Below are 72,089 nucleotides of genomic sequence, written 5' to 3' on the forward strand. Positions count from 1 at the left end.
TTCTTTGGCTTTATTTATTCATTCAGATACATTTAAAAAAAAAACAAAAACAAAAAACAAACCAAAACACCAATAATCACAAGACAATGAGTCCTTTAAACAAGCTGCAGAAATCTGGAAGTGGATTCTCCCCTAGTTCTACTCCCCAAATGAGAATGTAGCTCAAACAAAACTTTGATTTGATTCTTATCAAAGAATCTGATCAGATGCTTAAACTGTGAACAGACTTCTGACCTACCAAGTATATGATAAAATAAATGAGTGTTGTTTTATGGCTTTAAGTGTATGGTAATTTGTTACACAGCAATAGCAAACTAATACACGCACAGAACACCCCTGTGTCATAAGATAAAGAGACATGCCCAGCTCTTCGCAGGCACATTTTCCACCCCTCCTCATTTTCCACCCAGAAAGCTTTTGCTGTATGTCAATGCTTACTGCCATCCTGTCTTAAACCTCAAATCAGGTTTCCGTCTAGAGATTCAATCTTGGGCTCCCCGCGAGGGGTCTTTTTTTATATAAAATTAATATATAAATAAATTTGCTCTCGGCACGATGCAGTGTGCACCTGAAGCTGCCAGGCTCTCTAACTTCCATCACAAAGAAAGACTGCAGAGGGGAGGGGAGAGGCAGAGTTCTGGCCTCCGTGGGGAGGCAGAGAATTCATAGTGATCTTATTGCGGATGTAAAATTAGGTCAGGCATCCTATAAACTGATTAAAGCGGATGCTTCACGCTGCTGAGGAGAAGAGCCAATACAAAAGGGAATGATCCCCAGTCTGGGATAAGAAAACCAGAAGACAGGCCCTCTCTGTCTGCAGGCAGTAGAACCATGTGAGTGCCTGGACAGGAGGTGGATGTAGGAAAGGGCATTTCCGAAACATCCGGCGGGAACTTCTCAAGCAAATTCTGCCCCCTAGATGTTCTATGATAGGCAAACGATGGGACATACAGGTGAATCTCGCATCAGAATTAAAGTAGGGCAGTGACTGCAGGGACCTGAGGCCTGGACCTCGGAATTCAGATGCATAATGACCCTTTAAGGAAATCCTGTAAGTTATCAAAGCTGTGACTAGGAAAGGAGGCTGCGCAAGTTCCCTGAGAACTGCTGGGGGATTCCCTCCATCCATGAGTGCAGCCTCTGGTCAGGAGCACAACTCCTCACAGATGGTGGACTCCGCTTGTCCCCAAATTCACCTCGATCTGCTGCTTTGAAGCCTCTGGTACCCAAGCGTCTTAATTTCATAGCCAGTGTTTCCATATTTGGTTCTGTGTCCCCTAGAAGTTCACCAGACAGTTGATAATCATTTTAATATTTGGGTGAGAAAACACTAAACCAACAGCTCTCTCCCTTAGTCTCTCTGTCGATCTCCATTTCTCCAAATCCTATCTCTGCCTTCCTTTGTTTCCTCTTCCCTGATATTTCCTTCCTGTTCATCCCCTCCTCAAGGTCACAGAAGGGCTACTTTCATTTCTCTTAAATCCCAGCCTTCCTCTCTTCCTGCTCCTTGGGGAGCCTTTACAAAGGGGGGGGAAATTAATCCGCATTCTTTGATTTGTCTTCTGGGTCCCTCAAGCAACCGACATCACTACATAGGGTTAAAAAGACAGATTCTCTATATCAAAAGGCTAAGTGGAGCTTTTCAATGCAAATTTGTCTAGTTTGAATGGGAAACATTTTACTGAATTCCTAAAAGTTCTTTATATCCCCCCTCCTTTTTTCAAGTATGTGTGTGGGGTGGGGAAACATTAGCTCATTAAAGAACACAGCAATTATATTTCCAAATACTAATATAGTGACCAAGGAGGCCCGGTAGTGCAGTGGCTAAAGTGCCTGTCTGCTAACAGAAGGCAATCCTTTAAATCCACCAGCTGCTTCTACAGGAGATAAGGTAGTCATGTCACATTGTGACCTTGAAATCCTATGGGAAGTTCTACTCCATCCTACAGTGTTTCTACAAATCAGAATTGGCAATGGGGTTTTTTTAGGATAAGGACAAAGATATGTGTCTTGGGAAAAGTGCAGCCAGAGTGTTCCTTGAAGCAAAGACAGTGAAGCTTCATCTTCCATACTTTGGACACGAAGTTAGGCATCCCCAATATTAGCCATGCTTGTCAACACTACTCATGCTTTTGGGAGCCATCAATGGCTCCCAATCCTTTCTATCAAGTACTAAAGAAAATAAAGGGAGCTCTGGTGGCCTCGTGGCAAGAAGTTGTGCTGCCAACACAAAGACACATGGTTTAAATCCACCAACTGCTCCCCAGGGTGATGAAAAGGATGATAAAGATGGAAATTTTCTTCCAGAGAGATTTACAGCTTCCAAAAACCCCTTGGAGAGTCAGCCACAACTCAATGATACATAACAACGATGAAAATACAGCAAGGGTTAGAAGATAGCCCATTTCAAGAAGAGCTTGAGCATGAGGCAGGCTGAAGCTCTGAAAAGAGGGAGCTCAGGATGCCTAAAATGAGGTTGGAAACACAACACTCCCTCAGTCTGCATGAAGCGTATGACAGCAAAAGAGGCTCATGGGAAATGATCCAACGGAAAAGACAATTACTTCATTCCAAGCCATTCATAATCATTATCTTATCTATAGGGCACACACCTTTAAGCACATCATTCTATGTGTCAGAAAGAAATCCTGCACCACAAGTTCCTTCATGTTCATCAGAAAGAGCTTCCTTTCTGCATGCTTAGAAAAGTAAGGAAGATGGGGGGAACTCTGGTGGTTGAGTGAGGAAGGAGCTGCCCTGTCAGCCCCAAACTGCCAACCCCCCAACTGTTCTGAGGGAGAGAGAAGGGTAATCTTTTCTTGTCCAATTTATAGTCTCTGAAAACCCAGAAAGGATTAGCTACGCGTGGGCTCCAGCTTGAGGTCACACAACGTCATCAATGGAGACAGGCAGAACCAGCATGTTTGGGAGGACAGAGCACTAGACTGAGAACCATGAAGCTGAAGATTGTCTTTACTTTTAAAAAGTGTTTCTTGCTTCTGGAAAAATTTAAGAAAGAATAGGTACATCAGAGGTACTCTCACTCTCATTTTCCCAAAAGGGAATGTAAGGATGTACGTATGTTGTATCATTATTCATCCAGAATTGTTCTGGAAAGGCAAAGCAATTAAGAAAAATACACTATGTCTCCAAGACCATCAGTAGATTCTCCATGGATCTTCCTACATGCTGTCTTCCACTCTTCTTTCTTCCATATTTATTTGTATATACAGGGTTTGAGCCCCAGTTGTTCCACCTGTGAGTTTTGTCACCTTGAAAACGCCATTGTTAGCCCTGTACTCTCATATATAGGCCAGAGTCCTGGCAGGAAGCAAATGGCACACTCACCATGAGTACCTAAAGCGGCTTTAGGGAATGGACTAATTATAAAAGTGAAAGCAGATTTAGGGAAACAAAAAAGAGTGCAGCACCTTCCAACAAAGTAAACCATTACCATCCTAAGACCAGAAAGGGGACAGGAAAAGACAATTACTGTAACCTGGAATGAGTAGCTATAAGAAGAATGTGCCACAAAGCATCTACCATCTTTTGTACAAACAGCCAAGCTTGGACTACGTACTGTGGAATTAATACAGTACTCTCAGCTGCACTCGCTCCCGCTTGTCTGATTTCTTGTTGGGGCTTCCCTCTTACTTCCCAAACTTAGCTGAAAAAACTTAACCTAAAAACAGAAAACAATGGATTATATTTCAGTAACAAGAAATTAAAAATCCTCTCAACTAGGTTAATAGGCAATATCAACATATGAATAGATGGAGAAAAGGCTGAAGTTGACAAGAACAGAACTTAATTTCCCATGGATCAAGACCTATGGTAGCAACAGTAAGAAATAAAAAGATGTATTGCATCTGGCAAATCTGCTGTCAAAGATCTGTTTAAAGGTCCTTCATGTGAGTTTAAAGACTAAAGTATACCTGACCTAAGCCATGGTATTTTTTTCAGTTGTGTCATATGCATCTGAGAGTTGGAAAATGAAGGAAGACTGAAGAAGAATTGCTGTCCCTGAATTGGGGTGACAGAGAAGAGTATTGCATATACCATGCACTACTGAAGGAAGCAGCACATCTGTCTTAGAGGAAGGTAACCAGGGTGTCCCATGGAAGCAAGGATGGTGCGACTTCAACTCACTTTGGGAATGTTGTCAGAAGGGACCAGTCTTCATGAAAAGTCATCATGCTGGGGAAAGAGAAGATGACCCTCAGCAAGAAGGACTGACTCAGTGACTGCAAGAATGAGTGTGAACACGGTGGAGTTCATGTGGATGTCACAGGACAAGGCACAGTTCCCAACTGTTGTTCATGGGATTGCTGTGAGTTGTAGTAAACTCAATGGCACCTGATAACAGCCATACAAATTGGTCTCCTTGGGCAAAGCAAGGTGAAGAAAGAAAGGCAGAACAAAGGAGGAAATCGCTAGCAGAACTCCTTACGCTGTTGTTGTGTGCCATTAAGCTGGAACTGACTCAACAGCTCACCCACCAGTGGGCTTTCAGAAGTAGTAATCGCATGGGAGGAGATTGTCCATCCTTCCACGGAGCAGCCAGTGGACTCAAACTGTGTGCCTTTGGGACTGCTGCACAGCATTGCTCAATATACAATGAGCCCAATCTCTCTGATGGATCTCGAATGTTTGTTGTTGTGTTGTTGACTGTCGAGTGGGAACCAACCCATAGCTGACCATCCAGCAGATTTTCAGAGGCAGTTAATCACACATGAGAAGACTGTCCATTCTTCTCCCAAGGAGCAGCTGCTGGCCTCAGACTGCGTGCCTGTGGGATTGTGGTGCAACTTCTTGCCACTAGGCCCCCAGAGCTCCCTACTGTATCATTAGTTCAATAATGTATCATTGGTTCTCTCACGTATCATCCTTCAGATTCAGGCTAGACGTGCACCTCTACCTGCAGTTTCAAACTATTGCCTCTCAGTAGGAAAATGGAGGTATCATTTGTGACCACATCCTTTCTTATATCAACATTTAGACCATTCACTGTAGCCTTGTGCCTACCTGTATTATGTACCTGTTGTTTGTGTTTATTTTCATCTGCACTATGTAAATGCCATGAATCATCGAACTTTAGAAACAGAATGAAGAGGACAGATTAAATTAGGGATACCAAATATTTTTACATTCCACAAATATTTATTGAGTCAGAATTTTATCATCAATGCCAACTCTAAGTGATTGGTAATGGCTAACCTAGACTATAGCAATGTGAGGAACCAAAAGCTGAATTCACATATTAAAGGAAATTTGTAGCTATTAGAAGGGAAAAGTGACAATACGTCCACCTCATGCTATGTTATCTTAGCAAATATGTATACACTAAGCCTGGATACATTTGAATTTAGATCTGCAAGGAATAATTTTTAGTATCAATATGTTCCATGCCATATTTAGGAAAGGAACTAAACACTTATTTGTAGTTCATGAGAATTCAAACTTATTAGAGCACCCTATATTTTAATATGTTAAAACTGGCAAAGTTATCCCTATATTTATATGGGGTTCTTGCTTACATTATTCACTGCATCTTAAGAATCAGAGACTCATAGAGATAAAAGAACAGACTCCGTGTTCCACAACTAGTTTAAATAGAATCAGAGCTGGAAACAGAAGGCCTACTATTCCATGCTTTGTCCCATCTGTCTTACAACATAAACTTCATGATAATAGAAGTAAATCTTTTCAGTACCTAGCAAAGTATTGGAAGTTTCTGGGCTCCTAATGAGCTCTTGTAGATTGATTGAAAATATGACCTGGAAAATGTCATAATGACATTTCATAAGCGTGCTATGATAGTTTGTAATGTACAGTATATTACACAAATTCATCAAATGCTTACAGAATTAATAGCACCATGCTACCATTCTTATTCAAATTTTAATGGGCATGAGCATCTATATTTATACTCAGAAGTTCCAGATCAGGCAGTTATTTGGTTTCCTCTAAATACATAAAATCAGTGACAACTCAGACATCTAATACAACTGAACAATGACTTTAAATGTAAAATGAGGACTTCTACCTTTTGACATTGAAATGATGCTTTACCGAAACTAAAATATAGTTATTTAAAAAGACTAATATCTCTGTTTTGGATTTCCTGACATAAGAATAATTCCATTAACACTGAGCTCAAGATCTGGAAGAATTCTGAAGTCACAGTCTGTCACCCCATCCCACTGGCCCACTCCTTCCTGGGCCATTTACCTGTCACCCTAGTGTGCGGCTGCAGCTCCAAAGGCAAATAAAGATGACTTGAGCATATGGATAATGAAAGCAGTTGTGCTGTTCTGGTCGTAAGACTACTACACTTAGGTATGATCATAGGAAGCAAAATAATGGTCTTCCTGGTCCCTGTGAAAGGAACTCTTGTGACACAGCGTGCAACACATCAGGTTGCTAATCAAAATGTCGGTGGTTCAAAGTCATCAGCTGCTCCATGGGAGGAAGATGAGGGAGTCGACTTCAGTAGAGATGTACAGCTTTGGAAACCCGAGGGAGTATTTCTATTCCGTCCCCCAGAGTTCCTATGAGTTAGAATCCATGTGATGGCTGTGAGGTTCAGGTGTGGAACTGCCTAGAACCTGGGCCTGTGCTATGCCACATGGCATGCTATGTCGATCCTTTTCCTTCACTGGAAAGTCTCCCTCCTCACCCTCAGCTATCTGGACAAATGCTATTCATCTTTCAAAGAATGGTTCCAGTGTCAACTCTCCTGTGACATAGGACTTAATCCCTCCAGGTCCTTCCTCCGAGTCCCCAGGTCCTTCCCAATAACTCATCATGGCACATCCTTTTCTGCTCACCATTACAGCCATAGAAATAAATCTTACTTTCCCATTCTAACACAGTAGCATGCAAGGGGTTACAGTTTATTCATTCAGTAGATGGATGGATGCCTCATTTTTCTCTCTTGCAAGTCAGGACAGTGTCATGAAAAAGACAAAAGACTTGAGCCAGGAGTCAGGCTTAGCCCCTAGCTAGCTGTGTGACTTAGAGCAAGTCACTTGACACTTCTGGGCCTGTGTTTCTTTTTAGCATGAAAAATACTAAGAGCCCGGTAGGATCTCTAAAGTCCTTTGGACTAATGTTACTAGAATGAGGTGACAATGCTTCAGCATAAGAGGAAGACTGGAGATCTTGGGTTTATGCTCAATTTAATGATCAACTTTCTGCTTTCACAGAAGCCTCCAAAGAATGAGTGAGTCCAAATATTTTCATTACAATAGTGAATACAGTCCAGTCCAGCTTTGTCTATCTGATGATAAAAGCTAGGATTTAGTTTGGAAGGTTCCAAATGGGGCCACAAGGCCCTCCCCTTAAATAAGAGGCCTAAGGACAGTGTCCTAACAGTGGCATCACAGTCCCTTGTCAGCCAAACTTCCACAGCACAGTCTGTTGGCTAAACTAAGAATCCAGATGAGCAGGGTGTGGGCAAGTGAGGTTACACTGTACAGAAACTTCAGACTCTGGGTCTATTTAAAGCAATTGTCAGGAGGGAATTTTCCTCATTTACTTTGTTTCGGCATGTCTGGAGAAATAACACGCGGAGGTTTTACCTTTCTCTGAGGCCTCATGCATGGGCCACAGCCAAAGGCAGATTTCCGGACCTATCAGACCAATTATTTCACAGGACATAATAAGTCCCTAGTCTGATGTTCCTTTTATTTCCATTACTATCTCATTCGATCAGCTTCTGACTGTAGTGACGGGACTTGGCTTTTTCCCTTGAGAGCACTGCCCACTGCCCAGTCCTTCTTGCCTTTAAGAAATTTCTTACTAATGGCTACAATACGTTTTCTTTCTTAGCTGTAGGCTCCCGATCCTGCCATCCTGCAAGGTGGTGACTAATCCTTTGCTCTCATTTATATGGTTACCTTGAAGGTATTTATAGACTGCAATCATTTCCCCATAGAGGTCTTTCTTTTGGGATGATATAAATTATTTCTTCAATCTGTTTCCACAAGTTTGCTCTTCCAACATTTGTATCATTTTTGTGGCCTTCCTGTTATTGCCTCTACGTTTTATTTCCTCCTTAAACTGTGGGGAAGTGAACCGTAGCTAACTTTCCAGATGTGGCTAGAATCCTTTAGGGCTCAGCAGAACAATACAGCCCCCAATCCCTACCTCCTTTGCCACATAACTTCCATTTGAAAATGAAATTGGCATTGCCGTGCAAACCCCCATTTAGCTGATCATCAACTCCTTGCCTTAGGAGTCTGTCAGACCCACCAGCTCTGCAGTTAGCGAGTCTCATTCTAATTTGGATCTGAGCTGCCTGCCTTTCTGCCTAAGCAGGGATCTTTGTACTTAATATGACTACATCTCCCTTTGCCGGCTGCCCTTTATTTCTAATGGGTGAATGTTACCTGGCCATTCTATGTGTGGTTGTAAATGAGTACGCTTCTGACCTATCTATCACTAAAAATAAGCACTTATTACTGGGTATCACACACAGCTCTCAGAAGGCCGATGCTTTCTGAGGATCTCAAAGCATCTTGAAATATAACTGATTTCACACATGGGCAACATTTGGAGTGGTGCTCCAAAACAGAAGCATTTGGTTTTGGTCCCAGCCTGTTATCCTAGATAAAGACTTATCTGTCACTAGTCCTGCCCTATTCAGTGTGGTAGCCATTAACCACACATGGTTGTTCAAAGTTAATAAATTAATTCATTGAAATAAGATCTAAAATTCAGTGCCTTCATTTTACAAGCTACATCTCAAGTGCACAAAAGCCACTCCCAGGGGCTGGGAGTAGCACTTTAGAGCATGCAAATATGACATGTTTTCATCATTCAGAAAGTTCTAGATACAATGTTGTACTAGCCCAATGGAGTTCTCTGCATTTCCTTCTTCGTTTCCCACAGAACTCCACACAGGAATTCTGTCTATGTTTCTTGTACTATATTTTCTGTTCTCATAAAACTCTCTTCATTAAACACTACAGGCAGGTTCCTTGTTCCAGCTCTGGGGACAAACAGTGAACAAGGCAAAGTCCTTGCTCATAAAGAGGAGAAAAATAATTAGAAGAGACAACTAATAAGCAAGTAAATGGATCATTGTATATCAGTAAGAAGCCCTGAATCAGACCATTATAAAGCATGGATGCAGAAAGAGGGCCACCAAGGAAGGCCTCTCTCAAGGAGATGTGAACAGAAGCTTAAACAGAGTGAGTGAGGGGGGAGCCTAGTGATACTCAGAAGAAGCATGAGTGCAAATGGCTGGATAGCAGACAGAGGTGAAACCAGGACTCATGGACCTGAAACTAGGTGGACTATTTGGAGGGTCCTCATAAAGACAGAGGAGCCTTAGTAACTCAGTGGTTAAATGCTTGGCTAAAAGATTAGCAATTCGAGACCATCAACCTGTGAGCTTCTCTGCGTGAGAAAGAGGAGTCAATCTACTTTCTTAAAGATTTACAGTCCTGGGAACTCTATTAGGACGGCAGTTCTTACTCTGTTCCATAGTGTTGTTATGCATTGGAACTGATTTGACACAATGAGTTTTTAATTAAGACAGAAAAATAAAATTGCAAAAATAAATTCAAGGTGGATCAGAGGCCTTTGGGTAAAGCCCAAAACCATAAAGATCACAAGAGAAGACCTAGCCTATTGTATAAGCAGTCTTGCAAATGCAAATTTGACATTACTTACCATATCTCAGAAGGTGCCTAGCTAAGTGAAGGACTCTGAAACTTCTGAAACTTAAGCTTCTCCTCTTCACACTAAATTTACTTACAAATAAAGAAAAAGTCAAAGAGGTAGTCAGGCACTGCATCTTGTAGGCCTCAGGGACGCTGGGGAGGAAGAAAAGTCACAGGACCAGGTTACAAGTGGAGACAACAGAGTCTGTGATACATGGTAAAAATAACAATAATGATTTCTACCTTCTCTAGTTTCTTAGTAGGAAATTAAGAGACAAGGACAAGGCAAAAGCAGAGAGCATTCAAATGAAAGGCAAGACATGACCGTGGCTTCCACTAAGGGTGGTGTAAACTGGAGGTGATAAACCGTAGCTGGAAGGGCATAAGAAGGTGGAGTTGGCTGGTGGCTTAGATGTGGAGGGTGACAGAATCCTGTCTTTCAGCAGGAGGTGTTGGTGTGGGGGCACTGAAATGGACCAAGATAAAGAAAGAGCAAATCTAGGAGAGAACATGAAGAGTTAAATTTGTCTGCCTTTAGTTTAAGTTGCTTCTTAGGCATTTAGGCAGAAACAGTAAATACATGATTGGATACACAATCTGGTCATCATTCAGGGGAAAGAAAGGTAAAAGATATAAATTTAAGTGTTATCTGCACAAAGATTATATTTAAAACTTTGATAGCAGATGAAAACACCTCACCCTAGACAGAGGAGAGAGTTTAAAACTAAGATTCATGGGAATCCAACATTTCATGGCCCAGTTAATAAAAAAATGACAGAGAAACATGAATACGTTTCATTTCTTGAGCTCTTTACTCTTGACAACTTGGGCCCCAAACACTTTTCAAGTTGAGATTCTTCTCAAATAAGAAAAACCCCTCAAGGAAGACTAAACTGTCCTGTTCAATAGAGTACTGCCTGGCATGATGACGGCACAAACTTGATGGGTAAAAGTATTTTAAGATCATTTCTTTCATAAGCCTCATTCACAAGCATGGGCTCTCTGACAAGCATCACACTTATGACCCACCTTGATTTCTGAGTTTGCTTGCCAAGAGCTGATTAGAGATTAATATGCTTTGTTCTTCACAAACATAAGCACCAGCTTCACCATTGTCCCAAACTGTCTTTAAGTCACTGCACGAGTGCCTTGGAACACCAAAGACATTGGCCTATTCCTAACTATAGAACAGGTTTCATTGCTGAATGCTATGGTATACACTCTTGAAATCCAGTTTGAGGCATCACCTACATGAGAAGAACCTGGGGAACAACATTGAGCTACACATAGACAGTAAATCAGTACAACTTTAAGATGTCAGCATAATATGACAGTGCTTTTCTTCATAGAACTGTGTTTTAGACGTTTTAGCATTTGGAACTTGAAGTAAACAGTAGCGCTGAATGGATGTCTTTGTTCTAGGAAGCAGTTTCTTGATTGCTCCCAAAAACCTGAGCACCATATGAACTGCTCCTTGACATAGTCAACCCCAAAATATGTCTCATAGACTTGACTCTATGTCCAAAATGTATCTGGTATCAATACTTCAGAAGAAGTGTATCTCCATGTGGTACAGAGTAGCACTGCTTTATAGGGTCTTCTTAACTATGATGTCTGAAGCAGAACTGATGCCTTTGAATTGTGATGTCAGTGAAAGATAAAGAATGAACTACCAAAAGAAAAACAAATCTATCCAGTGGCCTTAGTGGTAAAGAGCTGTGCTGCCAACCCAAAGAAAGGCATGTGCTGCAAATTCACCAGCTGTGGCTGGGGCCGTCTCCTCCCATGTGATTTTTAGCCTCTGAAAACTGAGCGGAGGGTCAGCTATGGGTCAGTTCTGCCATAACAACATCCCAAAGGAAGTGCAGCCTTGTGTTTTGAAACAGGGGATGGTAAGACTTCATCTCACATATTTTGAACATGTAATCAGGAGGGCCCAGTTCCTGCAGAAGGATGTAATACTTGGTAAAGTAGAGGGTTAAAAGACAAAGAGGAAGCCCCTGAACAAGATGGATGGACACAGTGTCTGCAGCAATGGGCTCACATACAACAGTGATTCTGAGGATGGTGTCAGCTAGGCAACAACTTTGCTCTGCTGTGCAGTGGATCACTATGAGCGGGAAAGGACTGGATGGTGCTTCACCATAAACAACAACAACAAATATCTACTCCCTGCACCCTGGTCATGCGTAGGCTTCTAAATGGTTTTCCTACTTTCTTTCTTGCCCAACTTCCATGTCTTTCTCTGAGCCCAGCAACAGCACAGGAACAAACAAGAAAATTTAAAACATGGGATTTCCAAAAGCTAATTTTAAAGGCGCTTCTATGGGAAAGGGCAATTGAGTGTATCCTTTTCAAGTCTGGCACGGTTCCTTAAGTTAAGCACCTTCGACCATGCTTTGACTGCAAAGAGTCCTTTAAGGAGGCTCAACCTGAGGTGTCTTTGCTTTTCTTTCTTTGTATTAAAAAAAAAAAGAGGCTCTTGGATGCTTTTGCTCTTAGAGATGCCATTCTATTGTAGTGCCAATATAGTTATACAAGCGCATCGTTTCATGCTCTATTCACCTTCTGAATCTTTTAACCCGACCTCTCTCAGCTGAGGAAAGAAATACTATGGGTTTAAATCTATCTGCTATCAGCGGCAGCAGGGTAATTCTTAGCCCAGGGCCCCAAACCCTCATTTCAGACGGGCTAATCCCAACCTCTTTTGGAGGCAATGTTATTTCCTCTGCTACCTGGCTTGGCTGTGTGCTGGGCCCCAGTTATATTTAGGCAGTGGAGGGGAAAAATGGGGATATTAACCTCTAGCACTGATGAAAATAATAGCCACAATAAAATCGGGATGAAAAACGCAAGGGTGGTAATTATTCTGCTCTACCTTACCCCAGAGGAAATAGTTTTCAGATAGAGCCTTAGGAATTTGTAAAATGCCCTTCCATTTGGGGTTTTATAAGGCAGGTGCAAGAGCTATCTGGAGGCAGGACCAGTTTTCCAGAGATGGAGACAACGTGGTATTAAGTGATGGGGTCCCCATCTGAATTCCCCCTCTCCCTTCACTCTGCAGAGGTTGAAAAAATGGGAGGACACAGGCTCTTGGAGCCACTTCCCTCCTCTGATCTATCTGGCAGCCGTCTGGTGTGGAAAATATACTAGGCTATATTTCACATAACCTAAACCAACTGGCAAAAAGTACTAAATTCTTGCTTTTGTGTCTGGCTTTTAAATTCCTGCAGCCCTGACTTAACAGACAAGAGAGGGTCATAAAACTGAACCTGTGAAACAAAAATAGACCTTTCGGGACTTCTCATACACACACAGCAGGGGTGCCAGAATCGCTTTCGTTTTTTCATGTTTCAAATCGTGTTGTGCTTCCTCCGAGGAGGATGCAGACTGATGCCTCTGAACAGGCTGAGGGCGGTGGGTTGAGGGGTGGAGCAGACATCTTTCCATGTGCAATGTGGTTATCACCGGAGCGTGGGAGATTTGCAAAAGGCTTAAACTCTCAGATGACCATCTTTTATGTAAAACAACAACCCCACCTCTACACAACCTGACCACTTCTGTGATTCATTTCAGACATTCCAACAGCATGACTTGCCTCTGTGTGCTGCTACTCTGCTGTGGTTTCAAACGCCGTTATGCTTTCAGGTTCCCTCATTCGTATAACAAATAATTTAGATCATAAAAAAGAAAAAAAAAGGAGAAGGAAAGAAAAGTCCAAGTGCCTTCTGGCTACTGATGACAGGGAGTAGCAATAATAAAAAATAATAATAGTGAAAATATGCAACCGCGTTAATGCCAGGGACCTGGGGATGCAATAGACAGAAATGAAATTAGAGGGGAAATCATGATATTGCTGAAGTGCTGGAGTGCTGCTCTCACACTAAGACCAGGGGGATTGGGATAAGGTAAAGTTAATTGCATTTCCAGATGACAAACCTCTCACCTCTGAACTGAGTGGCTCTTTATAAAAGCTATCAGTAATAAACTGTAAATCTCAGCCATGATTGCAAATAAAGGTCATCCCTTTCATGCTGCCACTTTCCTGGGCCTTATTACATTCCCGCCTGAACCATTCTCACTTCTTGAGGTGTGCCAGCTGTCCATATAAGCAATCAGCACCGCTTGCTTTATTTTTTTTTAAGGCAAGACATTATCGGATTTACATCCTTGCACAGTGTGTAGCCGAGTTGGGCCAATCCCCTACCCGTTGAAAGGAAGGCAGAATGGGAGGCAGGATTACTCTTCATCTTCTCCATGAATGTAAAGGAGGTCTTGCATTCCTCTTTCAGCACTGCGCCGCGTTGCCAGGCTCCGTAAGTGACACATATCATCCATTACAGCAGTCTTAATGATTGGGCCTCCACTGCCATTCTCCATCCTCTTCTAGCAAGGGCAAGGATCCCTCTTCATCACCACTTCCTGGATCAAGAAGACTCCTTTACAAAGCTGAGTAACATTTAATTTCATCCCATTAAGCACTTGATTCTGCTAAACGAATAGCACTGTCCCCAAGTTCTTTGGTCTCAGGGCCTCTCTTCAGCTCTACTAATAATGATGAGTAATATTTGGTCAACATTTACTATATGCCACAGAGTGGTGGGTAATTCTCATACCTGCTCCAGTTGCTTCTATCTCATTTGCATTCTGCATAAAGGAGATGAGGCTCCAGGAGGTTTCTCTCCCAGGTTTCCCATCTAGTGCAAACGACAGAGCCGGGATTTAAATCTACACTAAAGCCTAAAGATGCGCTTAGGCCCTTAATAACTCTTCACGCCTCTCAACCTTCTCTACACAGTTTTTTGGGTGTTTTTTGGTGTGTGTGTTTGTTTTTTGTTTTTTCAAAAAAGCAGAGGATCAAAAACCATCCTGAAAAGAACAGAGGAAAAATAAGACGCAAAAAACTTACGAAGTCAGTCACTGGAGCTATCAAAGCTTATGCCAAGGACTCTTGCCTTATACTGGGAAAGAGAAATGGATGCACACCACCCACATGTAGCAACTCTAATCTAAAAGATACCGCATTAAGTCCCTCTCCCATGGCTAAAGGGAGTCGTAAACCAAACAAATAATTAGCCTTCAAAGCCAAGAGGAAATAAATAGTTAACACCCTTGGCTAATCAAAAGGTTAGAGGCTTGAGTTGACCCAGAAACACTCAAATGAAAGATCTGGCAATCTACTGTTGACATCGCAGCCATTGAAACCTGGGTAGCAGAGTTCGACTCTGACATAGATGGAGTTGCCATGAATTGGAAGCAACTCAACAGCAGTTGGTTTAATAAGGTTTATCTGTAAATTAGAAAACAATACCATCTTCCTTGCTCTAAAATGGTTGCAGTGTATATGAAACCAATGATGAAAGTACCTGGAAAATAGAGTATTCGGCAAATGCAGGTTTAAAATTTCAACATAACCAAGCACATGGAGCAACAATTAATAGTTTTCTATTTTGATCTGGGCCCAACTATTTTCAAAATACTTGGGGAAAATCTTACCATGTGAGGCCAACTGAGGTATTTGTGTTACTTAATATGTCGTTGTATGTTTGCTTCAGCAGCATATATACAAAAATTGTGAATGATACAGAGATTAGCGTGGTCCCTGCGCAAGGATGGCAGGCAAATTCATGAAGTACTCCATATTTTTGCCACAGGATAGAGCAGGTTTCAGGGCACTGTACTATGAGTCACAAGTGACTAAATGGCACATAACAACAACATGTCTTTGTACCATGCTAAATAGGAAATGATTTATGAAGATGTAAAACACATTATTCCTGGTTCCAAGAGCTTACACTTTCACCTGATTAGTGAAAACAAAATGGTAATGTCAGATTTAATCAATAATTCAAAATAGCACCAGAAACCAGATCAATACAATAATAACGACCAATAATTTGTCCTGAACTCTAAACTTAAGATCACTTCATGCTGAAGAGTTTATGGGGAAGATCATTAGCCAGATCTTGAATAAGGTACTGAATCTTGATTAATGAAAGGGCATTCTCCTATCAATGAATGAAAATCTAGCACAGATGGAAAAGCACCTCTCCAGAATACTCTCTCATTGCCATTATTGTTGGTGTTATGTAGCACTGAGTTAGAACCAACTCACAGCTGACCTTCTTCTAGTGGATTTTAAGAGGTAGTAAATCACACTGGAGGAGATCACCCATCTTTCTCTCATGGAGCAGCTGGTAAATTCAAACCACAAGCACTTGGGATGGCAGCACAACTCCTTAATACTAAGTCAAGTCACCAGAGTTTCTTTTAAAACGATGGATGATGATAATGACGATGATGATGATTTTTCTTCCATGTAGATTATTATAAAGTTTCTAAATGGAAAAATATACTAAAAGTAAATGGCTTCTCTTAGCATTGCATTACTCATTTGCCCTAAAAGAGAACTGACTTGCCTTCAGATCTGCCCTAGGATTGGATCTGGTTGGAATTCTTAGGAGATGACTCCAAAAGTAAGAGACAGTATCCCTTGTCTCACATTTAAAATGGACACACTGGGATATAACTACAGTATTTCTGAGCTTGCCTACATTTGCAGAACTGAATCTTCAGAATTTTGAGAGACAATTTTTGTTATTTTAATTGAACACAAATTCATATAATCAAAAGACCATCAGAGTAAAACCAGTGATTATAATAACAACATATTGGAATGACGTAGCTTAATTCTAATAACTCTTTAGATGTTAATTTTTAAGTTAGTGATGTATATAATTTGCCAGGAGGAAGAGAATGGAGGGTGAAGAAGAAGAGATTCACTTTAGAATGAAACTGAGGAAAAAAAATAGATAATTAAAGTTGACCTCGCTGGGTTCTAAATTTTTTCACAACACTTACTTAGCAAATCTGTACATTGTACCTGCCATACATATGTATGAGAGCCATAAATAGTTCCAGAAATGAAAATTAAACCGAACAAAGAAATAAGAGTTAACAGTGCAAGCAGAGCTGTAGTTATATTCTTGTTATACAGACACAAAGATCATCCCAAGGAAACAATTATCCCAAGACTCCCAAGATTTTCTTGTCTCCCTTCATGGGATATCTAGATCTCCTAGTAAAGACTTTCTTTCATCACCATCCACATGGAACTGACTCATAGCTGATCCTTCAGGTTTCCTTCTGCATCTGTAAATTGCACAGAAGGAGATTACCCAACTTTCTCCCTTGGAGCAGCTGATGGATTTGAACCATCTTTCTCTGGGTTGGCAGTGCAACTCCTCACCCACTAGGTCACCAGAGCTTCATTAGTTGAGACTAAAGTAGTTTTAATCACTCTGGACACTTATGAGTTCAGTAATGCTCATTCAGAATGAATTCTGATGCTGATTTATTCCTTGTTAATTTCTTTCCAATTTTAAGTAGGCACATATTTTAAAAAGCAAGTATACCTGTAGACTGCATCCTATCAAAGTGCAACACAAGTGCTAAGGATTATAGCTATTCAAAGACTGCTTATTTTAGACATCTATTTGCTATAACCTGCGAAGGCCCTGGGCACACATTACTGGTACTCAACACCAATTATTAAGACGACTTGCATATACAACAGCTTTTTCTTCTTCAATATTAAATGCCTGTTTTAATTAGAAAAACAGGAAGGAATGATTTTAACAGGATTAATAGAAGTAGAGGCTGGCTGGCTGACGTCTCAGTGGCAGTCTTGTCCTGGTGGCAGTTATGTAAGGGAAGTTTCTGGGGTCCTTTTTGTTGTGTGTTTCTGTTCTTTTCCTCCCCTCAAAAGTGGGTGGCCTTGAGACTTAGACTAATGGTAAAGGTGGAGGCCTGCTTGAGGGTGTGACTTTAAACTCCTGTGCAAATTAATTTTAGAAGAATACTCTTAAAGACACAGCAATCATTTGTCTATTTGCTGTACTGAACAACTTGGAGTTGCTGTGATGCTGAACACTGTTCCATAGTAGTGTCAACTACCATAATGGTTATCCATTATGTACAATGTTTGGATGAGCTTCCAGATTGATTCATGTTGGGAAGCAGGAGTAGCATTTACTTCCTAAACTGGATGACTCTGGAGACTCTACAAATTCTCATATAAATGTACAGAAATTATTTTAATTCTAGAACTGAGTTTAGGTCTTTTGTGCAAAGCTTACACTGAGTCATATTCGACTTGACACCATTAATCACTGCTAATTGAGACTAGTGCTGTTATATCTGGAGAACATTCTTCTACTACGCATATCACTCTTAGTCAATGTGCTGTATGAGGTAACCTGGGTTTGCTATGATACTGAACTTGTGCCATGGGGATATCAAACACCACAATGGTTTTCCATTGTGGACAGTGTTTGGTGGCACTCCGACTTGTAAAACAGATTAGGAAGCAGAAATGGCATTCACTTCCTAAACCACATGCCTCTGAAAACTCTATGACCTTGGAGAAACAACGATAGCTATGGAAAGGCATTAGGTGTTTTGTTCATAGAGTCTCTATGAGTTGACCTTGACTTGACAGCAATCAACAGAGGGAGGGGTGTTAAAGCTAATTGCTTTATTTACTATTTGCTGCCTCCTTAGGTGAAAAAGGCGGGGAGGGAGAACATACCTAAATAAATCTAGGACCCACTAATTTAAAACTTTTTTTTCTCAGCTCAGAAGTTCCTAAACTTCAGCTTTCCTTAGAATTTTATCTTCCCACAAAGATTTTGATTCAGCAGATGCAGTATGGGATTCTAATAAGTTCCCAGGAGATGCTTTTGCTGCTAGTTGTTGTTGTTGTTGTTTGGTGCCGTCAAGTCGTAGACGACTCATGGCGACCCTATGAACGAACGGCCTGAACAGAGACTTGTGATTATATATTTTAAGCAGCTAAGTAGATCAAGGTTCAACAAACTATACCTCACTGCTTCTTTTTGTTTGTGAAAGTTGTATGGGAACAGAATAATGCACAATAATTTATGTATTAGCTAAGGATGTCTCATACTGCAGCGGCAGAGCCGAGTAACTATAACAGAGACTCTAGGAACTGCAAAGTTGGGGGAAATAAAAAGATTAACCTGGTTCTTTACTGAAAGTATTTTCTACTTCTTGGTATATATTATAACCAGAGTTGTAGAAGCTTAGAGCTGGAAGGGACTTCCTCTAACCTAATCCTCAATGCTCTGCTCAGTTACCAAGTAAATTTTCCCATGAAGTCAACAGAACCCTCCCTTAGCCAAAGTGGGGTCTTGACCACTAACCAAAAAAAAACAAAAACCAACCACACCAAAAAACAACTCCTTTCGTCAGAAACCATGCACTATGTTTCGGGTTCCAGATGGTCTGCTGCAAAATGATAGACCTGAAAATTTGGTCCCTGAATGACTATGTGGAACTGATGATTCCTGTACCACGGAACTGAATATATGTTGTAAATTTGGAAAAAATTTTGTAATGTTATTCTACTGCAAACTGAGATTTAATTTCTATCTGCAGAATATATTAACATATTCTAATGGTGGTGCTAGTTCTGACCCACAGTAATCTTACATATAACAAAATAAAAGGTTTCCGGGCTCTCTGCTCTCTTCACTAACATTGGTGTATCTGAATTCATCACTGTGGCTGTTTCGTCAGTTTATCTCATCAAGGGTTCCATTTACCAAACATAATATCCCTATCTAGCAGCTGATGTTTCCTTATGACATATGCAGAATAAGAAAGTTGAAATCCTACCACTTTTTCCCAATATTCTCACTTCTAATGAGCAATCTGGTTGTATTTCTGACTAACAGAGTAAAAACTTTGGAGTACATAAGTTAATGGGCTCAACTTCTCTGTGAACTTTAGATGCTGGTACAGCATGAAAGTGCTAGATGCTAGAGAGAAGTGGCAGGGTTGTCAGTGATAAGCATCCTAGATCATTCTTCAGATGGGCAGCCCTCACGTTCCAAAGAAATTCCAAAGAGCTGGATGCTAATAGGCCAGAACTACTGCTGTTGCTGCTGCTGCTGCTGTTAGGTAACATGGAGTTGATTATGACTCATAAAGGATCTTATGAATATCCTCTTGCCCTATCCTGTGGCATGTTCAGAGTCTCTGTTGTGCTGGAGCCCATTGTTCCAGTCATTGTGTCAATCCATCTTGATGAGAGCCTTCCTCTCTTTCTCTGACCCTCTACCTTCCTCAGCATGATTCCTTTCTCCAAGGGTTGGTCTCTCCTAACAATAAACCCAACGTATGTGAGATGTAGTTTCAGTATCCTTGCCTCTCATCTCCCTGGCTAGAGAGAGCAGCTTTACCAAATACGTCTGTAAGTCCCCATTCAATGACCAGTGTAATGTAGAGATATAACCCCCTAGCTCTCTTACTCACACTGAGGCCTGGAATGAGCAAAGCTTCACTGAAAAAGAGGGGAAAAAACCCCAAAAAAACAACAACAACAAAAATCCAAAAACTGTGGAGAAGCAAATCAGGTGATAAATCACAGAGAGGAGATATTTGACTTGGTGAGATGACAGACAGAAAAGAGACAAGTAAACATTTGGACTCTGGGATCATACAGAACTATGTGACTTGAGCAAACTGCTTAACTCCTCTGAACTTTAATTCCCTCTCATGTAATATGGGGGAAAGTGCTAACACCTCAGGACTGTCAAACGGATTAAATGAGAAAACATGTGTCAAGTATTTGCCCAGTGCCTGGCACCTAGAACGTGTTATCAAACATGATAAATGTCTTTGCCTTTTCCTGGACTAAAATGAAAACAGAAACAAAAACAGAAAACCTAGAGAAGAGTTTTCTGGTTTTAGTTACTGTACACAAAATATTGTACTTTCATAGTTTAAAAACCACATCCCAAATAATTCTGTGAGACTTTTTTTTTTTGAGACTTCTAACAAAGAATAATTATCCTCTACTTTATCCCCTTCCCATTCCTGATTCCTGTTCCTCATGGGGGGTGGGGGACACTTTTAATGCTTTCAGGTACTCTAGATTATGCCTGTATGATTTTAATTGTTATTTTTATTGATACTACCTAATTTTAATTATTGACTATTAGCTATTTCATAAGAACTGAAAGAACAGGAATAAAAGTAATGACAGATATGAAATGTTAAATATTACCTACTGATTTCATACAAAGAAATCTGAATTTCGACCACTTACAATTCCTAAGCACATGTATTTGCACACAGCACACACACAAAAACATATATGTGCTTTCCTGGATATAGTTTCATAACAATTTTTGTTGAAGAATACTTGCTTTCTTCACATAAAAGATACGTGATTTATTACAATTACAGTTCCTTTCTTACACATCTTTTGTGTTTCCAGGAGTTTACAATATCCTTGTCATTTTCTGAATTTATTTGGCTTTCTACATATCTACCATTGTTTTATACTCAAATTCTCTGCCAAGCTTATGGTTTTCCTGTGCACATGTTTAAACACATTAAGTAATTTATTCTTTTTCCCCCCTTAGAAACATCTTTTGGAAGCTATCAGTCTCACTGCAACAAACTAGCTAGCTTTGCATTTAAGCCCTCTGTTCAGCACTCATCCTGAGCTGTCTCTTCACCATTGTCCTGAGAATTCCATTTGCCTTCTTCTAAAGTTAAATTATTTATTTCCTGGAGTTTCAAGTATTTTTTTAATTCTTTAATCTTTATTGGTGAAGTACATACGTCAATAACTTTCTGAGAGAAGTTATAGGGAGGTAAATTATACTCTCAGCCTTATGCAACAGGCTCACTAAGTATTAAATTATGTTTTACTCACATTTCAAGCATTTTTTTATGCTTTTTAGACTGGGCTGCCAAAAGAACAAATACTTCTGTTTTAAAGGAAGTGCAACCAGAGTGCTCCTTAGAGGCAAGAATGGGGAAATTTTGTCTCACAATGGGCATATTTTTCAGGAAGAACCAGTTGCTGGAAAGAGAATTCATGCTGGGAAAGCAGGGAATCAGTCAAGGAGAGGAAGATCCTCAAGGAGGTGGATTGACTCAGTGACTACCATGAATGGGTTTGAGCAGGACAGAGATCATGAACATGGCACAGAATAGGGCAAGGTTCAGATCTACTGTTCACTGGGTTGCTGAGTCATACACACAACTGCAACAACATGTAGCTAGGATGATCTGGACTGATTCTGACTTGTCTATTCTTTGTTTACATAAAATTCTGATCTACTTACTTGTTGCCTGGGCACTTGGTGGCCACTTCTGGTCATGAATGATCCTTTTTTAATAGCATTCCACTCATTTTATGGATGTGCCGTTTTCTCCTAAGGAGAGTAGTTTTGTTTTTATGTTTTCTTCTGCTTTCTGCACATTTTATGTTTCCCCTGAGATCTTATAAAATGTGTCTGTTCCTATCTTCATGATAAAGGTGCCCTCAAATGTCTGGGGGAATACTGCCTGTTATAGTGAAAACTCACTGCTATCAAGTCAGTTCTATGGATGGCGCTACCAGAGTAAGCACGTAAAAAGTTTGCTGGAAGCGCTGCATGTGATTAGGGGCTTCTGTTTCATACTCCCAACCAAATGGCAGAAAGAGCAAGATAGTCTTACCAATGAGCACATGGAATTTCACTTAATGCTCCCATGCATAGAATAACATTACCTTCCTGACTCAGCTGTGGAAGATGTTCCCCAGGGGAGAGCCTACCCAACCACTCCAGAAGGCCAGGATTCTGATGAAAATGGAAAAGAAAGGGTGGTAGTGTCTAAAGGAATCAAATGTCTTCTGTGCAGCTTCCAACCAGTTCTCCTCACAAGCAGCATCCACACTTACGTCCACGCATCAGCACTCGGTGCCTCCACAGCTAAGTCCTTCATGGGTGAGAAATGCAAACTGATTCAATTCTTGACTTTGCTGGTAGCAGGGATATAGTTTCATCCTTCTGTCATCCACTCAATCACTTACCACCCGCCCAGCTGTTTTCCAGCTTCTAAAATGCTGTTGACATTTCTTATCTGTGATTGCTTTCTTATTCTTTTAGTCCTTCTGATTTTATGCTCTTTTTCTACCTGAACTGTCATTTCAGGAAGGTATTGAGATTGAGCAGATAAACACATGTGTTCAAGCTGCCATGCTCCTGAATTTTGTCTTTTAGGAAATGCTCTCTAGCTAACCATCTCCATCCTATCATTGGGATATTTTCTTTCTGGAATGCTAAGGGACAATTATCACTAATTTATCCAGTGCAATAGCAGACAGAAAAGCAACTCAATGGTGTGAAGCCTTCAATAAAGCACAAGACATAGTATGATTAAGATGCACTCAGGAATCTGTGTGGTGGGTGCAAGCAATGATCAACCTAGCAAGAGGCCTCATGTGTCCCATTTTGGATGACTGAAGAAAATTGATGGCAGCAATATAAGGACTGCTTAGCTACTAGGGATGTCCCACAGAGCGGCATGTTCAGTCACTCTGCTTTCAGTTCCCGTTACCACCTTCCCACCAGCATTCCCAACTTTGGTGGTGACCTGGGCTCATTAGGAATTCTAGCTGCATTTGCTTGGTCCTGGGAACAAAGGGGGATCAGTTTCATGTTGCTTCATCTTAATGAAAGTTTATTATGTTGTAAATCTGATGTAATTTCAGGGGTTTGCTGCCTCACATGATGGATGCATTATCTGGTCTAGGAATCATAAGAGGTGACTTCATAATCTACTCACCACAAATCCCAATGTCTGCTACTCTATACATTTTCTGTCTAAACACTGTCACTGTTTCTTGTGTGTCTGTGTGTGTCTCTCTCTCTGTGTGCGTGTGTGCACACACTTTATAGGGTAGAATTTTTGTAGATGCTCAGAACCCAGCAGGAAATAAATGACACTCTCAGATGGGAAAACTTAGGAGAGTTTAATGAAGGGACTATTTGTAGAGCTGTGAGCAGGGTTTAGAGAAACTCAGAAGAGGTAGTGAAGCATCCTGGGGCTAACAACACCAGGAGCTCTTAGGACCCAGAGGACTGAAGGGCAAAGGAAGAGAATATCAGGAGCTATAGGAGAGGACGGAAATTATGTTAGTTATAAAACAGAGTTTAGGTGTTTTGCGCAAAACTTCCTCTCAGTCATATTTGACTTGATGACACTAACCACTGCTAAGTGAAGCTAGTGCTGTTATATCTGGAGGAACATTCTTTCACTTTTCACAGCACTCTTTGTCAATGTGCAGTATGAAGTAATCTGATTTTGCTGTGATCCTGAACCTTGTACCATTAGGGTATCAAATACCAGAATGGTTTCCCAATGTGAACAGTGTTTGGTGGAGCTCCCAGTTGTAAAACAGGTTTGGAAGCAGGGATGGCATATACTTCCTAAACCACATTCCTCTGGAAACTCTATGAACTTGGGAAAATAATGATAGTTATGGAAAGGCATTAGATCTTTTGTTCATAAAGCCGCTATGAGTTGTACCCAACTCGATGACAATTAACAACAACAACAAAAGGAAAAGACTACAGACAGGAGCTATGAGATGCAGTAGAGACGTGCTACCAGCTTTGAGCTAAGGAGGGAAGGATGAGTAAATACATCTCCTTCCCACTATTCTTGTTCTGAATTCTATTGGTCAAAGCTAAGCAGAGGTTACAAGTCAAGGGAGGGGAAGTGTGGCCACTCCTGGCTACAGAAACAAAGTCTTAAAATGCCCAGTGCAGGTTATATGATATAGTTTGCATCTTTGAACACCTCTAAAGAAACAATAATAATGAATGATGAAATCAGGGCTCTGGAGTCATGTCCATGCAGTGAAATGACGTTACATAAAGCATCTACCTTTAAACAATCTTACACATTTCTTTTTCCTTATCAACATGCATGCTTCCCCCTTAGCTTGTTGAGTTTCTAGAATGTAGGGTGCAAGCTGTTTATTATATCCAGGGCAGCACTTTTCCAGAGACCTGGTAAGGGATCTGTTCAATTAATAGAAATCACACTCTAGTACTTAGCCATCTCAATTTCACCATCCAGAAAATGGGAATATGGAAGATGGGGTAAAACACTCCATTGCTTAAGAAGGCTGTAATTCATGTGTTCAAAATGAAGCAACACTTAGATTAAAAAGGGGTGAGAAGGCATTTCAAATACTACTATTACTACCACTACTGTTACAGACTTGTCAAAAGAGCTTCATATGCAAGAGGTTTTCTGGATCAAGGCAGACTAGTGGGTATGTTCTGTAATAAATGCACGTCACAGCAGCAACTGTACAGTCAAAACATAATCAGTCAACAGAACATGCTTCAACAGAGTGTACTTCTTTGGGCTTCAAAAATTTCTCTCCCTTCCATTCCCTCTTTTTTTCTCTCTCCCTCTCTCCCTAAAATGGACACAGAACTGTAGGCAATATAATCATGGAGGTTTTATTATAAAATACATTTCAAAATAATGGTTGCAAGTCTTGGAAGCAGAGAAGAGGACGAAAAAGAAGAAGTAAACAAGGCCTTTTTCTCCTACTAAATGATAAATTAAAAGCAGCACTTTCCTGTTCTGCCTCATTTATTATCGCATTGCACTCTCGCCGCTAGAGTTAAGGTTGTGTCAGCGTTTCCATTATAAACCCCTATTTTCAAGGGTTTATAATTCAGCCATAAAAATTTGCTCCGGGCTGAAACTTGCCATGCAAAAGGTCTCATTGTAGGATCAAACTTAGGGACAAATTTAGAGGAGGGAGAATTGAGTTGGTTGTTCTCGGGTTAAAAATTGGAACAAAGTATTACCATGTTTGGAGCCCTCTTCAAAATTCCTTTTATGCTCTGGATCTTATGCTGAGGTGAAAACAGCTGTTGTTGCTGTTTCCTTTTACAAAAAGGCACAAAGTAGCACTTGATTTACATACATACTAACAGCTAATTTATAGCCTATATGCCTATATTTACAATCTAGTCCCTACTACTAATTTCTGAAACCAGATGAAACATTTGGGTATTCATTCTACAGCATATTTTTATTTTACATAAATATTTTAAAAATGCAAAAGGATAGATATTGTGATTCAATCAGAAGTTCTCAGCAATTCTGACCTTAAATAATAATTTCCCCCTCTCTTTTAACCCTGAAGAGTCCAATTCACAAAGCAGCTATCTTTATTTGAGTGCCCCACTCCAGAGAGATTTTAGATGCCTTTTATTTAAGGCATCTTCTGCTTCTGTGCATGCCTGGGTCCCAGATACATAAGCTGGACAACCTACTTCTGATCTATGGTGCCAATCTCCATCCTGCCTTTATTTTACTTTATTTTATATACTGAACTGTATCCTAGACATTGAGAAACAGACATACGCCTACAAAGTAGGCTAAGAGGTTATCTCACTACTAATGCTACATAGAAATGATAAACTTCATTTGAAAACCAGAAAAGCAATTTTGCACAGGCATCTTGCACAGGCTGAACTGGAGAGCAGGCCCATGTAGCTTACAGTTGTAGAACTCAAAACTCAACTCATAAATGATGTTCTAATGGGTTTTTGGAAACCCAGGAGACTGTCCTTTGTCTTCATAGCAACTGGTAGATGGGAACCTCCAGAGGGCTGCTGGCTTTAGGGTAGCAGTGCAATCCTCGACAGATTGCACCCCAGGCTCTCTTAGCGGAGCAAAACATCTTCCAAGTACTAAGTTTCAGGCTCCATCTTTGTTGAGCTGAGCTTCCACTTCACCATCTGTCTTGATAGAGTTTTGTAGATTTAACTCCTGGACTTGAAGTCAAATGTATGGATCTTAAACTTTACTGTGCATCACAATTCTTCAACTCTTAGGATTTCTGGTTTGGTAAGTCTGACACAAGGGCTGAGAATTTGCATTTCTTACCAGCTCCTAGATGTCGATGGTCCCCTGGGCATACTTTGCAGACCAGTGGTTCAGTTTTTTCAACTCGATAGTAATTAAAACAAATGAATGTTGTCGTCCTCTAAATGGTGTTGTTTTCTAAAGTATTATCTTCTCAGAGTCTTTAAAAATATCTTAAAAGAAAGTAATTCAAGCTCATAGAACCTTGAAATGGTATAATGATCTTGGTTTACAGATGGGAGAATTAGGGGCTAGAATTGTGTCTAACACCAGGCAATAAATCAATGGCAGAGTCAGGACAAAGAATCAAAATTCCAGACCTAATTCCACCATCCAGGTGTGTTCTGACCTATGCCGGCCAACTGGCCATTCTTCATAATATTAAATAACAGCTTGATTTTTAAATAGAATCATGATGCCTTCAATATGCAACATGAAAACGGATCACTTTTATAGGCACACAGTATACAGATTGATTTTATAGATTCATCCACTTTTACTTCAGTGCTTATAAAGCATGCCTGAAAAAAATGCAACATGAATGTGGGGAAACAGGCTCCAATTTCCAGGGGTGGGGGCTCTGCAAGTCCAATGCCACTGCATCTGAGCCTGTAAAGGCCCACAAAAAGATCTAGGTGACAATAAACATGATCTTATCTCATTCCAGCAACCGTGGCTCCGAGAGAGGCGCTGGGGATACTAAATCACAGAAATAATGTGAAGTGGAACAGAAAGAGACAACTGTGGACAAAATAAGAGAGGCAAGTTTTATTAATTCGAAATACCCTTTCCCCATCGGGCTTACACGACTACTTGTCCTAATGAGTTCCAGATGCCTGGCTGTCCGGTAAGTAGCTGGCTCGGATAAAACAGTAGCTTGCCTCCTTTAAGTGAAGAGGGTGAAATGGCGAAGCAAGGTCTGATTTACAGGTTAGTTAAATCAGAGCCATGGCACGGATGAAGAGCAAATGGAGAACAGGGAGTGAAGGCGGAGATGGTTGTTAGGGAAGGCCGGCGGCTCGAGAGTTAATAGCAACCTTTTCTTTGGATGCAGCCTTCTGTGGTAGCTAATGAAGGTAATGAAATATGACATGTAGTTTGGCCCTTGACCATCGAGTGCAGCTCCCCTCCCCTCTGTGCTGTGAACAAAGCCAAAACAGATGTAGCGACTTCTGTACGGTTCGGGGTGGATGTCTGCTACACAGAGCAGGTCACCATGCACGTTCCCAGGACGTCATCTGCTTCTGACAAGCATGGGCAGCATTATCTGAGAAAGACACTGCCTTTGTCTGGAGGAGGGAGAGAAGGGAGAGATGGGCAGACAAGGCAGATGGGGGCCTTGAGCCTATGTGAAGACGCTGCCAAATTCTCCTTCATGTTCTCAATCCCAGTTCTGTCCCCCTGACCCTGGGCAAAATAGAAAAACAAACAGTAACAAAACAAGGGGAAGGATAAAGAGGCAGCTTTGCATCTGCAAAGGAATGCTCAACAAAGTGGAATTCCTCAGGAAAACCTCCCTTGTCCATTTACTATTGGCCTAACTTCACGGCAAAAAAGGATGATGATGATGTGGGTGGCGTGTGCTCTATCTACTGAGAGTTTTGATTCTTGCTTCTGCCAAGTCTTTTACATTGGTCACAATAGGTAATGAAAAGGCAAGATTCCACAGACAAACAACATCAACATTTTAGGTTTGCTGACAAATGTCTGTAAATGCAGCTGGTGTCTCTGCACAAGCAGACGTGTCTCAAATGAAAATATGCTTCTGACAGAAAAGGTATTTTGCTTGGCTTCGAAGGTAATACTAATTGCAGCTGTGCTGTATACAGATTCTTCACTCTTGAGGATCACTGGACTATTTGACTGTGTGATGATCCCCCCCCCCCATAGGGATATTACTGAAGTAGTTTTCTTTAAAGAAAACTTCACCAAGCCTTGGCCTGATCTAACATCTATTCTTTCCAAAGGACCAGATCTTCAGCAAAGGTAGATTTAGGGGGAGAAAAGAGAGGAGCAATTTGACAATTGATAGCCTGTTTCAAATGTTATTTATCATTCTCCATGGAGATACTGACATGTGCCTTTTGAAAGGGGATACTGTACCTTTAACCTTGACTCTGAATGCATTCTTAATTTGGGATGCAAGCTGAGGTTCAAACATGGACAGCCTTTGGGTGGTAGTTGGGGGGAGGGGTGTGGCTGGATTTATTTATGAAGCGTGTGGAAAATTTTGACATCACATGCTAGAACCATTATTCACATGTTACATGACACAAGATTGGCCTTTTTAATGCAGTAACATCACATAAAAAAATATTTTGTCTTCTGACAGCAGGCTTGTCCTGAGCAGGTCCTCCCTTCTTGTGAAATGTAATCTTTTAAGGTTGAAGGTCACAGGGAAATGATTTAAGTAGGTTACAGCTTTTATCAGAGCCTAGAAAAGTGGGTTTGGACAAGACACACACACACACACACACACACACGACAAGAAGCTGCATGAAGCACTGGGTGGGAGGAGGATCTTCTGTACCAGGCCTCCAGCCAGCCCTCCTCAACTGCCATCCAGTCAGTTCTTTTCCAACGTGACCCTCTCTCTTTGTAGGATTTCCAAGGCTGTGAATTGCAAGAGGAGATTGCCCATCTGCCAACCTAGTGGATTCTAACCAATGGATAGCCTTCTTCCCTTTTCAGCTCCTCACATCACAGCTGCCTTGTGATCACCTACTCTTCTATTTCAAGGGCATATGATCCCAGTCCCTTGGCCAATCACACAGTGATAATGAGATGATTTTGTGTCCTATAAGATCTTAAAGAACAGAGACCACTGCCACTCCTGCTGAGTTCCCAAGCTGACCTGATGCCAGCTGTGATACTGATAATCCTTTCACTTCTCCAGAACTGCATCAGAATGTTCATTCTTCGACAACAAATCCTAAACAGTGTGAGTTAAAAGGTTCTTCTGAGCAGAACTGACACGCAATCCTGGCTGGAGATGAAGGACGAGCTCCATGACCTCACCCACCTCCTCTCAGGTTTTACCTTGTGCTGCTGATTACAGGCTAAACTTTGGAAAACTGCTGACATGTGACTGCTTACAAAAAAAATATTTGACTACTTTTGATCTACAAAAATGGTAATCCATAGGTTCAACCCACCCCATCTCTGAGTCTAGTAAATAGTTTAACACATAACTCTTACGTGCATCACAGGAAGTAGGGAATGGCAAGCTCCAACATTATTTCCAAACAAAACCCTTGTTAGATAATATTGTGAGCATGTTATGTAACAGATATCTAACTTTCCTTTGCCTCTAAATTGCAAAACATAGCAACTTTTTTTCCCCATTATCTGGGCTCAGAAAAAAAAATATATAACAAAATCCTACAGAGTATTTACTAAAGTTAGTAACCCCTTTCTTCCTCTCACAGTCACAGTCAAGTAGGCGGTGAAGATGAGACCTCTACAGATGTAGGAACACTTGAAAGTAAGAAGTCAATCAGATATTCTGACAAAATAAAAAGAATAAAGGAATGTTGCAGAAAGCAAGCAAATGAACTGGTCTTGTCACCTTCTCGCCGTTCTTTCTTACAGCCTATTGTTCAAGGAAAACAGCTGAGGCATTAAGAAATTACAGTTTTCCAGTAAGGGAGACCAACCACACAGCCTTGTAGATTTCATGTCACACTAGTAGAAAAATGCTGGCAGGAGCTAGGAGTCACTAGATGCCACTGAAAGGAGGTAAGGGTCTGACACAGCTGTGAGCCTGAGAGGGGCTCAAAAGCTGTGGTAGCCTCTCCACGTTCTAGTAATTGGAGTGCACAACAGGGCATCAGCATGTAGAGGCCAGCTGGAGGTCATGGCGCCTCTGCTGATGGGGTCTATAATGGTCCAGATAATGCATGCTTGGGAGACAGAGTGGGACAACTATATAGAGAGAAGGGGAAGGAGATGGAGCACTGGTTCACAGCTGGTTCATGAAATCCTAGGGGTGAATTAACATTAACCCTTGTCCTGCCGGGGCTTCAACGTGTCCTTGGTCTTGCATTCCGAAGTGTTTCCAGGCTGGAGAGAGTGTTACATGACAAAGGCAGAAAGTTACCTGGGCAAAATAAAAACGAAACATGATCCAGCTGTGACTTGTAGCTATCAGTGGTGAGAGAGAATTCGTCTATATGTTAATGAATTGGGACACACATTTGCCGTGGCCTTCTGACCGGCTCCTACAAGGCCACAGCCTCCATGAACAGCATTTCTGGAACTCTGTAAGGTAACAAAAGGCTGGAGACCCTGGGTTATGCCAGGGTTACGTTCCTCACAATGCCAAGTCCAGGAAAGGTGGATGCAATATAAATCTGTGATAATCAAGAATAGTTTAAAAATGTAAGTCTAATTGCTTATGTGACAATGAAACCTAGAAGTCAATGCATGCAGAGGCGTGGACTTATAGAGAAGTGGATGTTCACTAACATGATAGAGAAAGAGCTCTGACTACATCGGAGATCCTGCACTGTAGCCATGGTTCTGTGTGAGAGTCATGACGTCTTACTGAGCCTCAGTTTATTCAAATGGAAATAGAGATTAGGGGGAAATATGGTGATTGGGTAAAATAAGGTAATATATAGGAAAAGCGTTGAAGAATCTTTAAAACCTCACATAAAAATAATATCACTAATCATTGCCATCAAGGTTGAGCGAACAGGTGACATCAGGTTTGTGAGGCTGCACATAGGAGGAGACTGCCCATCTTCCTCCCTTGGAGCTGCTGGTAGATTTGAATCACGAGGGACGTGCAGCCTTTGGGTGAGCAAGGAAACGAGAATCCAAAATGCAAAAGGAATAAAATGACAATAGAAAAAGTCTCCTGCCTTTCCAAAACACTGGGTAAGTCTTTCACTCACACACACACACATCCCCCTACTATCCTTACATGGTTTATCTGAAGGAAGAGACTTGAATTTCTCTGCTGTGTGAGGAAGGAAAGCATCAAGACAATTTCTAAGATGAACTAACCGAGCAGGAATAAGAATACAGAAGCTGGATAATCACAAAGATGTTAAAGCCCTTTGGAAATTAGCAGAAATACTGCAGAAAGTGCTCTACTCTCATGGAAAAAAAGTTGAAGTGAGTTTGCAGTATCATCTAGAAGTTCTGGGACAGGAAAACCTTGCCTTGATGTTTTGGTTACAAAGTTGCTAGGGTTCTTAAATGCCATGCTAATTCCAATTAAGCAGAAACATACTCCTAGGATACATCAAATGCTTCCTGAGTATCCCTCAAAAGTAACTGCACTTTAAAAAAAAAAAGTAACTGCACTTGCACCAAACATCTTCTGAACCTGAGTGTGTACTTAAATTTTGTGAAAGTCTTAAAGCAAGCCACATAGTAAATATGATTATTAATTCTGGTGCTCCAATCAGGTGAACTGAGGACATGCCTCTTTTCTGATCTTACCCACCACTCAAGCAAACCTAAAGGACACAACAGCTCTTTGACCCTCAGTCTCTTTATCTATAAAATGGCAATGATTAAAAGTCACTTAAGAGAGCTGATATAATGGCAAGTAAAGGAAGGCCTATCTAGAACAGTATTTCTTAAAATGATAAGATGATGTTGGTGGTGGTGTTGACATGTACCATAGATTTGGAACCAACCCAGAACTGAACCTCTGGTCAGTTTTCAGAGGTTTTTAAAAATCTCTTAGGGTGAACCCTCCAGTAGATCCCAGACTGAAAGTAAAAGCATCAAACATCTGGAATGTGCCTGTAACACACACAGAAAAAGAGCTCAAATTCCAGCAAGTTTCTTTGACCTCCTTTTGGGGTAGCAATCTCCTCCTGAATATAAAGGAGAGGAGAGGCAAAAATTTTGCATGGGAAGTTGTTACCCAGAGACCTTGGACACTTGCTTTTGTGGATTCTCTAAGACAGTTAAGACTCTACATCACACTTCCTATGGGAAGAAAACAGTCTTCACTTCCTTCTCTCAGAAAGAACGGGGCACAGGAAACAACTCAGGTTGGACTGCTCTTCTCCCTTGAAACCTCCCAAGTGGATAAGGAAATTAGGAAAAATAAGCTTCAAAGGCATTTTTATGTCTCTAAATTTTGTAGATGCTTCCAGCTAAACCACAAATAACTGCATTCTCCTTGTAATTGTTATTAGCTGCTGCTGAGTTGGTTCCAACCCATCTGTCACCCTTACACATGCCATCCTCACAAGAGTCTGATGTCAACCCATCAAATAGAGGGCCATCTTCATTTCTTTGACCTTCTACTTCGCAACACCATCAAAAAAGCCAATACTGATTTTTGTCCTTGATTAGCAAATGCACAAACTATAACTGAGCACAGGAGACATCACTGGAAAGATTATCTCAACCTCAAAAATCACAGGATTGTACCTATTAAGAGCTGAGATTGGGGTGAATGTGTGCCGTTTGTCAACACAAATGCTAATAATTCTAATTTTTAATTTGCTTTTCTCTTATTCCCCCTGATTTAAAGTCCATCCACCAATCCTACTCATGTCAGTTAAAATCAGAATAATAAAACATCAGGCTCCTTGAGGCCTGCAGCCCCTGGTGGTTCTCAGCTGGCGTCACAGTGTGACATGACCAGAACTATGTCCTCTGAGCTGGACACCTCCAGCTGCCCTCAGGTACCGGATCAGGAGTCAGGCAGCATGCTCTAAACTGAAGACTGTGCTGCATATACAGCCAAGGGATAAAAAGGGCTGGCTCATCCCGTGGGAAAGCAAGTCACAGGGAAGGGACACTTTACTTTCTAAAGAGGATTTCTGACATACTGACTTTATAAAAGCAGATCAGCTGGTGTGTCTCAGTTCTTTAGCCATTTACCAGACTCAGTATCAAAACCCAGAGTTTCTGTCTTCAGAGAACAGTAGTTACAACCTCCTAATAACAAACAAAACCAGCATCAGTGATGTGCCTGAAAATGAATGTTGCCACTTAGGGATTGATCAATACATATTTTCTGAATAAGCAAGACAACATAATCCTCCTCAGGTGGAAGGCATGTTAAAGAAGTGTACGTGAGGGTGGCAAGAGGTCCTGTCCCTCCACAGAATTCTAATTTCCAGAAAAGAATTGGTCTTCAATCAGCTGGGGGAAAAATCATTTTTGCAATGAACGGAATTAACTTGTAAGAGACATAAGGAAGTAGAAAAAGGAGTAGACCAGGGTATGCAGGTTATTATTCTGCCTCTCTTACTAAATATTACATTTTTGGGGGGCGATATATCACATCATATCCACCTCTCATTTTCCACAGCTATAAAATGGGTGGCAAAGTCCAAACTGCTTTCTTGTTCTGAATCATGGCTCCAAATTGGATACTAGATGTTTTCAGTGAAACTCTGATTTTGTGATAGACATGCAATTTGCTTATCAGATCCCATTTTAATTTAGCATATGTAACTTGTTGGCATATGTAACTTGACGGCACATAACAACAACAACAACTTGTTGGTGTAGTGGCTGTGGCTATCATAAGTCTACAAAGACTATCAATAACAGAAGGGACTGGGCATGTTATTTCACTTCATTTATCTCTGTCTCAGCTTTCCCACCTGAGATTTTTCATAGGTCTAACATTCTTACTTTTTCTAATAGTTTAGACATAAGGACTAATTGTATATGAAAAAAACTATCTAGAAATGTACACATTCATATCCATCCTCACTATTCAAGAAACAAGGCCTTTCTGAGGTCATCCTGGTTTATGAAAGTACATTAATCCTGTTTGGAAAACATATGGGTCCATTATTGTGTTGAAGTTCTCAAAGTCCGGAACTGTAGAAACATCTTAACGATATACTTCAATAAATACACAGAAAAATAATAAGCAATAATCAGTTACTACTGAGCCAATTTTGACTCATGAGAATCTCATCTATTTCAGGGCAGAACTTTACTCCACAGAGTTTTCAAAGGCTGTGCGTGGCTCCATCTTTCCTCTGAAGCACCTCTGGGCAGATCTGAATCTTTTGGCTAGTAGTAAAGCACATGATTCTTTATACCACTAAAGAACTTAAAATACATGGCATATCTTTATAAACTCTAACCTCCAAGGAGACAGAACCAAAGAGTTAGCTATATTATACAATTCCGATAACCTCTTCAGAGAAAAGCAAAGAGAAGACAAAGAAAAAGCAGTAAGAGGTCAAATTCTATGGGAAAAGTGGCGGGTTAATGTGCCCCATATCAACCTTTGTCTTTTTCTGTGGATGTTTTCTAACAAGAGAAATGGCCATGGGAAGTGCTAAGTTTTCTTCCAACAACCACTTTTTTCTATATTCTCACTTTGTGATTCAAAGACTCCCAAATTCTTCTTAAGAAGAGCATCCCAGGCATTCTGATGCTAGGGCACAAGTTTTGTGGCTGCCAAGTAAACTTCACAAAAACCAAGGAGAATGGCAGGACAACTGTTAATGTAGACGGTATCTTTGTCTTAAATGTATTGCAGAATTGTCGCTTCAAAATACCTCATATGGGTATATCTCTGTCTCAAAGACGATAGCTTATCAAGGTCAGATTTTTTTTATGAAGAGTATTGGATATACCATGGACTGCTAAGAAAACAAACACGTACATCCTTGAGAGGGTTAAGTCAGGCTGCTCCTTGGAGGCAAAGATTCTGAAGCTTCATCTGACATACTCTGGACATGTTGCAAGAAGGGACCAGTCCTTGGGGAAGGACATCATCCTCTGATAGATGAACAGAGAAGGAGAGGAAGACCCTCTGTGAGGTGGATTGATTCAGTGACTGGGGTAATGGGGGTAAATGTATCAGAGACAGTGAGATTGACATAGGATGGGGCAGGGCTTAGGGCTGTTGTACATAGGGTTGCTATGAGTTGCAGGTGACTCGACAGCACATAACACCACCACCACACAAAAGCTTGAATAAAGATATTCTCTAAGCAAGATAATGCTTACAGATAAAAAAGAATAAAAATAAACATACATGTATGATGAAATGTATCTACATTGTTGGAAATCTGACCAGGAAAGAGTTACTTCTAATATATAAAGAGCTCTGACAGATCAACAAGGGGAAAAAATAACTGAACAGAAAAAAACAGGCAAAGGAATAAGAACAGTTTACAGAAGATGAAATGCAAATGTCCACTAAATATATAAAAGATGCCCAACACCAACAATACTAAGGTAAATGCAATTAATGTTATCATTTGGGGTTAATGTTGTTGTAATAGCGTTAAGCACTATTGACAAAAACTATTAATGACATCCAATGCTGAAAAGTGTGTTACACACAAAAACATTCTCACATACTGTTGAAGAAAATATGAACTGCTCTGGCATTTAGGGAGGAAATCAGGTAGTGCTCATTAAAAAAAAATTAAAATGTATTTACCCTTTGACACATAATTATATTTACTGGGGATTTTTTAACTAAAAGAATCACAAAATAAGAAAATATGTATGAGGCTATTTGTCATTGTTGTTATATGCTGTCGAGTTGACTACAACTCATAGTGACCATATGAACAATGGCTCTGAACACTGCCCTATCCTAAGCCAACCTGTCTCTGATAGACCTGCCTCTATTACGATAGTCACTGTGTCAATCCATCTCATTCAGAGTTGTCTTCTTCTGTGCTGACCTTCTACCCTTCCAATCACGATTCACTTTTCCAGGGACTAGTTCCTTCTCGTAACATGTTCAAAGTATATAAGATGGAGTTTCAAAATCCTTGCCTCCACGGAACAATCAGATTTCACTTTTTCCAGGACAAATTTGTTTGTTCTCTTGGCAGTACATGGTATGTTCAATACTCTTCTCCAGCACCCCAACCTAACGGCATCATTTCTTATTCTGTCATCCTGAGTTACTGTCCAGCTCTCAAATGCATAGCAAGCAATTGAGAAAAATACGGCCTAGATCAGGCACACCTCAGCCTCAAGACTGATATTGTTGCTCTTTAACACTCTGGAGCGGTCCCTGACAGCAGACTTTCCCAAAGCAACTTGTCTTTTGATTTCCTGACTGTTGGTGTCAAGGTTGTTGATTGTGTATCTGAGCAAAATGAAACTGTTAACAACCTTAATCTTTTATCCTCCTATCATGATAATGGCAATCTAGCCTAACGGTAAGGATCTTTATTTTCCTAATGTTGAGATGCAATCCATATTGAACACTGTAGTCCTTGACCTTCTGCAACAAATGCTTCAAGTCTTCTTCAGTTTTGGTGAGCAAGTTTATGTCATCTGCATAATGCAGGTTGTTGATGAGTCTTCCTTCAATCTTGATGCCAAATTCTTCTTCATAAAGTCCAGCCTCTCAAATGATCTGTTCTGCATATAGACTAAAAAGGGATGGAGAAACCTTAACATATTCCTTCCTTTATTTTGAATCAGGCAGTGTTCACTTGCTCTATTCTGACAAGAACTTCCTGGTTTAGGTATAAGGTTTTGCATGATCAAGGGTTCTGTGACTCCTATTCTTCTCAATGATAGCCACAATTTGTTGTTATCCACACAGTCAAATGCCTTTGCACAGTCAACAAAACACACATAGACATCCTTCTGATATTCTCTGCTTTCAGCCAAGAACCATCCAACATTAGCAACAATAAGGCTATCTAGTAAGCATTTAATAGTATCAAGAGAGTCTCAAATCACCAAGAGGTCTATGAACAGAAAAATTAGTATCTACACTACTATACCTATTCAAAAGAGCATAATGATTACTAAAAACAAAAAAGCTCAATAGACATTTATTATATCTTAGTTCTAAAAATAATGTTTTATACTAATATGTGTGCTATGATATCTTTTTTGCAAAACTTCTAAAAAGGAAAGGCTGTATGGTGTGTGTATGTGTGCATGGAAAATGGTATGGAAATACATCTATCAAATTATTAGTAAGACTCATTACAGGGAATGGAAAAGACGAGAAAGAAGAATAGAACACTACTTTCTTTTACACACACACACACACACACACACACACGCACACACATTTCTGTATTATTTTATTTGCCACATCAGGATGTAGTAAAACAACAACAATAAAACAGAAATGTTGAAATAAACAAAAACTATGCCAAGTTCTAGAATCTTACCAGTAAAGGTCTACACACAGCAAACCAACCAACCCCATAGTCCAGCATGGCACCTCTCACACAGCTGACACTCAGCAAATGTTTGTTGAATGAATGAACATTAAACATTGACAAAGATTTATTGAATGCAGTTGAAACAAAGTATAATTTCAGGGTCTAAGGAAAGCTTTATCCTCATCTCTTCCTTCTCTAGTCTTTAAAAACCAACAGCTTAGGATCTGGAAAATTATTTCATATAATTTACAACCCTCTGAGGCCCATTAGAAGCTTCTAGCACCATGGCAAATATGAGTCTCTTATTGAAAAATATGTGGGTCTTCTGCAATGCCTGGTCCCACCTGGGAGAAATGCAGTTGCTTCTATTTAATTTGGGGGAAAGGCAATGAATTCTTTAGCTTTCACACATTCTGTAACATTAGTGCAAAGCCATGTTGCATCCTCCTCTAAACTATGAAATTTCAGACAGCTCAAAATACCAAACATACACATGCATACACACACTCCTTACATATACAAAGAGATCTATTTTTCTATCATTGTTGTCAGGCTGTTGAGTAGATTGACTCATAATGACCCTAAGAAAAACAGAATGAAACACACTCGCATCTTGTCCCATCCTCAAAACTGTGGCAATGTCTGAGCCTTTTGTTGCAGCTAGTGTGTCAGTCCATGTCAATCCAGCACACTGGCATTCATGTATTACATGATTATTGATGTTTTCAACTTCAAAACAAGTATACTTAATATTAGCATATTATCTGACGTTTCTCTGGCCATGTTTGGAAAAATTCCCTGCCCATACTCCTCTCTCTCTGTAAATATGTTCATAAATATCTATTGTTATTTCTCTGTTTATCTATATTTATCTATTTGTTCACTACCTCTCTATCAGGACTGCAAATTCCTATGAAGCACTATGAAATCTTTATTTTTGTACTGTAGGAATTTAATGATTGGACTTCCCCTCTAATCACTGTCAACTGAATGAATGGACTAAAAAAACATCACTCATTACTCATCCATTTATGCAATCAATATTTTTCAAGCAGCTACTATGTGCTGGACACTGCCCTAGCAATGTCCGGAAATGGACAAAACAGACCAAGTCTCTGCCTTCATGAATCTCACATTCTAGCAGGGAGGCAGACAATACAAGATTTCTGTATAACATGATACACAGTGATGGAGAGACAGCACTACGGAAGGGTGAGGAGTCAGTGACATGAGTACTTCTTTAACTCCCTGAAGAGATGACACTTGATCAGAAACTTCAATGAAATGAGGGTATAATTTGGTAACTTCTACATCTGGAGGAGAACATTCCAAGCAAAGGGAACAGCAAAGCACAAGAGCCCTGAGATGGAAACCTGGCCAAGATCTGAGCGGAACAGCAAGGAAACCCATGTGACTTAGTACAGGGATGAACAGAAAAGTGATTAGAAATGATTCCTAACCAGATCCTGGCTGAGGCCATGACTTCATTTCAACTGAAGGCAGTGGGTCTTCACAGGTAACACGGATAAAGTGGGCTGGTCCTTGAGTACACTCAAAGCTAGTTTTTCATAAGGAGGGTAAACTTAGGGTAAGGTGTCTTCATGTACAACACTAGTTGATGGTGAGGGTCCATAAATGGAGCCACACTGTGACATCCTACTCTAAGTCTCCAAACCACTTTAAACAGCCTGATCCCTGCTTTTGCAATGATCCTCCTTTCCTATCATCTTAACAACTTCCATGTAAAATTCTGTACCTTTTTAAAAAATTTATTTTTATTTTTTTTTATTCTGTACCTCTTAAACCTTGGAGAAAAGAATACCACCTCTGTGTATTCTATGCCAAAACTAAGGATGACATGAAGCTCTTGCAGCAGAAGGTCAAGGTCTGGAGCCTTCAATATGGATGAAAGCTCAGCACCAAGACCAGGAGATTGAGGGAAACAGCTGCTCCCACTACCTTTCCAAACATTCTCCAATTTGAGCATCATCTTAACCTTCTGTCAATGTTTTATTCATCCTGGACAACAAATAAACCATTGACCTATATTAGCAGACTCAGATTAAGTGAACAGGCTCCGTCAAACTCTAACTTACCTCATGTTCGGGTGACAATGATAAGGCAACATCACTGAATTGGTACTCTTGTTGTTGTTATGTGCCATCAAGTCGTTTGCGACTCATAGCAACCCTATATACAAGAGCCCTAAATGCCATTCTATCTTGTGCCAACCTCGCTGTCTCAAACACATTCATTCCCACCACTCCACTCACAGAATCAATCCATCTCATCGAGGGTCTTCCTCTCCTGTGCCGTCCCCTCCACTCTCTCAAACATGACGTCCCTCTCCAAGGACCAGTCCCTCCTTGCAACATGCCCGAAGTATGTCAGACGAAGCTTCAGAATCCTTGTCTCCAGAGAACATTCTGGCTTCACCCTCTCCAGGACGAACCTGTTTGTTCTCCTAGCAGTCCATGGAAAAACCCAATGTATAATAGAGCACAGTTAGATTTTCATTTGGACTAACAGACATGGCAATTGAAAATGAGATCTTAGAAATGGAAACACGGAGAAAGAAACAGCTGTAAGGAGACACTAGTGATTGGAACGTGGAATGTGAGAAGCATGAACGTAGGAAAATTGGGCATTGTTAAGAAAGAAATGGAATGCATAAATACTGACATACTAGGTATTGGCGAAATGAGATGGCTTGGCCTGGGACATTTTGAATCAGATGATCATATGATTTGCTATGCTGGGGATGAAAAGGTGAGAAAAATGGGGTTGGTTTCATAATTTTAAAAAATCATTTCTAGATCTATCTTGAAACACAATGTGGTGAGCGACAGGATAATATTCATACACATACAAGGAAGTCCAGTGAATACCACTATCATTCAAATATATGCACCAACAACTAGAGCCAAAGAAGAGGAAATAGAAGATTTTTACCAACTTTTGCAGTCAGAAATTGGTCAAACATGCAATCAAGATGCATTAATAATAATGGGTGATTGGAATGCAAAAGTTGGGAACAGGGAAGAAGGATCAGTAGTTGGAAAACATGGGCTCACTGAGAGAAATGAGGCTGGAGATAAAATGATAGAGTTATGCACACTCAATGATTTATTCATTGCAAATACCTTTTACAAGAAACATAAACATAGGCTATACACATGGATTTCACCAGATGGTATGCATAGGAATCGATTGGTACTCTAGGAGTAGCAAAAGAATAAGAATACAAAGCAAGATATGGGAGAAATAACAACTGGAGTGCAAATAAGCATCGTGAATTCCAAGGGAGAATTGATGACACTAAGCTTAAGTACTCCCAAGTTTCTACACGAGCCACCAGCTTTGGGATGTGGCCTACACTACCACAGTCTCCAGAATGGGCATACAGACACACAAAGTCTCTCATTACTACACATACAAACCTGTCCTTCAGAAATAATATACAAGATCATCTGAGCACCAATATCTCTCAATTAATTTCTCCCTTCCTTTCTTCCTCTTTCCTCATTTTCTTTCTTCTTTTTTTCAGATCTAGAGGATTCAAATCCAGTGGCATCCAGAGGGGAGGGAGGTGGGAAATCCAGACACTCATTCCCCTACTCATTTATTGCTGGCAAAGTCAGAACCAACTCATAGCAGACCCTCCAGCAGGTTTTCAGATCACATGGGAGGAGACTGCCCATCTTTCTCCTGCAGAAAAGCTGGTGGATTCAAATTGCCAGAGAGGTGTGACCCTTGGTGGAAACAGAACTCTGACCTTAATTGTACAAGGAGCTCTGGTGGCCCAGTCTACAGCGAGGTGGAATCTACCAGAAGTTCCACTGGAGAAAAGTGGACCATCTTCTTGCTAGCTGTTCACAGCCCTGGAAACATGCTGGGGCATCAGCTATGAGTGGGATCCAACTTAACAGCAATGAGCTTGAGTTTTAAGAATAGCAACACAATCTGATAAAAGCAGCTAAAATTACCAAAGAAAGAGAGGGAAGAGGCAAAGACTGGACAGATAATGAACACTGTATTAGAGCAGATGAGGGGAAGGACTGTTTGAAAGGAATATATGATTATGCATTATATGTATGAGAACAATCTGGAACAAGGAGTGTAGGTAAGCTAGTGGAGGGGGAGGGAAGGAGAGAAAGAGTGCAATAATGAATAATGATATATGTTATAAAGTAAAAAAGAAAAAGAAAAAAATGAAAGTATCCATTTTCTTAAAGACTCCCACAGGACTCTAGCTTCTCATGCCTTTCCACCATATGTTTTGAGCAGCCATTGTGCCAGGTACTGTGCTAGATTACAGGTACTGTTTCAATTTCATGTTCCCAACCACCCCTATGAGCTTCATACTATTGCCAGAATTTTACATTCATGGACTACAAACTGTTCCAACTCAGCCAGGAAGTAATGGAGGCTTCCAGGTTCAAAGTTAGGATTTAATGCCCATTCTCATAAGCTTAGTATTAGCATTTCTCCATATTAAACCTTCTATAAGAGAGTTCTAGTGGCCTAATGGTAAGGGGCTGTGCTGCCATCCTGAAGGCACATAGTTGCACCAGCCTTAGTAGCAGTACAGAAGCAGAGAGTATAGTGTATTAACTATACTAGTTTTATACTATTAACTATACTAGTTTTCCTTCTTAAGAATACTTCATAATAAAGGCTTTAAATAAAGAGTGAAATAGTTTAAACTGTATCTTTAGACTATGAGTGCATTTTTACAAACTGAATTAAATAACTTCTTTTGGGGCATCAAAGAATGCTATAGAAAAACGGGAATTTCATTCAACTCATTTGAAAGAAAGTGAATAAAAAGTGATAATGATGAGATTATTTTATTGCTGCTAAGACTGGTCTTCAACATGGATCAAAGCTCAACATCAAGAAAACAAAGAGTCTCACCACTGGGCCAACTGGCAGCACCATGATAGATGGAGAAGAGATTGAGGTTGTCAGCAATTACAGCTTGCTCAGCTTCACACTTTTAGCACTAGCAGTCAGGAAATCAAAAGACAAATTGCACTGGGAAAAAATCTGCTGTCAGGGACCTCTCCAGAGTACTGAGAAGCAATGATGTCAGTCTAAAGACTAAGGTGAGCCTGATTTAGGCCACTGTCTTTGCAATTACTTGTTGTGCATCAGAGAACTGGACAATGATGAAAGATGAAAGAAGAATTGATACCTTTGAGTTGTGGTGCAGGAAAAACGTCTTGAAAAGACCATAGACCACCAAGAAAACAAACAGATCTGTGTTGGAGAGGGTGAAACCAAGTGTTTCTTTGGAGGCTAGGATTTTGAAGCTCCATCTCACATACTTTGGCAGAAGGGACCAGGCCTTGATGCTTTGAAGGGTGGAGGAACAGCACAGTAGAGGAAGACCCTGGATAAGATGGATTGATACAGTAACTACATAAATGGGGTGTCAGAGTCAGTGAGACTGGCTCAGGACAGGCTTCAAAGCTGTTGTACTTAGGGTCACTATGAGTTGCCAGCAACTCAATGGCACCTAACAACAACATTGTTTTTAGTCCTGCTAATGTCCTTTGTAAAAGGAATCATGCTGGGTAAGGTAGAGCGTCAAAGAGATGAAGAGCTTAAACAGGATGGATTGACACCAGTGACTATAACAATGGGCTCAAGCATATCTGAGATGATGAGGGTAGAGAGGTATGGGGCAAGGTTCCATCTGTGGTTCAGAGGGTCACTCTGAGTCATAGTCAACTTGATGGCACTTAACAATACTGTGCTTAATAGTTTTAAAATACTTTAAGTAAATAGTTTCAAACAAAGTTGGGAATATTTAAAAAGTTCTCATCAAGGTTCTGTGAGATATTACTATTGTTATATGCTGTCAAGTTGTAATAAACCCATAATTGACTCTCAAGGGATTTTCAGAGGCAGTAAATTGCATCAGAGGATATTCCCTATCCTGCTCCCATAGAGAAGCTGGTGGATTTGAACTGTGTGCCTTTGGGATTGCAGCACAGCTTCTTACCACTTGGTCTTGCCCAAGTATATAGAAAATAGATGAATGCATGGAAAGTGAGAAAATGAGACAAAACTTGCATGACCTTGAATCTATTGTAGCACTTCATGATCAGAAATCATCAATTGAACATTGGTTGAATGGAACTGACCTGAATCCATCTAAAGGCAGGAATGCAGATGAGAGGGGTAAGGGTAAGAGACTACAGGAGTGCTGGAAGTACACTTGTGGTGTTGTGACATGTGGCCATTTAAATGTATTAGTTTAGAGAGAAGAGACAAGATGCCCTGGCTTGAGTCTCCAGAGAAAAGGCTCAGTCCAGAAAGAAGAATTAAGAGTGAGAGGAAACATGTGGTGTTCAGAGTGTACAACCTGGTGGGATAGCAACCCCCCAGAATCAAATGAGCTGGAAAAGGGAGCTGGGCCTGAGGAATTCCAAGGTTAGAATAGCAGCAAGTAATTATTGAAAGAAAAACATTTACAACAGCTGACAAATTACAAGGTGCTGAGGAAATTTCATTCCATCATGGAAGTCTTTTGTTATGGTTTCGTTAATTTGGGGTAGGACAGGGCTGTGAAGCATTGCTGTGTACCATCAAGTAGGAGCAGATTCATAGATGACTCTCCTTCCTTTTCAGATGTAGTAAACCACACACATCTTTCTCCCACAGAGCAGCCAGTAGATTTGAAATGTGTGCCTTTGAATCGGTATCACTACTCCATACCACTAAGACATGTGGGTAGTTGTTCCTGAAAAGCCAACTTTCGTTGTCCTTTACTGTTGGAACTGAGGAGCCCGTGTCACAACCGCATGGTGCAGGTAGATTTCCCAGAGGGAATTAAAAGGGCACTTTGAGATGATTATTGAGGTTGAAACTGCTTTCCAGAGCCAAGGATTATGAAAGCTATAATGCAGGTTGCCTGCAAAGGCCAGATGCAGCATCCACTGATGCTGCAATCTCCCCGTATTGGAATAAAATCTCACCTGGTCCAGCAAGGTCCCACTGCACAGAATCCTTCGTGCCTGTCCATTCCTTGGCAGGGAAGAGGCAGCCTGGTCTAGACCCTCATGCACGGAGCTGAGTCCTTTCCTCTGTTCCTAGACAGCCCGACTATCCACACAGATGCCTCAAAACCCGGCCTTGAGTTGTCAGAGATTAATTAGCTCTGGGCTCTGTTTGATGGTGAGTCTTCTCACGGAGTCTCCTTCATCGTTCTGACTGTGAACAGTGGACATGCATTTGCTGCGGGATTTGGCAGCACACAGCATCGTAAAGAGGGTGTGAGAATGGGAATGTGGTGAACTCTTCCTCACATGGATCACCTTCAGCAGCAGTTGTGTAGAGGAGGTGCACACAGGGGCAGTGGAAGGAATTTCAAAGCAAGTTTCCTTGCCAATGTTTTCCAGAAAGAACTTGAGCCTCAAAATCCTATTTGGTTTGAAGAAAAGAATAACTCTGCCCATATTTCCACAGTACCACCTGTTCCCTCTCCTCCCCACCCAAACAGCTCAAGGGATTAAAAACATTCTCTTGAAATCTACATGTTATACTGATGCTTTGTGCTTTAGACAGAGGGCAAGTCATTGCTGTGGCTAATTCCCCACTACTGTGATGATTTTTTCCCCCAGATAGGAACAACAATCATACCTTTCATTTATATGGCACTGCATAAAGTGTCTATAAAATACTTTCACATTCTTTATTCTATTTGGATCTTGTTGTTACATGCTGTTGAGTTGGAACCAACTCATAGCTGGCCCTCTAGCAGGTTTTCAGAGGCTGCAAATTATATGGGAGCCAACTGTCCATTTTTCTGCAGCACAGTAACTGGTAGATTTGAAATGTGTGCCTTTGGATTGGCAGCACAGCCACTGGTGCCCCATATTTAGAGCTTATTGCAGCTTTATGGATAATGTTATATATTGCTATTTGTTTTCACCAAAGAATAAATGGACATTTCAAAAGAGTTAAAAGAGTTAACCAAGATCATTCGACTGGAAACAAAGGAACTTAAGCATAAACTCTGAGCAAAAATTTAGGACTGGATTCAAGTTTGGATCATATTACAAGAGGAAATCTTACAAATGCAAATATACCAAAAAAACTAAAAAATCAAATTTGTGCAACAAGCTCAGAATATGGTCTCCTTGGCCTAGTGGTAAAGAGCTGCACTTCCAATTCAAAGGCAGGTCATTCGAATCCACCAGCTGCTCCACAGGAGAAAGATGGGCAATCTCCTCCCATGCAATTTACAGCTATGAGTTGGCTCTGCCTTCATGACATCTAACAGCAACGATGTGATGACTAGAAGAGAAAGGATAAGAATTAACACCTTCCGATATTTAACTACTACCTCTGTCCTTTGAATTTCATAAAAACCAAACCAGAATGTGCCTTTTGCCTTGCACAGTTTTTGCAAAACAGCACAATTGTTGCATGATGCAGGAGTAAGTGAATGAATGAGTGGATGAACAAATGAAGGCTGCCAGCCTGAAGATTCACTGGGCACAAACACAGATAAGGCAGTGACTCACTGGGCAAGCGCCCCAGATGAGAGCAGCCTTAATCTCTTCATGCCTGTTAACTCAATTTATAAAGCAGATATGATAATACTTACCTACCTCTCACTGGGGTGCCGCATGAAATAATTAGTTAACGTCTGCAAGGCATTATCTGCTCTAAATGGTAGATATTAGTCCTACTGTGAATGCTCAGCTTTGAGCTTCCAAGGAATCCACTTTACACAGAACTAGAAAAACGAAACATGGGTATTTATCCAGTCTTTCCTTCTGGCACTGCAAACATCTTCCTAGTTCCAGCTTCCAAACTAGGAATACATAGCAGCATTCTTAGAAGAAAGTTTGATGATACAGCAGTAAAACCCCTCTTTCTGCTCATCAAAAGGCAACAGATCAAACCCACTAGCCACTCTGAGGGAGGAAGCTGTGGTAACATGCTTCCCTACAGATTCCAACCTGGAAACCAAATGGGGCAGTTCGGCTGTCATATGAAGCTGCTATGAGTGTGCATTTACTCAATGGTAATGAGTTTCTTAGAACAAGTCAATCTTAATCTCTCTCTCCTCATTCATCTCCATTTCTCCTTTGAAATAGTTGTTTGGATAGGATGTGAGAGTTTTTGGTCAGTGAGCTAGAGGGGTTGTAATGGCAAAGCAGCAAGGAAGTCATCTTCAGGGAAGAGTGATTGAAAAGGTAGAGCTCTCTGGAATTCTGGTAAAATACTGCTTTCTTGATCTGGGGGTAAATGACAAAGATGGCCTAGTCATTGAACTGGGTGCTTATTATTTGAAGTGTATGTTATACACTTCAATAAAAAATTTTATCAAATAAGACAAATGAAGTCAAACAGTGAGGATTCTCTCTCCCTTCCTCCCTCCCCAATCTAGTTTTAGTATTTTTCCCAACTTCCACCTCTTCAATGGCTGAATCTTCACGAGACTGCCAGTAAGTCACTAGATGTCATGGAGCCAGAAGACTGCCTAGCTGTGCCAATAGATATTAGCACAGCACTCTTTTACTGAACCTCACGTCCGCCAAATCCTCCTACAGTCAAGAGCTCTTCCCAGGAATGAAGGCACAGATCATGGCTATCAGCTGGTCCCATGGCAGCTCAGCTCGAGGCAAGATTTGTTCCTTGTTTGTCTGGAGCTTTGGTTTTAATTTGTAATGTTTGCTTAATCTACTATTAGTTGTGCTGAATTTAATTTAACTCATTGTAGCAATTCATTTCCCTCAATCTTCTATTACTGGGTATCACTCTTAAGTTGTAAGTGATTTTGCTTTCTCTACTCATTATGTCAGAGTCTGGCAGCCCAGTTATTCCTCTTTGCAAGTTAACAGTAGCAATTAAAAAAATATATATTGTCACAGGGAGGGCAGTGGGGGATGGGGACTCTGAGTGGGATATGCTGTCTCCTTTTGAAAATTTGTTTCTCTACATTAAATTAAATCAGGCTGAGTAGTAATAAGGAATTACTTCCCTCTTCCCGCCCACCCCCACTACTGACAACTGGGATTTAGAGACACAATGGGACTCAGTCAGTCTGACTCTCTCCTTTACTGTAAATCAACAAAGCCAAAACCAAACATAGTAATTGTTTTAAAATTCTGAGACCAAAGACAAATAACACCTCTAGCTTTGCTTACAAACAGATTGCTTGGATGGTTCCGCTAATTCTGGCTTTATTTGAAAAAGTAATTTTGGGCTGTTTATTAATTAACAGAAATAATGCTCTGTATAGAAACTTATAAAAATTAGTTAAAGTTAAAATTCCTTTAAGTGAAAGCTGAAAATAGACATTCCACGTGACTCAGCTATTCCACTGCTTAGAATAGACTCAGCTATTCCACTGCTTAGAATATACCCTAAGAAAATGAGAACTGAGGCACAGAGACTTATACACCAATGTTCATAGTAGCATTATTCACCATATCATCAATAGTCCAAATCTCCAACCATAATTGAATGTATTGAGAAATTACTACACAGCATGCAGGAAAAATGATTTTGTAAATCAGTGCATAACTTGGGAAGACTGGAGAGAGCAGAGGGGGGACAATGAGCAGGGATGGGGGTGGGATGGTAATCACAGGGTCACACAATTTGATGGCTGAAGGGAGGGGTGGGTAAAGGAAATGGGGAAGATCCATTGTGAAAAACAACATATACAAACTTTCTAAGTAAACCATTATAAAATAAAAATTTTACGAAAAATAAACAAATATAGTCATACACACACACAAAATTCCTTTCTAAGTTTCTTCTTGGAGGCTAGGATTTTGAAGCTCTGTCTCACATGCTTTGGGCATGTGGCCAGGAGGGACTAGTCCTTACACAAAGGACCAGCCAAAAATTTCTTAAAAGCACGGTTTTATTCTACATATGTGAAGTATTAGTAATTTCTACATTGTAACCATTTACCATATCCTAAACTCTTTTAAAACATAAGAAAACTATCATATTTAAAATTATTGTTGTTGTGCACTGTAGAGTTGGAAGTGACCCATAGCTGACCCTCTTGTGGGTGGGTTTTTAGACACAGTTAATCCCACAGGAAAACATTTCCCATCCTTCTCCCACAGAAAGGCTGGTGGCCTCGAACTTTGGGACTGTAGTGCAGCTTCTTGCCACAATGCCAGTAGAGCCTCCTTATTTAAAATTACGGGGGGGGGGGGGGAGAAATCACCAGATTAATAGCATTCCCTTAATACAATAAAACATTACTAAATATGGTATGTCCAAATATGTAGCCACATGTGTTTCCAACAGTTAGCACTGCACATACATTACAATAATGAAAACAAGCGTAATAGTAACTAATTTTTATTTCTTTATTTATGACTTTGTAATTTTTAAAGCTTGGATAACTGGTAAAGGGAATTTTCATGTACAGAATTTTCACAATACAAAAATATCACTAATAAGAAAAACATGAAATTTCTTTTTTGGAAGAAAATAGATACTTCTCTAGTGGAATAGAAGATGGTGAGAAGAAGCAGCTGGGCTATTCGTGGCAGGTGCTGTAGAAGTGGCAAAATCACTACGGATTAGTCTTTCGGAACATCTTACCTCTTGCTACTACTGAATCAACCTTGAATCACAGCAACCCCATGGGATGGAGAGAAGTGCCCCACAGGGTCTCCAAGGCTCTAAATCCCTCTTCTTGTGAATTCATTAACTGCCTTTGGAATTGAGGGAAAGTTTGGAATCCTACTGGTTTTTCATTTATTCATTCACATGCATTAAGTTTTATAATACCATAAGTACAATTTCATTCAATGACTTTAACATTATCATAACGTTAATTACGTCAATTAATTATGTTGGTGTTAGGTGCCTCTTTGACTTGAGTACAAACTCAGTGACCCTATGAACACCAGTTCTGTACCCCGTCCTAACCTGTACCACCCTCACAATCTCTTACATACTTGAGCCCATGGCTTGTAGTCAATATATCAATCCACCAGGTTGAAGATCTTCTTTGGCTGACTATCCATCTTTCGAAGAATGATGGCCCTCTTCAAGGAATAGCCTCTCCTAGCAACAAGACCGACAAAGTATACGGGACAAAGCTTTATCATCTTTGCTTTAAGGAGTATTCTGGCTGCAACTTCTCCAAGACATACCTCTTTGTTCTTTTGGTAGTGCACAGGATTTTCTGTTCACTTCTCTACCATCACAAAATAAAGCTATCAATCCTTCATTGGTCATCGTTATTCACTGTCCAGCTCTCAGATGCATGGTAAATGACTGGAAAGACCATGGCCTGTAAAAGGCATATCTTAGTTCTTAAAAGGCAACTGTTGGCCCTCAACAATCCGGAGAGTTCTCTTGACTGTACACTTTCCAGTTCTACATGTCACTTTATCTCCTGACTGCTGGCACTGATGGTATTGATTGTGATCACAAGTAAGGTGAAGTGTGAGACAGTTTCAGTATTTTGTCCATCTACCATGACATTGTCTATCAGTCCAGTAGTGAGAATTTTTGTTTTCTTGAAACTGAGATGTAGTCATGTCAAGTCCTCAGCAAGTAGGGTTGTGTCATCTACATAATGCAGGTTATTGATGTGTCTTCCTCTAATCCTGATGTCACATTCTTCTTCATAGAGTCCAGATTCTTGAATAATATGCTCAGCACATGTTGTTATGTGCCATCGAGTCACTTGTGACTCATAGCAACCCTATGTACAACAGCCCTAAGCTCTGCTCTGTCCTGTGCCAATCCCACTGTCTCTGACACTCCCATCCCAATTATCCCAGTCACTGAATCAATCCACCTCATAGAGGGCCTTCCCCTCCTGCGCTGTCCCTCCACCCTCCCAAGTATGATGTCCTTCTCCAAGGACCGGTCTCTCCTCACAACATGTCCAAAGTTTGTTAGACGGAGCCTCAGAATCCTTGCCTCCAAGGAGCCAATAAGGAGACAGGATAAAATTCTAATGCAATTATAATGAATCTATTAATTATATTAATTAATAATTATATAATTAATTAACCAACCACAATGTCTGATCACTATATTGCATATTGCCTTTCACTTCACTCAACTTATTTTTACTTCCATCTCTCTTTCTTCTTATCCTTGATAATTATTCAAAATTAGTTTTATCTGTATTGTAATCCTATCTATTGTTATTATCTGTAACATTCCATCCAGTTTGACTTCAGTACTTCTAGGTTAAAACATACTGTGCAGATGTCTTCCTAAAACTCATGCTTCCAAGTCGAGTGGTTAGTTTCTTTCCTCTGATCTCAGGATACCCAGAATGCTTTTCACCAGAATCTGTGACTTGTGAATCAAAATCTCTACTTAGTGTAAACCTGACCTTAGTAACAGACACTCCATGCAATAGGATATACCTTTAGAAAGTCAAATGTCCAAACTTGGACCTTTCACCTAACCCTTTGACTCTAAATCAGAATAGACCATATTGTGTCAATTGTACAGAATTTATCTTGGAGAAGCTATAAGGACCATATCTTATCTATTGTTTACCCATTTCCTAATCCCTGATGGAACCAACCTCATAAAGAGCAGAGAATTTCTTCCAAAGACCTTTGATAAGGTGGACATGTGCCAGAAGACTTAAGGCAAACTTTAACTTTTCCAGTAACTAAAGTGTGTAACTAAAGCCTGTCTGGATTCAATGTATTCATCTATAAAAATAAAGTAGTACAGAATGTATTAGAGAGGAAAGACACACAATCTGGTCCTGGGAAACATAGATACATGAGGAAAATCCTAAGAGTCAATCATGTTCTTTCAATTCTGTTCTACAGTTAAGTACTTGGGTGTTGTTCACTTGTATAGGAAGTATTTACAGAAGTCTTCCATTAGTATCCATAGAAGGAGAGAGAAAAAGAAATATTAATACTTGATCCTTGTCCTTATGAAGCATATAAATAATGAAGATGATAAAATCATGAAATAATATCATCCTTGTTTGAATCCACTAGCTGCTCCACAGGAGAAAGATCGGCAATCTCCTCCCATGCAATTTACTGCCTTTGAAAACCCAAAGGAGGCTCAGCGATAAGTCGGTTCAGACTCAATGCACCATAACAATAACATATATGAACTATCTAAGGGGAATATGTGGGAAAGGTTAAATTTGTCATGTTCAACAGAATGTGAGTTTATCATGTATCTAAGTCCCATTACCCATTGATTTTTAACTTAACAGAAATCTCACAGGACAGAGTAAAAATTCCCCAGTTTCCAAGGCTGTAAATCTTTATAGAAGCTGATTGCCCCAAATTTCTCCAGTGGAGTGGTTAGTGAGTTCAAACAGCTGACAATTCAGTTAGCAGATGAACATTTTAAACACTGCATCTAAGTCAGAGGTCAGCAATGTAGGGCCATGGGCGAAGTCTAGCTTACAGCCTATTTATCTAAATAAAGTTTTATTAGAATACAACCACACTTGTTAATTTCTATATTTTTTGTGACTGCTTTCAGTTGACAATGGCACAGTTGATCCATTGCAACACAGACCATACAGCCCACGAAGCTAAAGGTAACTAGAGTGGCCTAGTGGTAAGCTGTGTTGCCAATTCAAAAGCATGTGGCTCAAATCCATCACTTGCTCTATGGGAGAAAGATGGGCAACACTGTCCTGTGCAACTTAGAGCCCTTAAAAAGTCAATAAAGGGTCAGCTAATAGTTGGTTCCAATACAATGGCAACCATAACAATGTGACCTTGTACAGAACACACCTGCCAATCCCTCATCAAAAAAGGTTGATGAGCTTTGGGGAGCTCTGGTAGCCTAGTAGTTATGGAGTTCCACTGTCAACTCAAAGACAAGTGGTTCAAATCCACCAGCTGCTCCTCTCAATAATCTCCTCTCATGCAATTTACAGCTGCTGAAAACCCACTGTAGGGTCACGAGCCCAAAGTCAGATTCAGTTCTGACTTGATGGCAATGTGACTCTGGATTTCAGTCAGGAAAAGATTTTGCAAAGGGAGTTTAAAAGAAATACTTTTTAAAAAAATGTTTGGAAGAGGGGTTCAATAGGAACTGAATTGGCCAGAGGGTTCACCAGAGACAAAATGGGACTGATATTTGTACAGAAAGTAGACTAGGAACTGCATGACCTGAATGGATAGTTTGTGAAGGACACTGACAGAGGAAGTTGAAAAAGAGGCTAAAACAGTCCAAAGTCCCAAAGTCATGGAATCTAGACCAAGAATATTGGCCTTGATTCTACAGAGAGCCTGCCATTATTGAATGTTTATGAGAAAAGAGTTGACAAAATGAAAGTGAAGATTAGAGAAATCCAATCAGGGGACTTGTTTTCAGGATAAAGTCTGGGAATCTTGGCAGGAGACAATGAAAGCCTGGAGCAGTTCAGAAACTGTGAGATCCCATATAAAGACATGGGCAAGGAATCACATGTGAGAACTCTAAAAACACAAGTCAGGGACTCTGGTGATGAGGAAGAAGGGGAGTGATTAAAAGTCCACTAATACTCCCAACTTGGTGACCACACACACAAAAACTACTCTGCGGTATTCACAAGCATTGGGTGACTGTGATTCCTTGAAGTGACCGACAGCTCAACGCATGCCTAAAATTTTCGTGCTATAAATCTAAGTGTAGAGCAATTCTAAAGCACAGTGTCAATGATTTTTCTTTTCTCTGTTCTAATCAATGGAACACATCGACTCATTCACTAGATTCCAAGGAGGGAGAAAAACAGCAGTTTGCTACTTCTCAAAGTTGTTCTGACAGGTCAATACCCTGTCATCACTAATCCTGCTAACCACAACAGACTCCCTCATAACGACTTCTAGTAAATAGACAGCTATTATCATCTCACAAGGAGTTGCTCTACCTAGTCTGCTTTTCATGTTACGAACACCCGCACAGAGGCTCTGACAATCACAACTTTGACAGGCAGATGGTGAAGTTCAAGTCAAGTCCTCATATCCCTGTTCTGACTGTGAAGGAGAAGCCCCGACAGCTTTGGAACGTTCATTTGGCCTCTGCAACTCGTGCGTTACAAGGCCTGCCTCTCCCTTGTGACAAGCAGCAGCTCCCATTGCAAAGTGTTGGACGTAGTTCTGGGCACCCTTTGCCCAGGTCCTCATTAGCACTGCATTAGTCTGTAAACTCAGAGCAAAACGCCTAGTTCCACTTGCTCTTCCTTGATGTACTTGAAAGGTCTGGTGAATTTATGGCAGGATAATGGGGAGCCCAGCACCTATTTATGAGTTGATCATTTGTACCGAACCCCCCTCCAAGTGCCGAAGGTTACCATTCTACCAGGGCCTGCACTAATGCCACTCAGAGGCCAACAAAGCCAAGTGTATGAAAGTTAAAAGCATTAATAAAAGTGTGACTTATAAATTACTTCATCTTTGTCACCCTTTTTGAAATGAGGTGAGAGAGGCCAGGGTAAATTTATTTTTTAAGTGCTTTCTGAGACCCGAACGGGTCAGGCTTGAAATGCTGTAGTCTATAAATCATTCCTCTCAGATCTGAGGGATGCTGCTGCATCATAACATCACCAAATATTGATTTATTTTATCATTTGTGATTGTTTATGACATTAAAAAAGAGATCCTACAGCATTCATAAAACAAAGGAGAAAAAAACCCACCCCATATTGGTTTTGGGGGTTTTTTAGAAGCAGTGTAGCTAATTAGTACCTCTTGTTACAAAGTAAAAATAAAGACAGGATTGAAGCTTAAATGTAAGTGGCAAAATGATTTGCATGGGGTTGTTTTGACATTAACCCTGCTCCCTTCCCAATACCACAGAGATGATGGATTTCATGTTAAGCTTTCTTATGTATAAAAAGGCCTCTCACCAACACAACATCATTGCATGATATCAGCTAAAGCTACTGTGAGGCTCAAAACCTATGCTCTTTCAGAAAATGTTCAGTGGGGGTTTCAAACCTCTGGCAACACTGCTAAACTTTCTATCAAGTCATTAAATAAACAGACACCCACTCTCAGTTGCTGTAATTCAAATATGGGTTCTAAAGAGATTTGTTTCAGGTCCCTGCTAGTGAAATGAAGGACGATTAGCAACGAATGCATTCAAGGAAAGGGAGATGAAAGTACACATTGTGCAGGGAGAGTGTTCAGGGCAGGCAGTGTTTTCTCAAATTGCACTAAGGATTTGTTTTCAAACTTTAATTGCTAGCAATTTGGGCCTTTTCCTAATAGACAGTGAAGAATAGGAGACTGATTATTCAGAGAAGTTCAGAAGTTCCAGGATTTCACTGAGACCAAAGCACAAACAACAACAAAGAAAACTTGACTGGATCTTCTGACAACATTAACACATATAAACTATGCTCAGTGAAAACATTCATAAACTGGATACTTGTTTGAGAAATTTTGTGATAAGGCTGACATTCATATCCAATCAACTTCTCAAGTCTCTTACAATTGGGGGTCTCTTTGTGCAGTGAGTGAGTTGTCAATGGCATGGTGATGATGAGGATTTCCTCTGCGTGTGGTGGGGAATGTTCTCCTCCAGTGCAAAGAAGAGATGTTCTAGGGAGGAGCCCTGCTGTTCAGAACGAGTAGCCACCCCTCTGGGATTTGGCACTCTGTTCCTATAAAGGCAGCTCAACCCGATCCTCTCAGATTCCTAGAAGTTGGGATTGACAATGTGCACACAAAAAGAAGTACTAGTTTCTGAGAGCTGCCATAAAGTTACCAGGAAGTGGGCAACTTTCAACAACAAAACTGTCTCACAGTCCTACAGGCTAGAGGTCAAAATCAACACTGTTGACTGAATCTTTCTCATTTGATGGCTTGTAGCTGGGGGTGTGCGTGTGTGTGTGTGTGTGCGCGCGCGCGCACGCGTGCGTGTCTGTCTGTCTCTCCTTCTCTCCTCCCCCCCTTCTCTTCTCTCTCTGGCAGAATCTTCTATCTTGAACACTAGAATGTTCAGCGGTATTCCTGGTGTCTACCTAGGAAGTTCCTCTGACAACCACTCTCACATTTCTGCCACCTTCCCCCAGTTGTGATAATCAATAATTACTCCAAGTATGGTCCAATGTCTGTGGAAAAAAATCTTAATCTGTCAAAAGCCACTAAGTTAGACAAGAGAGCTCAAAGATTTCTGGGAGAGATATCCCAGAAATTCTTCCACAACAATAAGGTTTGAAATGTAGGCACTTTGTTGTTGTTGTTGTTATGTGCCGTCGAGTCGCCTGCGACTCATAGCGACCCTATGTACAACAGCCCTAAACTCCGCTCTGTCCTGTGCCAATCCCACTGTCTCTGACACTTCCATCCCAATTATCCCAGTCACTGAATCAATCCACCTCATAGAGGGCCTTCCTCTTCTGCGCCGTCCCTCCACCCTCCCAAGCATGATGTCCCTCTCCAAGGACGGGTCTCTCCTCACAACATGTCCAAAGTAAGTTAGATGGAGCCTCAGAATCCTTGCCTCCAAGGAGCCACCTGGTTTAACCCTTTCCAGGACAAATCTGTTTGTTTTCCTAGCAGTCCATGGTATTCTCAATACTCTTCTCCAGCACCACAGCTCAAAGGCATCAGTTCTCCTTCTATCCTCCTTGGTCATTGTCCAACTCTCTGATGCATAACAGGTGACTGCGAAGACCATGGCCTGTATCAGACGCACCTTAGTCTCCAGAGAGACACCACTGCTCTTCAGCACTTTGGAGAGGTGCCTAACAGCAGACTTTCCCATGGCAATGCACCTTTTAATTTCCTGGCTGCTGGTGCCAAGACTGTTGACTATGGAGCCAAGCAAACTGAAGCTGTGAACAATCTCAATCTCTTCGCCATCCATCCTGATGCTGCCAATTGGTCCAGTGGTGAGAATCTTTGTCTTCTTGACATTGAGCCTCAATCCATATTGTAGGCTGCAGTCCTTGACACTCTGCAGCAGGCGCTTCAGGTCCTCCTCAGTTTCAGCAAGCAGGGTTGTGTCATCCGCACAACGCAGATTGTTGATAATTCGACCACCAATCTTGACCCCACATTTCTCCTCCTAGAGCCCAGCCTCCCGGATAATCTGTTCTGCATATAGGTTGAAAAGGTATGGAGATAGGATGCATCCCTGGCGTACGCCCTTCCCAATTTTGAACCATGCAGTGTTCCCTTGCTCTGTTCTGACGACTGCCTCCTGGTCCAAGTATAAGTTTCGCATTAGAACGATCAAGTGTTCTGGGATTCCCATTCTTCTCAGAGTCAGCCACAGTTTGTTATGATCTACACAGTCAAATGCCTTTGCATAGTCAATGAAACACAGATAGACATTCCTCTGGTATTCCCTGCTTTCAGCCAAGATCCATCTAACATCAGCTACAATATCTCTAGTACCACGACCCCTTCTGAAACCAGCCTGGACTTCTGGTAGTTCTCTGTTGATGGGCTGTTCCAGTCGTTTTTGGATAATCTTCAGTAAAATCTTGCTTGCATGTGAAATCAGTGAAATTGTTCTGTAGTTTCCACATTTTTTAAACCTAAAAAGGCACTTATGTATATAAATTATTGGCCATCTTGAGCTCTAACATGAGTCTCAAGAGGCTAAAAATGTGATTATCTTTTGTCATTTTCATATGTGGAGAGAATTCTCAAGAAAAGACTTCTAAAGACTGAAAATTATGGTGTGTTGTTCAAGAGTAGAGAAAAGTCGTGGATGTTATAGGGAAGATGAGGACTGAACAAGATCCCAGCACAGAGTCCTACCATGCTGCTAGAGAGGAGGCTCCTATGTGAGAAGGGAGTACATCACGTTACCTAATAATATTTTAGTCTCTCGAATGAAGTCAGAGTTGATGGCTAAGACCTTCTTCAGGTTTAAACCAAAGAATCATATTCCATGACAGAGTGTAAAGTCTCACTGTATACCATCTATGGCAAATTATATTTTCCAAATATGGTTCAACAACATTTCTTATTCTACAAGTTCTTCACTTATGTGACTTTGATTTACCACCTTCAAGTGAGAGTCCTGTGACTGTTCTGACTAATGGAATATGGCAGAAGTGACATAGTGACAGTTTTGATATAACCCTTAATGGGTTCTTTAGCTTCTCTTTGGGGAATACTTGTTCTTGACATACTCCAAGAATTAATAAAAATTAATCATTAGATTATAATGATATTTATAATATACATGCAAAGACAGCATGGGCATACCTTGGTTGAAAGTTCAAATTAAGCTTCTAGCCGATAGCTGGTATCAACTGCGAGAGTGTGCCATTTTGGTCAGTCAGTTCAGTTAAGCATATTGATAACTCTAGCCCAAGCATCTTCTGACTACAACCACAAGAGATATTACAAGAAAGAACCACCCAATTGAGTCCTGGTAACTCACCAGACCATGAGAGGAAATAAAAATTAGTTGTTTCAAGCCCCTAATCTTTAAAGTAGTGTGCTACACAACAACAAATAGTTGGACTATAAACCAAATTGATATACCTATGACACTAAAAAGAAATATGTCACATTAACCAAGAGAATGGAGATTTTGGTTTGTCATGAACAAGATTTCTGGAATTAACAGGTATCACATCACCATGACCATCAACCTATTCCTTGAGTTCTCAATACTTTTAATTAAATACCACATTTAATCCTTGTAATCACCCTCAGGAACATTTGAAAAATGAGAGAACTGAAGTCTAGACAGCTTAAGTAACTTGGAAAAGTGACACTATTGGTGAAAAAAAGAAAACAATGTGATTTGAACATGATGCCTTAATTTTGCCACTAAACTGTAAGCCAATGCACCCTACAGGCAAATGAGATTGAAATGACTGCCAATTATTAGAGAAAAAAAATCTTCCTAGAGAATCCTGTCTTATAACAAGGGATCCCAGAGCCATATACGCAGCTATTACTATCATTCATGGACTAACACAGTATCTATCATGCTTTGTGAAATTTAGACAGTACCAACAGGTAAACGGATCAGGTGCCAACTTTGATCATATATCTATAAGCGCACTAGGACAGAAAAGCCCCAACAATTTTACTTTTCCCCAATCCTTTTCTAACATCATTCTATATTTTACTCACTCAGGGCCACTGGACAACTTGCAAATTCTCTAAATTAGCAAATTCTCTAAGTCTCTAAGTTGTCATCTGTAAAATGAGAATTATCATCATAGTATTTATAGACTGAGATAATATATTAAAGTGTCCAGGTGAATGAGACTACACATCCATAAACAGCCTTACAGAAGATTTTTTTTCAATACATGTACCACTTTATGCTGTAAATTGATCCATGTAAATATTAAACAAGGGGAGGAATTATGAAAACTTCTCAGCCATAGTCCAACATATTGAGAGAATGAGTACTGGGCCTGGAAGCTCAGGACCATGATCATGCGGTACACTGCGGTCAGAGTCCACAAAGACATATTACTTTAATGAGTAGCCACTGGGTTTTTTAAGGCTTTTGAATGGCCATCTAAGATGCAACTATTACTGTCTCCCCATTTGGAACAAAAAAAAAAATGAAGAAAATAAAAGAACTGTCTAAGAGATTAACAGACCTCATGAACTTCTCTCTTTGTAAACCCTGATACCCAAAGAACTAGATGGTGCCCTAGTACCACTCAATGCCAATTGTTCTAAAAAGGATCATGACATACTGGGAGGGGCAGGAGGGGGGATGTGAAACAAAGCTCAAAATAAAAATGAAGCCAGATGTCAAAGTGTTAGAGTGCTCAGATGTAAACTGCTAGAACTTCAGCACTATGATCCTTAGTCACCCTCAAAGCCAGGGACCAAAATCACTCCCTGTAATTCAACTTTAATCTAAATATTAGATGGCCTATGGGGTGATCTACAACACCAGAAATTAATATATTCCTAAGAACAATTAATCATACAATACCAAAATGGCAGTATTTGCCCAGGGATACAGCTTATAGCAAGAAAAGAAAGGAGAAAGAATTAAAATAAGAAACAGGGAAGAAGTGGAGGAGAGTGCTGTTACAGTGGAGGCGAGGTAATCAATGTTACAAAACATACCGTGCAAGAACCATTCTATAGAGAACCAATTTGTTCTGGAGGTTTCCATTCAAATCATGATAAAAAGTTAAAATAATTTTTTAAATACATATTAACAAATTCTAAAATAGTGCTTTGTCTAGGGTTGTATCTAGCTTGTGGAGTCTAAAACCTGAGGAAACCAACCAGATCATAGCACTTAACATTAATCTCTGTCAAAATGAATATGTAGAATGTAAAACATTCATAGAGACAGACTGGTACATAGGCCTTTCCTCCTCCAGTCCTTGACAGACATATGACTGATAAAACTAATGATTAGGGGTGGGAGGTGCTGGGCTCAGCAGGAAGTCAAGAACATGCTAGTATGAAATGCACGTACACGCACTGAACTTTGCTGATGAACTGTTCACACACCTCTGAGAAGAACAGGCAAGCTTGGGCTTGCATGTCAGAGTAGATACAACCCCAGTCCCCATGCCTGGTGATTCCTGATGTTTGGAGGCCAATTCCAAAAGATATCTGCCTTCTACATTTGCCTTTGAGCACAGCTGAGGAAGCCTCTTCTAAGGGAACACCACGCCAGGCTCAGTATGTGATTTTCTAGCACACAGAAAGATGCCTCTGCCGGCATCATCATCATCGACCAGAACAATGATGTGTCACCAAAAATTTCTGACAGGACTTGATGCTAGCCTAGCAGTGATTTCTCTTTCTTGTCTATGCCTTTCAAACTTTTTCTCCCTTCCCCTTTTTTCCTTTGAAGTTTGCTCACATTAGTGGAAAGGCTTGGGATGAGAACCCAGAACTGGGGCTCTGATCTCCCTTTACTGTACCACCCTGGGTTGGCGGCTTTTCTTCTCTAGAAGCCCAAGGAACGTGCCATAGTTCAGCAACATTAGGTTTCTGCCAGTTAAGAAGACAGAGTTTCAAAGGCAAAGCAACTATTCATCCCAAATTCACCATGTTATGACTTTTGTAAAAGGCCCTAAAACACAATTAATAACACAATTGCATCTTAACTCAGAATTTTCCACTTGGTGGCTTTTCTGAAGTTTGCTTTCATTGAAAAGGCACCTTTTGCTTTCTTCTTCTTCTTTTTTTAATTAAGAAAAAGAACTAAAAGAAGACATAATACTTTATTCCTCAGTCTAATGTCTAGTTAGGTTCTGTGCGGCATAGATACTGAAGGTTTCTCAAGTAGAAAGGAATCATTTCTTGTCACTTATTGTAAAGTGTATACTGAGTTCAATTTGAAAGGTACCAAATATTTGGATGCTGATGGCATGTGACATGAGGCACAGCCTATAAAATGTCCAAGTGATGCCAGAGTCACAGTCGGATGTTTATATCACTTTTACATATTGAGAGTAACAGTTGTCATTCATGTGATTAATTTATTAAATATCCGAGCACCAGTGTGAATGAACTGAAGGAGTTAAATCACTCAAGCAGTAGTACATGTGTTATTTCCCCCCACACACAAAAATTCCTTTTTATCATGCATTTACTATATATCATGTACTGGTCTATAATAAGCTAAGGATGCAGCAGTGAGCAAAATTAATCCTGAATCCTGTTCTTTGAGAAATCAGAGTTTAATGAGAAGAACAGATACTAATCATCTAATCATACAAATAAGTGGAAAGTTGAGTTTGGGCTGAAGGCTGTGAAATATGTACAGTGCAGAGTATTTATAACAAAGGAATGTATTGATCTATTGATCAAATTGAATCTATTGATCAGTCCAAAAGCAGGATGAAGCTCAGATCTTAACATATAATTGAGGGTTAAGTAGGCAGGGAGACGTGGGAACAGTATGTGCAAAGGTAGGGAGTACTGTGTGTGTTTAAGAAGATAAAAGATGACCAGGGAGGTTAGAGTGGAGAAAGAAAGAGGAAGTCTGACAAAGATGTCAGAAAGCCACACTTTGTCATGCCCCTTGGGATAATCTGCCCAACTGATTCCATGGCTGGGCAGAACAAAGCAATGCTAAACGGTGGTTAGCACCGAGCTCCTGAGAGTTTAAGGGTTTTGAAGCCATCAGCCACTCTTTGGGAGAAAAATGAGGTGATCTGCACCACTAAGAGGTACAGCCACGGAAACTGGATAAGGGTAGGTCTACTAGATTTTATAATAGCGTCATTATGAGTCAGAATCTATTTGATTGACGGCAGTGGGTAAACAAAGGTTTACCCACTACTATCACTACAAGCTACTTCAGGAAACAGATACTGGACCTCAGGAAACAGACAATGGACCTCAAGGAAGGCTTCAGAAGGGAATCACCTCTAAGCAGAGTCAAAATAGGGCTGTCAAGCTACAACCTGCAAGCCACCTTCTGCCACCACCTGTTTTTATGGAGGACAGTTATGCCTACCCCTACCCCCTCAGCACTACAATGGCAGAGAGGACATAGCCTGTAAACTGGAACATACTCACTATCTGGACCTTTAAAAATAATGCTGCCTCCAGATCTAGGATGAGCAGGATTGGAAGTTGGAAGACAAGAGGAAAATTATTCTAGTACCCACTGTCTCTGGTACCTAGAAGCAGTCAGCTTTTGTACCTCTATCTGTGGCTAGCCTAGTTTATAGAAATAATCACAAGAGGGAAAAACTACATGGTAGATACTTATAATGACTCCTCAGTAATCACCTAAGATGAGGTTTATGCTTGGATGCAAGCTCTGCTTTATAAAATAAGTATATTGCAAGAAGGTGACATCTTCCAGTATCTCTTCTAAGAATTATACAGAGAGATTATGCAGCAAAAATAAATTAAAAAACCTCAAGAACAAAATCAAAACACCAAAAATTAACCAATTAAGTTTAGGTAGGAATGGATAAGCAAAGTTGAACTTGCTTCTTTATTGCAGGACATAATTAGAACCTTTAATTTCTACACTTTGTATAACCCCAGGAGAAGAACATATGGTATGCACACAGACTGCTCTTCAAACAACAAGTAACTTCCAGGCCAGAGTGACTGGAAACATACTTTGAGAAATGATACTCCAAACTTTATAAAGCAAATCCTTTTCTCACAGTGTTCCATGGGACAATGTCCGAAAACTATTTCCTTTTAAAAATGTCAAAACTATCAGAAAAAGAAACAGTTCATTATGGCAAGCTGTCCACCATACCTTTCTGATACTCTTCAAACATTCCTGTGCAAAGTCTTCAGTTTTGGTTCTATTCAACATAAAGAATTTCCTGATGTAGAATTTAAAGCATCCAGTGTTTGCCTCTCTGTTTATACCTTAACATAATAATGTCAGCATCAATTTATTGCAATTAACTCAAAAATTCAAAATTAAAATCTCTGGCTTATGAGAAAGAAATTACTGATTTTAAGTGCTTACTATATTACTGCATTTTATACCTTGTATGTCTTTTTTTGCAATACTGTAAAATCTGATCCCCTACAATTGTGTAATATGTAAATGAGCCATAACCCACAAGACTCTTGCTCTAAAAGAAAATTCTACAGAGAAGCCACTAACGGGGCACACTTCTTGGGAACCACCATGTCTGTGCACTGAACCAAAAGACTAGGCACCTGGCAAACCAGTAACTAGCTCAAAGACTGTCATTCTCCTTATGATGACAGAATACATATCTCTTTCCTTTCAGTCACCTCCAGAAGATACATAAGGCAATAAACATTTTCAAAGAGAATGGTAAAATATCTGCAAACATCTTAGACCCTCTGGAGAAGGGAGACTTCCCAGGATATTCACAGCCCTGGAGAAATGGGCCAAATTTTCCATTCTCAAAGCTAAAGGGATTTGAAAAGGGCAATGGAAAATTCACACCATTGATGGTGAGCATCCCTGAAGGCAAAGTCCTATTTCAGAGTCTGGTACTGACGTCCATAAGCGACAGGTCACGTGTCCACTCCGAGGTCACCTCACTGATGGCAGAGAATCCCTGCAGGGTTCAAGCAGCCCTGGGGGCTCTGATGAGAGGTGCTAAATAAATTAGTGCTATAGTTTATTAGAGCATAAGAAACAGATGGGAATGGGCAAAATGACAGCTGGAAGAGAGATTTCAGAAGATGAGCGTGTGCAGCCCTCAGAGATCCATCTCCATGGTGCCTATTAACAGGAATGGGAACTGCTTCGCTAGCACTGTACACAGATGAGACAGCTTCTTGAAAATGCATGCCTCGACTTTCTCTCACACAGTTAATCTAATGCCTAATTACAAGATAATTGGCAATCTCACAACTTTCTCTTGTAAAACTCTCCCACCAAGAATGATTATTTTCAACTCATTGTGCCTTTTCCCCATCAGAGAGGAGAGAGGAGAGGGCGGGATGAAGAAAAAAATGACCAAGGGGAAAGAGTTTGCAAGGTAAGAGGGAGGGAGAAAGTTCACTTAGAGGGCCCTTCCTCTGGGGATAGAGCTAGGCACTTGGACATTCCTTATCTGGTTCTGGCCAGCACTGGCTCTTGCTTGCTTGTAGGGTTCACATGTTTTTGGAGCATCTTTGAAGTCATTTGCTTCTGTTCCAGATGACAAAACTGTTGCAGATCTCTACTGTGCAGAATTTTCCCTTCCCCTGGCAGACCTTAAAGAGCCCCAATCTACCTGGGTTTCTTTTACTCTCTGTTTACTTTATGAGGAATGTTGACATAAGAGCCTATGAAACATCACAAAGACCCCATATTTGCCAATTCCTTAAGAGTACAACCCAACATAACTAAAGCACTCCAAATTGATCCAGAAAGTCTTTCTTTCATTCAGATTTATACATTGTTTTTCCAGTTTTGGATTGGTGAGGTTAGACCTGGAACCAAGTAGATTAGTTTTTTAAAAAAATATTAGTATATCTTCTGTAATTTCTAATGAAGTACAATAAAATTTAGCACATGGCAAACTACAGAGAAAATGCCCCTCTTGCTGGTTCAAAAATAGATTTATTTATATATATAAAATTTTTATTTCATACTGGTTTACTTATAAAGTTCACAGATATTGTTTTTACACTGTATCTTTCCTATTTTCTTAACCTTCCTTAACCTCCCTCCATCCATCAAACTGTGTGACCGTATGAGTAACACCTCCCCACCCAGCACCCACCCCTGGCCATCCTTACCTCTCTGCCCTGGTACCCCCTTAAATCCTCGTACACGCTTTACTAGTTATCTATAAAAAAATAGATCTTTTGATTTTGCCAATTTAATTTACAACAGGTGAAAAATCCACTCCAAACAGATGTGAATAAAGTCCACAGCTCAAAGAACCTCAGTGGATCCTAATATATATTCTAGATAATTAAAAGACTTAACATGAGTTTTTCAAAGTGTGAAGTGCTATTTTAAAAGATTGGTTTTTTTTTCCATTTGGGAGGCAGGTATCAACAATAAGCAGTGTTTTCCAGTCTAATTGAAAAAGAAATGTTTTAAATCATGAAACCATACAGAAGGACAACAGGAAGAGGAAAGAAAAGAGTTCAGGAAGGTCCTACAGGTCAGGGTGTGTAGGTGTGTGTGTGTGTGTGTGTGTGTGTGTGTGTGTACAACTCGGGGATGGACTGGAGTTATCTGAAGCCAGAGGTTCAGCAAAAGACTTCCCACAGCAATTCGTTGAACTCAACTGATTTTTCCACAAGGAAGATCTAAAACTCAAGTATCAAGGTCAGAAGACCAAGGAAGAATCAGAACCTTAAAACCCAGAATTCAAAGATAGGTAAGTAAGAAACTAGAACAAAATCCCATTGAGAACAGGCCAGGAGAAGCATCCCAGACAATTGGCGTTCATTGTTAGTGAGTCCTTGCAGCTTCCTTCCCAGAGTCAGCTGGTGTAAAGTATATTGGTCTGACTTTACAAAAGCTGAAAGAGGTTAGGTTTCCATAGACAATGAAGCGAGAAGATGTTTCGGAGCACTTGGGTCATCTTTTCAGAGCCCTTTAGAAAGGGATACAAGTACGTGAGAAGCTGACAGCTTGAAAGGGAACCCAGGCATGTCTCTACTTAATCAACTACTGTGAGAGAAGAGAGATAGTCATCTTGGTAAAATTTCAATTGAATGAAATATTGAGTACAAAGGGACTTCCCTTGGGAAGGTGTCTGGAGTCCACCATAGTAACTTACCGTGTTGAAACTCTTCACTTTTCAGTTAAGGAAGAGGAAGAAATGTGCACTCAAGATCACAGAAATGGTGCCAACACCCCATGTAAACTTATGTTAACCTCTCACAACAGGCCTATCCTAATGAAGCATACGGTCTGACCTCTATCATGGTAAAGTTTCCAGCTGCCCCCCCCCTTTACTGTGTCCGAAGGACTATGGTTCAAACCAAGCCCTAGGGAAGACAATCTATGTACCAGATAACCCCTGTTAATCTTACCAGAAATACTGCCCTGTCCTTTCTACACCATTTCCCATTACATTCTAATCCTGTACACATTGTCTCATCCTCAAAAATACCTTTCTTCCATGTTTATTAGATTCCCTCAGATTCCATCTCCCAAATGTCAATTCTCTTGTCCAAAACATCACAAGTGAACAGGGACCTTTACCTGTTAATCCTTGTCCTCGACCAGACAGCCTGGTATCTAGCAGTAACTCCATGGATGCTGAGTAAATTAATTACTGAACGAGTGATTAAAAACTTCCAATACTACACAAAGACTACTGGGCTTTGAGAGGGTGGGATGAACAACACACTTCTATGTTCTTGCTGCTATAAGGCATCCTGCTTCCATAAAGTCTTTGTACAACCACCTCAAAAAGACAGTGTGACAACCCCTCTAATTTCCCATGCATATTCTTCAGTTGAAAGTTCCAGGACCACCTCATCTTTGAAGTGACCCCAAATATTCAATCCAATATAGTCTCACTTGGGTACACTCTGTGATTTGCCTTGGCCTGATCCCCATAATTGTGCTGGCTTTTCCTCAACACCAATTTCCTATGCTATAGAACGTACTACTGGTGGTGTCCTCTGCCAATGGAGGATTTAATATTCCCTGTGGGTATCCCTAGGGGTGCAAAAGGTCAAGTGCTTGGCTACTAACTGAAAAATTGATGGTTTGAACCCACCTGGAAGTGCCTTGGACAAAGAACCGACAATCTGCTTCCACCAGGTCACAGTCAGGAACACCCTACAGAGTGCATATAGTACAAAACATGGAGCTGGCCCAAACTGGGACCGGCTCAGCAGTAATCATTGCTGTTATTGTTTTGTTTTAGTGTTATAGGCTGTGTGTAGCCCTATGCCAGGTTCAACCATAATTATTTTGTGCCTTTAATGTATCTTGACATTACAACTTGGACACTGTGCAATTAACTTTCATACCAAGAATTGAATTACAAGACATTGTTCTGAAATTAATAAATTGATGTCCATACATACCTCATCCTCATAAATGGCAGCCAATTTACTCTCCTAGTTCCTTGGAGTGTGCCTGTATTGGAGGCTAATTTGGGAAGAAGGAGGTTAAATGAAGGAGAATTCCAATCAAACAGGACAAGGAGAAACAAAACTTGCTACTATTCTAACCTGTTATGGACTGAATTATGTCTCTTCAAAAATATGTCTCACCTCTGTGGCTATGATTATAATCTCATTGGGAAAATGATTATCTTTGTTATGTTAATAAGAAGATAGTCTTAAAGCAGAAACTATTTTGAGTTAATCTCTCTTGATTCATAAAACAAAAGAAGAAGTGAGTAGGTAAGAGATAGAATAAGACAGTCACAAAGACATGTCCAAGGGACCAGGAAGTGGGCTGGAAGAAACAAGAACTTTTGTCCTGAGGTAACAGAAAGACAAAGTCTCCTCCTAGAGCCAGCACCCTGAATTTGGCTATGTAACCCCCTCAAACATGAGGAAATGAACTTTAGGCATGTTAAAACCATCCAATTAGTCAAACAAGACTATCTCAGCGATTAGACACCCCACCTCCATCCTTCCATCTCACACCAAACTGCAGGGCCTACTAACATATTCAAATGGGGGAGGGGATCACAGCAAGAACAGGAAGAAGCTTCCATCAGCCCACTTTCCTTGTTGCAAAGAAAGTGCCCACTGGTGGCTGCATGCTCTCTCGAAGAACTCTAAAAAAAACTGATGAATAATTTAGCAAGGAACAGTCACAGTAGAAGCTGGATGGACCAGAGTACCATGGACTCTAGGTAAAAAGACTTGAGTCAGAAATTGATGAGAACCAGGTCTCTTAGGGACACTGAATTAGGGCTAACCTGGGGCTGAGTCATTTGGCAGGATTCCTGTTCCTGTTAGGCTGAGTAGAAGGAACCATGATTTAATATCTATAGAATTCAGCATCAATATCAGTAGGACATTTTACAACCTGGCAGATAGATAACTGTTAATGGAGACAGAGGGTCTAGCAGTTAGAACACGGACAGAGCTTTGCATAAGCCATAGCCTTCTCCTGTCCACATACCTTCACCACAGGTCGAGAACTCTTGATCATCCACCCAAGAGCTATGCTGGAGAAGAATAAGACAAGCAAGACATCTGAAAAACTAAATTTTTACCCAAAAGAGACTTTTACCCATGAAACTGTTTAAAATATTGTATCAGATCAAATTTCATTTTCCTTTATACCCAACAGAATAGGGGCAATTGGAGAAGAATAGGTCTGTCATGAAACTTTAAAAGCCACATTTTCTATGCGTAGCAGAATATAGTATACAAATTTGTAATCCAGGCTCTTTAACTTTATTTGGAAAATAATGATAGTAAGCCACTTCATAATGGCATTGCCTGATGTCTGTTGCCACCAGGGAAAAAAGTTAGCTAAAGAGGGCTGAGTGTGGAAACTACAGAACAGTGTCATTGATTTCACATGCAAGCAAGATTCTGCTGAAGATCATCCAAAAACGATTAGAACAGCACTTCAGCAGAGAACTGCCGGAAGTCCAGGCTGGGTTTAGAAGGGGTCGTGGTACTAGGGATATTGTCGCTGATGTTAGATGGATCTTGGCTGAAAGCAGAGAATACCAGAAGAATGTCTATCTGTGTTTCATTGATTATGCAAAGGCATTTGACTGTGTGGATCATAACAAACTGTGGCTGACTCTGAGAAGAATGGGAATCCCAGAACATTTAATTGTGCTGATACGGAACCTATACTTGGACCAAGAGGCAGTAGTCAGAACAGAGCAGGGTAACACTGCATGGTTCAAAATTGGGAAGGGTGTACGCCAGGGATGCATCCTGTCTCCATACCTTTTCAACATGTATGCAGAGCAGATTATCCGAGAGGCTGGGCTCTATGGGGAGAATTGTGGCATCAGGATCGGTGGAAGGTCTATTAACAATCTGCGTTATGCAGATGACACAACCCTGCTTGCTGAAACTGAGGAGGACCTCATGCACTTGCTGCGAAGGGTCAAGGGCTGCAGCCTTCAGTATGGACTGAGGCTCAATGTCAAGAAGACAAAGATTCTCACCACTGGACCAATTGGCAGCATCAGGACGGATGGCGAAGAGATTGAGATTGTTCACAGCTTCAGTTTGCTCGGCTCCACAGTCAACACTCTTGGCACCAGCAGTCAGGAAATCAAAAAGCGTATCGCGATGGGAAAGTCTGCTGTTAGGGACCTCTCTAAAGTACTCAGGAGCAACAGTGTCTCTCTGGAGACTAAGGTGCGCCTGATACAGGCCATGGTATTTGCAATTGCTTGTTATGCATCAGAGAGTTGGACAATGACTAGGGAGGATAGAAGGAGAGTGGATGCTTTTGAGCTGTGGTGCTGGAGAAGGGTACTGAATGTACCCTGGACTTCCAGGAAAACAAACAGATCCATCTTGGAGAGGATTAAACCAAGCTACTCCTTGGAGGCAAGGATTCTGGGGCTTCGTCTGACATATTTTGGACATGTTGCCAGGAGGGACGGGTCCTTGGAGAGGGACATCATGCTTGGGAGGGTTGAGGGACAATGCAGGAGGGGAAGACCCTCTATGAGATGGATTGATTCGGTGAATGGGGTAATCGGGATGGGTGTGTCAGAGGCGGTGCGGTTGGCGCAGGATAGAGCAGGGTTTAGGGCTGCTGTGCATAGGGTCGCTATGAGTCGGAAACGACTCGATGGCACATAACAACAACAACAACAAAGAGGGCAGGCCCTCAGGGAGCTGTCAATGTACATGGGCACAGGATGTTTGTGGAAGTTCCCTCAACCTTATACTCCAAGAGATGCTGTTGCACATGGCTGTGAGCTAAACCTTTGAAATCAGCTTTTCTTCTAGAAATAGTATCCAGGTTATGTCCCAGTGTTCCCTCTTCCCTGCTCCTGTTCTCCTTTGGGAAAGAAGTCAGGTGAGAGACATGGTGTGAGAGTAAGGACGAACATGTGTGCGTGTGCATGTGTATACACACATGCAGGAAAGAGATAGCAAAGATTCTATGCTACTAAGCAGGAGGTGGGGGGGTGTCCATCACCACCTCCCATAGTCAATGGCCTACCCAAATCATATTAGGTCCTTTGTGACTTTAAAAAAATCCTCTGCAAATGGAACCCCTACTTCACACATTGTTCAAGCCTTGGACAAGTTTGCAGGAACACATTATGCTCAAGATAAAGGGGTGCCTGATTTATTTACTCCTCCTCATTTTGTTACTTGGATTTCTTTGTTTTTGCAGAATTTTTTCCAGATTGGGTGTCAATTTATATTGTCAGCATCATGCTTAATTGTTTGCAAAAATGCAGAATAATTGGCACAAACTTAGGTTGTTTTAGATAAGAACGAACAATGTGAATGTGGCAGTGAGTGGGGAAAGGAGAATAAAGCTTGGGGTTTTATTTAAAGAACGAGTCAATCATGCCAATAAAAACACAATGCAGACAGCCCTTTCGTGTGCACAGCTAAAAAGTCCAAAATGGCACTGTTTTAAAACGTGTGACGATATGCAGCACAAGACAGCCGGCTTTGAACACTGATGAAAGAAATTCAGTAGGAATGACCAAAGTTCACAAAGAAACAAAGCCTTCACCACTGGGGCAGGAATTGTGTTCTGGGAAATACAGAACTCAAAAACAACAGGGTCTGGCTTGACAGCAGGGCTGTGGATCTAGAAAGTGATGCAGAAGTTTTATGCAAATGAGCTAAAAGCCCTCTCCATCCAAGGAGAGTGAAAATGCAAGTCAACAACTACAAAGACTATGCTCCTCAAAATGATCTGTCTTCTCCTCCAACGTGTCACATCAGGACCCTCCATATGTATTTTTTCATTTTTTAGTTTGCTTAGAACAAGATCTTTTTTTTAATTTTTTTTTTATCTTATTTTATTATTTTTGTGTGCGTGTACCGTTAAATCAGATCTGACTGGTACAGGAGGAGATTGTCCCTCCTTCCCCGGCAGAGTATCTGGTGGATTCGAACTGTGCACCTCTGGGATTGTAGTTGCAGCTCCTTGCCACTAGGCCACCAGAGCTCCCCAGAACAAGATCTTAAGTCAGAAGGGAGCAGCTAGCAAGCATCTCTGTCGTGGGTCAGATAGTGAATATTTTAGGCTTTGTGGGCCACAGAGCCTCTGACACAGTTGTGTGTCAACACAGTGTGAAAGAAGCCAGACAACTCAGAGATGAAGGGATGTGGCTGTGCTCCAATAAAACTTTGTGGGCACTGAAATGTTAATTTTATGTAACTTCGAGTGTCATGAAATAGTCTGTTTTTTATCCTCTTCCTCCCAACCATTTAAAACTGTGGAAAACATTCTCAGCTCATAGTTTTGGCCCATGAGCTGTCCTTTGCCCACCCTAACCCTAACCATCAATGACTACAGTGCAGTATCACCTGGTAGCTAATACTTCCAAATGTGCATCCAGGAAGAGTGAGTATCTTCAAGAATTTATCTGTTGAAACAGTGACCATGTGAAATAGGACCAGAGAGGGGAAAAAAAAAATTACAAACAGAACTCAAATACACTGCCTTTGAGTCAGTTTCAACTCAAAGCAACCTCTGTTGGGAGTCTAAGGCTATAAATTGCAATGGAAAGAAATTGCTCATGTTTCTCCTGAGGCAGCCCAGGCAGATCTGAACTGCTAAAGGTGAAGTCTTTGGATTAGCAGCACAGTCCACTACTGATCCTGCCATGAAAGCTGCCCAATAAGTAACTTGTGGTGTCATTTACACATTTCCAGTTTTCAATAAGAAGACAGAGTAAATATGAGAAGAGTTAAAGAGATACTCGGTAACTAGCACACCTGAAACTGACTGAAGGTGAGGTTTGGAGACACTCTCAAAAATGAAGGGGGGGAAAGAGCCTTTGCTTTTGTGGACAGAAGGTGAGAGAAAAAGAGGTCAATAAAAATAATGGTGACAATGTAGGCTACCACTCATGGATCCATCCTATTAGAAATGCTTTCTGTGTCACCTCAATAAATCCTCAAAACAATCTTTTGAGGCATTATCATCATTTGCATTCTATAGATAAAGTAACTGAGACTCTGAAGGACTAAACAATGTACTCGGAGTATGAACAGATGATAGATGGAGATTAGTTGATAGGTGGTAAATAGATAATAATAGTGACAACAGAGAAAATGGAGATGATAGATAGACTGACTGACTGACTGACTGACAG

Source organism: Elephantulus edwardii, unplaced genomic scaffold (genome assembly GCF_000299155.1).
Source record: "Elephantulus edwardii isolate Elephantulus edwardi_28Jun2011 unplaced genomic scaffold, EleEdw1.0 scaffold00001, whole genome shotgun sequence".
Taxonomy (NCBI): Eukaryota; Metazoa; Chordata; class Mammalia; order Macroscelidea; family Macroscelididae; genus Elephantulus; species Elephantulus edwardii.